Consider the following 72,089-nt stretch of genomic DNA (forward strand, 5'->3'; position numbering starts at 1 on the left):
AGAGGTTATTTATAAGATTGCCTTGTTCAATGATTCTATTCAATGATTTAATAGAAGGATTAGAGGTTTCTTGAAGCTACCCATAGAGTAAGTGAAGATTTCAGTAATATGAGCTTTATTGGAGTCTACATTCTCAAAGAAACTATCAAGAAGACATGTGTGCCTTAAGAAAGGGTTGTTTTGTGTTTTTAACCTCATGGAGAGTTGGTTTGAGCATAGATAATGCTCAATGTGAATAAGGGATAATATTTGTGATGGGATGCGTGATTCTCATGGTTCTTTACATTTGGCAAAATTTTCAAGTGAAACATCTATCCACTGATACCATGCCCAGGGGACCTGTTTCAACTCATACAATGCCTTTCGGAGTTTGCACACTTTGTTTTCTAAACCAGGTATCTCAAACCCAGTGTGGAGATGGCAAATTGTACCTATGGGCTAGATACCCTCTTTGAGGGCAACATGCATGATGATTCTATGGAGAAGATCAATAACATTTGGATGATTATGAAACTTCTCTAGCTTGCATGCATGATGGAGAGTACCGATATGGTTCACCGTTTGGAGGGAGACTCGTATGGTGCATATGTACATAAATGTTCCCGACCATGAATGCATGATTGAGTATCAATATCATTCACCATTGGAGGGAGACTGATATGATGCATATGGACAGCAATGTTCCTGAGCTTGCATACATGATGGTACCGATATGTTTCACCCCATTGGAGGGAGACTCATAGGTTGCATATTGACATCAATGTTTCCGAGCTTACACACATGATGGAGAGTACCAAGATGGTTCATCATGGGAGGGAGACTTATATGGTCCATATGGACATGAATGTTCCCAAGGTTGCACGCATGATGGAGAGTACCGATTTGCTTCATCATTGGAGGGAGAATCATATGGTACATATGGACATCAATATTTTTTAAGACACAAAATATGGTGGTTGTTGCCATATATATACAGGCAGTGATGTGTGTGAACACACTTAGGACCGCCGGGGCACTTTTTCCCTCTTTAGGAGGTTTTTTCCCCCAGCTTGTATATATGCCCATCATTCTAGGGCTAACTTATCTTTTGTACATGGACACAATCTAATACACTTTGTGTTGTGTGCATTCTTGCTTCTTCTTCTCCAAGCTTTGTGTGCTTTCCTGCAACCCTAATTGCAACAATTGGTATCAGAGCAGGCATCGGCTCCCAGGGCTACACCACTAGCACCCTCCGACTCACGTTCTCCGATTGAGGTGAGCTTTCACGAGTGCTTGCAGGTCCCTATACTCTGCAAATTTACATCTGAGGTCGTTTCAGGCTCCGTTTTTGCATTTCAAGTTCTGCACAGGTGTTTTCGTCATTTTCTGGAGAAATTTCGACAATGCAGTTTTCTGCGAAACAGGCATACGTATTCTATTGTGGACCGTGCTACATAGCACGAGTTGTTTTCTGTTCAATCTTTGCTTCATTACAGGTATCTTTTGCATCAGTTTCAGTCAGTGTGGCCATGGCTAATAACAGCAATGATGTATTTCGCATGTTGTCTACTGATGCAAATTAGATGGAGACAGCAACTATCCACTTTGGGCATACATGATGCAGCATGTTTTGGTTGCAAAAGGAGTGTGGAACATTGTGCAGGGTATGGATGTACGTCCAGGTTCTGTGGATGTAGGATCTGTAGAGGATGTTACAGGTTCTAGCAGCTCTACTGTTGCTGCTGTTTTACCCACTGCTGAACAAGCTCGTTGATGGTAAAGATGCGCAGGCTCATGCCTTGATTGCACTTTCTGTCAAACGTAACATCACCCCATATATTCGTTCAGCTAAAACAGCAAAACGGGCTTGGGATATTCTAGCTGGTTTGTATACAGGTTTGTATGCAGGTCGTAACGAGGCAAAAATCTCTTACCTGGGTAAAGAGCTAGAATCGAAGATTATGCAAGAAGATGATGACATGAATGTTTTTCTTGCTGAGATTAAAGATTTTAAGGAACAGTTGATTTCTGCAGGTAAGATTATTCCTGATCATTCTTTTGTGTTGTAGACTATTCTTGATGCTTTACCTGAGTCATATCAGACTTTTGCTTCCACGTGGAGACTTGTTACTAAGGACAGACCTGATGTTGTCAAGTATGATACTTTAGTCCAACAAGCTCTTGCAAGAAGTGCAATCCAGGTAAAACAGGGCTAGGCAGCGTGCAGTTGATCAGGCATTTATTGCTACCCAGCAGAGAAGAAGTGGTAAGGCAGTCCCTTCCACTGTTTCTTCTCCTATTAATAGGTCTGCAACTTCTTCTCCTTCCACAGGTAGCAACAATAAGTCTGAGAAGGCTCTTGATAAAGGTAAGAAAAAGATTAGGTGCAACTATTATAAGGCAACTGATCATGTCATTAAGAACTGCCCTAAGCTAAAGGCTAAAGAGGCAAAGAAGAAAGAGTCAAATGCAGCCACAATAGCAGATGCTTCTACAAATGCAGATTCTGTAAATGTTGTGCAGGATACAGAATGGGCGTTTAGCGTGTATTGCCAGTATGATCCATCTGTACACATGATCCATCTGTACACACGATGCATGTTTGGCAGTTTCTGTTGACTCTCACGTATGGTATTTTGACAGTGGTGCTACAAAGCACATTACCTCGCATCGTGATATGTTCACTTGTCTTGAGGCTGTCCCTAATGGGAATACTGTCACATATGCCAATAATGCTTCTTACCCAGTGAAGGGCATTTGTAAAATTATGCTTACTGCTGCTGCAAATGGCAGCGCTTTCACACTTTCAGATGCTTTGTATGTGCCAGGGATAAAGAAGAATCTATTGTCTGTCTCTGCGCTTGCTAGACTTGGACTTGTAGTCAAATTTGTGGATGACAAATGTACTGTTCATGATTTGACTTCTGGTGATACGATTATTGTATCTGGCACCTTGTTTTGTGGGCTGTATAGGCTCAATTCTTATGACAAGTGTGTGGAAGATTCAGCAAATGCAGTTTCTGATGAAAAGGCAGCTTCAGATGCAAAACTATGGCATGCTCGTTTTGGTCATCTGAACTTTGCTAGTTTGCTACGTTTGCAGAAATTTAATATGGTTGCTTCATTTCCCCCTCTTGAGGCACCATTGAAACATGTTTGTGAAGGCTGTATTTTGGGCAAAATGCAGCGTTGTACATTTCCAAAGGATGGTTCTGTGCGGGCCAATCGCAAATTGCAACTTGTACTTAGTGATGTATATGGGTCTATGCAAACTCCGTCATTTGGTAAACACTTGTACTTCGTGACTTTCATTGATGATTACTCAAGGCATGCATGGGTATATCCACTGAAGGCAAAGTCCGAAGTGTTTTTGTGCTTCAAACAGTTTTTGCTTATGGTTGAAAATGTATCCAATTGTAATGTGGGCACCCTCCGTTCTGATTGAGGGGGGGGAGTACATGTCTAAAGAGTTTGGTGCATTTCTGGCTAGTCGTGGGATAAAACACCAATGTATAGTGCCGTATACCCCTCAGCAAAATGGTATTGCTGAGAGGAAAAACAGGTCACTAATGGAGACGGCACGATGTATGGTCAAGAGACAAGCTTTGCCACATGCGTTTTGGCTTGAGGCTGTCATGTGTGCTGCATATGTACTCAACAGGTGTCCCACTAAGGCCTTACAGTAGTCTGTTACTCCATACAAAGCTTGGCATGGTAGGAAGCCTTCTATTGGTCACTTGCGTGTCTTTGGTTGCTTGGCCTATGCTTTAGTGCCAGTGCAACAATGTAGAAAATTGGATGATAAGGCTGTCAAATGCATTTTTGTTGGTTACAGTGCTGAGAGCAAGGTTACATGTTGTATCATCCGCAGTCAAAGCGTATCTTGATTAGTCAAGATGTTGTTTTTGTGGAAGATGCTATGTAGCCTTTGTTATCATGTACCAAAGAGACAGGTGTGAGCTCACGGGATGTATTTGATACGTTGTTGCCTCTGTTTACAGGTGGGAATTCAAATGTAAGTCCTAATGAGGCAAATATTCAGCCTATGCTGATTTCAAACGACATCATAGATCAGCCTATTTCTGATGCAGATTTACAAGATGTAATTTATGAGGATAGGGCTGAAAATGAGCAGTATGCCTAAATGGCTGGTGCAAACCTTGCGTGATAGTAAAATTGATGCACCTATTTCTAGTCGTACTCGTTCAGGTTTTCAGCATGCCTCTTATGCTTCATATTGTTTTGCTTTGGTTGTGTCTAGTATGTGTGAAGAGGAAGAACCTCTTTCATTTGATGAGGTACAAAAATCAAAAAATTGGTTGGCTGCAATGCAAAGTGAACATGATGCTATAATGAAGAATGGTACATGGTCTTTGTGTGATTTGCCTATTGGTAAAAAGGCCATTGGATGTAAGTGGGTTTTTAAGTTGAAACGAAAGCCAGATGGCAGTGTTGATCCCTATAAGGCTAGACTTGTTGTTGCAAAGGGTTATGCTCAAGAAAAGGGCATTGATTTTGATGAGACCTTTGCTCCTACTTGTCGTATGACTACCATTCGTAGCATTTGTGCATTGGCAACTCATAATGGTTGGAATGTACATCAGTTGGACATAAAGACTGCGTTCTTGAATGGAGATTTGCATGAGGAGGTGTATGTAATGCAGCCTCATGGTTTTGTTCAAAGAGGGCAGGAAAACAAAGTGTGCAGGTTGAAAAAGGCTTTATATGGTTTAAAGCAAGCTCCACGAGCTTGGTATGAAAAGATACATGTATATTTGACTGCACATGGTTTTCAGAATAGTCCAAGAGAAAGCACTTTGTATGTTAAACGTCTGGATAATGTACATCTAACCATTGCTCTCTATGTCGATGACATGCTGCTCACAGGACCAAATGAGAGTCATATTGCTGATTTTAAGGCTGATTTGAATGCCTCTTTTGAGATGTCAGATTTGGAAAATTTGCATCATTATTTGGGGATACAATTTAAGCAATGTGATGGAGGTATTGCTTTGTGTCAGACAAAGTATATTGAGACATTGTTGCGGAGATTTGGGCTTGAAGACTGCAAACCTATTGCTACTCCAATGGAGACAGGTTTGAAGTTGAGTCTCCGTGATGCTGGAGATCACTTTGATGTCACACTCTATCAGACAGCTGTTGGTTGCCTCATTTATGTATGCATTACGAGGCCGGACATTCAGTTTTGCAGTCTCACAGGTGAGCGGGTTTATGCATAGCCCAGGGTCTCAGCATTGGAAGGCAGTTAAATGCATCTTTCGCTACTTGAGTGGCACCATACATCTTGGGTTGTTTTATCCCAAGGGGGGATCGTTGCCGCCAGATTTACATGCTTTTTCGGACTCAAATTGGGCTGGTTGCTATGACACAAGAGTGTCCACAAGTGGTTTTTGTTTCATTGTCGTCGGTAGCTCATGCATATTTTGGTTGAGCAAGAAGCAACCTACAATGGCCACTTCTAGTTGTGAAGCTGAGTACAGGGCAGCTTTCACAGCTACGGTTGAGTGTGTGTGGCTCAGACGGCTTATGGTGGCTGACTTGGGTGTTGAACAAGAGTCTGCCACCTCTATCTACACTGACAGTCAGAGCGCATTGGCAGTTGCGAGAGAAACCCAGTTTTTCATGCTCGCACAACGCACATTGAGGTGCATTATCACTATGTCAGGGAGAGACTCTCAGCAGGAGAGATCAGCTTGGCCTATGTGCCAACACAGGACAACCTCGTCGATCTTTTCATAAAGGCGCTTCCTCATTGAGAAGTTCAAAGCTTTCCGCAAAGCTTTGGGCTTGCTCCCCTTTGTGGACTGATCTACTTCGGGCATGGCACTTCCCTATACATAAGTGCCAGCTCTCGTTCACACCATCACTCCTAGGGGAGATTTGTTGCCATATATATAGGCAGTGATGTGTGTGAACACACTTAGGACCGCCGGGGTACTTTTTTCCTCTTTAGGAGGTTTTTTCCCCGGCTTATATATACACCCATCATTCTAGGGCTAACTTATCTTTTGTACATTGACATAATCTAATACACTTTGTGTTGTGTGCATTCTTGCTTCTTCTTCTCCAAGCTTTGTGTGCTTTCCTGCAACCCTAATTCCAACAGTGGTCATTATGCTCGTTGATATGAGACGCATATGTTGATACAAAAGTAGGCATGAATCTTCCCCTAGTTCCCCGCCAATGGTATCGGTGAGCAATGCTCGAAAAAAACATTTTTCTAAACCAATTAAAAAACCTTTTACTCTGCATCATCTCAACCAAGATTTTCAAGACAAATGGTTTATAAAAAATTTCATTTGGTTTTATAAATCCAAGATAAGATTTCATTCATTTTTTCAAGGATGGATTCAATTTTGAAAAAATAGCAAAAAGCATCAATAATGTGGTGATAGTAATACTTCTTAGTTGTATATCTACAAGGAACTCAGCCTTCAGTAGTAAGGTCCATGGCAAGCTCATGCTAGCAAAGCATTGCTACCATCCTCAAGTTCCAAGTACTCATAAAACTTGTAACACATACACTCTTCAAAATATGTATGTTGTATAATCACTCTTTAAAATATGTATGTTGTATATTCACTCTCTCTACAGCAATCCAATATGTAATCAAACATATACTAAATGTTTGCAAGTCGATGTTAAAATTACTTGAACAATGAATATCTATACTCTTCAAGAATGACACTATGCATAGCTCATGAGCCTTAACTAAGCATGTGAAAATAATATTACACATAGATCATCAACAATGATAAAATACTGACACTAACTCTCAAGAAAAACAATATTTATTAACAATGCACTCTCAACATAGATCATCAACAACGATACAAAAGTAAAAATAACTCTCAAGAAAAACAATATGCATTAATAGTGTTCTCTCAACAACAACAATGTACATAATAGGTGTCCTCTTTGTTGGCAATCCAAAATCAAATAAAAAGTTAACCATCTTTTGTCTTCCACTAAAGAGAATTCACCATATTTTAACCCACTTTTTGCAGAATTCAAATGTGCAGCACTCCATCCACTCTACAATGAGTAAAAGGGAGGAGCCACATCAAATACAACGTAAATGTGCATTTGAATTGAAAACTTGTATGTATAAGATATAAGGAAAATACCTTTTACTTTCTCCATAGATGAGGGCGGCTTGTTTTAGCAGTATTCTTCCACAACTAAATAGCATCATCAAAGCCATACTTAAGATTACTAGTCTTTAAGCAAGTACACACAAGAAGTCCTTAGATTTTTGCTGTGTGGCATTCAATTCATGAAGTGCCCATCCCAGAGCAAGTAAGATGGCAAAGCGCATTATAGTATGTTAGGCAAGTGAAACCATGTTAGCCTACAAAGTGGCTAACAGACCTTGATCGAGGTGTATTTATGCTTCATAGACATATACCGATGTTTGATCCAGGTATATGTATGCTTCATAGACATATGGCTTCTTCAACATGAACACTCACCTCGATCAAGATTTCTATCTATTCACCAATGGCATGATGTCACTTGATTTGGTATAATCCACATCATCAACATACTCCTCTTCCACTTGGGAACAATTATATGGTTTGATGTGTGCGTGTTTGAGGTCCATGGACTCGGACACATTGCATCCTAGGTGAGCTACATTTGTCCACTTGGTAGATCTCTACATACCTTGATTGAGGTCTCAATGTGTACCCCAAACCAACTCAAGATGCCACATGACTAACCGTGATTTCTCCATAAACCTCACTCGATGCATTCCTTTATATTTGTAGTGTCACATTCTTTTCTCCATCAAGGTCATGCTAACCACTTTGACGCATTCCACACGATGCATTCTTTTATGTTTGTAGCTACACACATGCACATCATTTCCATACTCTGCACCTCCATTATCTCTAACAATAAAAGCTCCATACTCCATACATTGTAGGCTCCATTGTCTCTAACAATAAAAGCTCCATACTCCATACATTGTAGGCTGCATTAGCCCCAATGTTAATAGCTTAACACTCTATGCATTAGCTTCAAAATTGTACATTAGTAGCCTCCAACTTCCCTCCATGTAGACCACCCATATCCTAAGGAGGTGATTAATGTGGGTGAGTTAGACTCTATGTTTGTTAATGGTGACATGGATAAGGCACCTTTACACATCAGTGAGCGTCCACATGAGATGCATATGGCTCAAGCATTGGATAGAGATATCTCACACAAGGAGGAGGATCTACCTACACTTTCTACGTCCAAGGAATATGGAGATGACAAATTGTACCTATGGGCTTGATACCCTCGTTGAGGAGAACAACATGCCTGATGATGCTATGGAGAAGGCACATAACGTTTGGATGATTATGAGAGTTCCCGAGCTTGCGTGCATGATGGAGGGTCTCGATATGGTTCACCATTGGAAAGAGACTCATATGGTGCATATGTAGGCATGGAGTCAACGCCAACCTACAATTGCCTCTACCAAAACTTTGCAAGGATGCACACTTGGTTGGTGTGTGAACCCTTGTACCACACCATTATAGGGGAGTACATGCTATGCCATGGTGCAAGCCGAAAAGACTCCTACCTATGTTAATCGAGTATACCTTTAGAGCCAAGAGAATATACAAGGACACTGCCATATGTACTATCTTTATAATTATTGTACTATCATTATAATGAGTCGTCCAATTGGTGGTGGTTGGACTTTACAAAAAAAACTTGGACATAAGTTAGAGGCATAAGAACTAGGTCAGATGGAGTCTTCCTTATATTAGCCTAGACTTCATCCTCCCTGCCCTTCCTTCCCCTCTCCTCTCCAAAACACTCACATCTACATCCACACATTCAGACATACTCCTCCTCGAACACTCATTCCCACCTCCACTAATCTTGCATATAGTAGCAAATTCTACGCGAGAAGCAACGGATTATGGAGGTATACCTTCTTGAGGAGGCGATGGATGTGAATGAGAGTATATGTTTGATGACTTGGATGAGGGACCTTTGGAGCTCCCACATGAGATTCATATGGCTCATTCATGGGATAATGATGATAGAGACATCTTACGCAAGGAGGAGGATCTACCTTTCATTTTCCCCCTCCAAGGAATGTGAAGATGATGAAGATACCCTCGTTGAAGAGGACGACATGCATGATCATGCTAGAAAGAAGGCACATAATGTTTGGATAATCGTACCCCTACATGTGATGAAACACACAACACTCATGATGAAACTTATTTTTAAGAAGCATACACATTTCCTCTTCATTTTTCATGAAGCTTGAAAATCGATGAAAATGGCGGTCCTTTTTGAAAAATTTACACTATTATTGCATTTTTGTCAATGGACTCCATTACTTTTAGTCCATCAATCATTTTGAATTCTCAACCAACTGAAGGAGGATAAGTTGACGCTACCCTTTTTCAAACACTGGATGAAACTTCCCTACCTTGCACACATGATGCAGAGCACGGACATGATTTACCATTGGAGGAAGACTCATATGGTGCATATGGACATCAACGTTCTTTAAGACACATAATCACTATGTTCCTTGATTGGCTTAAAATCATACTTCCCCATAGGTGGTATCAACGAATGGTTATGCATAGAGAGTCACACGGCCACTAACAGCAGAATAGCTAAAAATGTAGTAGCAGGCGCTCTTTAATCCATCACTGGAACGGCACCACCAGCAGCTAAAATTTGTTGCTCCAACTGCAGAAAACAAGACAAATGCCATGTTGTGCTAGTGATTTGCAAAGCATCTTGAAAAGAGAAAATAAATCAGAGTATCCACAACCTTGTAAAGTATGAGGAAGTAACCCAACCTGCAATAAAGCCTCAAGCTTGCTTTTCACAAGGTAGAACTCTTGCTTGATCTGCTGTAAGGCTTGCAGGCATCTGTTATCAGTTACACGCAAACATGTTATATCCCTCAAGCATAACACTATGCCACGAACTCAAACGAGCCAAACCTTGAGGATCAATAGCCAGTTTTTCCGAATTTCAGCCGGTAAAAGTAAACTTCCAAACCCTTGAACATGAAGTTCAATAGAAAAGACCTTAAAAAAGCCACTGCATGAGCTTCTCTCCTAGGCTAATGCACAAATAAGAATAACTAAATTGGATTTAGGACAGATAATCACACCCTTCACTATTTCTTGCCTCTGCATAAGCCCGAAAATCCATGCACACTGCTTTGACTCGCTGGGCTCCAACACTGCATAAATCAACAAATCGTTAAGACAGTTTGTCAGCTTTATTTATAACCCTTGAACAGACAAATCATGTTTACTCATCCACATCTGTCCTCGTACCCAAACTGGGTGACCCTGAAAAAAGCATCCCGCATACCGGCCACAAACAAGTAAAGGAATAGTAGATTCAGTACACATCCCAAACCCCCCTTTAAGATTGACTTTCTACAGAGAGGTGCCGCACATAACATCCTGTTGTATACACAGCAAGGTATGCAAACAAAAAATGTTGTGTATTAAAATGGGCAACACACCAGAATGAATCGCGGGTGTGGTCAGGCAGGGGCTGCATACCCAGAAATCCTTAAGTGGCATGGACTTTCACTCAAGAGCCAAAAAGGGCCCCAATGTCTCTTCAACTTAGATATTTAATCTTGCAAATAACAAATTTACAATCTCTCCCCTAATTTTCTTGGAGAAGGAAAAAATTCTGCCAATGGTTCTAGGATTTTGAAAATCACATGGAAACCAAGCAGTAGATTTATGGGAAAAGTACTGAAACCGGCCTTCAGAAATTTGACGGGCGGTGAACACACTTAATCACACTTAAAACCCTTTACGCACTTGAATAATGAACTTGGAAGAAGAAGAAAAAGAATAAGTGGAGCTAGAGTGCTCCTGCACAAAAGACCAATTGGCCCCAAAGCGTGGCGCCCCCGCAGGTATTTATTTATCACTTGATGTCAGCGTAGCCCTTGTACAATTCCCTAGAAGATGCCTCCTTGATTCACGTGGAGGAGATCTCCTAAAGTCTTTCACCCAGTTTGTGTTGTGTGGAAACAAGAGCCTTGGCCCCTTTTTATACAAGTTTAGGGGTGAAAAGCTATGCTTTTCCCCCTTAGAGAAAAATCTATTACAAGTGCTTTTCCCAAAAAGAAAGAACTCTTCGAATAGGTTTTTCCCTTCTTTTATATATATATATATATATATATATTAATAATAAAAAAATAACATATGCCGCTTAGCGTTTTCAAAAAAATCCACGCTGCGTTTTTGGGCTGCCTGGTGTTTCCTTGCGCATTTTGTTGCTGCCTGGTGCTTTCGCCTCTCTTCCTTGCGCCAGCTCGCCTTCGCTCTGCTGCCCATCGCTTCGCCTCTCTCTCTCTCTTGCTTGTGTGCGCCCGCCTGCCTATGGGGGTGCCCGTGCCTTTGCAGCCAGCCGCCTATGTGGCAGCACTTGCAGCCATGACAGCCCAGCAGCCACGTCAGCTCTAGTCAGCCTTTGCAGCCAGCCGCCACGTGTCAGCTGCAGTCAGCCACGTCACCTGCCTGTACATGTGCCATGTGTCAACTGCTGACTGGGCTGACCCACAAGCAGTCTTGAGAGAGAAACTGCTACACCTGCAGCAAAGGAAGAGAAAAACACATATATATGCCCATGAACATGCACACATGTACACAAACACACACCAAACATGTATCTGCATCCACACACGTGTACAAACTCTCACATGCATATATAGGATTAACATGATCAGTGAATGCTAATCAGGATTAAACATAATCACAATGCTTAAGAAAAAGAGGTAAAATACTCAGTCTTGTAACATATCCCCCTCTTAAAACAAAACAATCGTCCTCGATTGTTCATTCAAAGGATCTGCCAACTGAAACAAAACCTAAAAGAGCAACGAGAAAGCTATGTCCTGCCAACTGAAACAGAACATCTGAATACATAAATCAAAAGCATCCACCTCGTGAATAGTCATGTCTCCCTGGATGCTTTACCTGCTCCACTCATGGCCATCCCAGAGGACCCACGATCAGCAGTACATCATGAACATGAGTAAACATTGATGCATATCAAATGAAAATCTAGAATAGGCGTCCCCATTCTTTCAAAAGATTCGTATATCCATGAATCAAGCCATGTAACTAGTACACATATATCATAGAAATCCCATAGGTAGATATACTGTCAGTTCAGTATCTCGGGTGTGCTGATAAGAACACCAAGCGACTTCCAGATCTCATCCAAGTGAACTCTGTGTGACAAGGGAGCAGAGTCACCCCCCTCTTGAGTAACAGGTAGTACTCCAGAATCCACAGCTGAACCTACTGAAGCACTTTCCAAGGTAGGCTCCAAACCAAAAGCCTCGAGGTAAAGTTGTAGTATCCTCAGTGAATCTGCCAAGTCACCCTCCTCCTTCCACTTCGAATCCATAGGTGAATAGTTCACAAATTTCACCAGATATCAACGTGAAACTTTTCCTCTGACTTTTCTTTCTTGATGTGCCAAAATCTGTTCCGGTTGAAGAATCTCATCTAGTTCTTCGACTTCTGGTTGTTGTTCATCAACCTAATCTATAGGCACCTCACCTGTGAAAGGTTTAAGAAGACTCGCATGGAATGCATTATGAATCCTCCAATGATCCGGTAACTGAAGACGATAAGAAACATCACTCATCTTCTCAATCACTTGGAAAAGGTCCATAGTACCTCATACTCAGTTTAGGATATAAGCTCTATTTACCCTTCATTTTCTTGAGTCTAGCCTTCTCAAATCTCAAAAGCACCTAATCACCTAAATCAAAAACCAATGATCGACAATGAAGGTTTGCTGCTTTCCTCTATTTCTCTCGAGTCCGTTGAAGAGCCAACTTGACCTTCTTGTAAGCCTCATCCATATTCTCCACAAAACGATCTGCCTCGAAGATCTTATCTTTTGTATGTAGGATTGGAGGTACTTTCTTCCCGTCTTCCACAATCTCGAAAGGTGCCTTACCTGTCGAAGTGTGAATGGCATTGTTGTAAGCAAACTCCACCAAAGGGAGATAATTTTCCCGCTGCTCCTTATGATCCGAAACATAACACTTTAAAAATCCAATACCACTGAGTTGGCAATTTTCGATTGCCCATCTATTTGTGGATGAAAAGACGAAGGGAGATACTTTTCCCACTGCTCCTTATGATTCGAAACATAACACTTTAGAAGATCCAATACCACTGAGTTGGCAATTTCCGATTGCCCATCTGTTTGTGGATGAAAAGACAATGAGAACTTCAACGAAGTCTTCATGTTCTCAAACAATGCTCTCCAAAATAAACTCGTCATTCGAGGATCTCGGTCACTAACAATAGATGTGGGCATCCCATGGTACTTGAAGATATTTGTCAAAAAGATATTTACTCACATAGAAAACATCAAAACTCATTGTTTTCCAAACCTTGCCCCCCTAACACATGCTTCTCTCCCCATGCTCTTCATTTTGGGAGTACTAGAAAGATCTAGGTCCTAAAATGCAACTCCTCCATTCCTTGAGAGTGTAAACTCTAAAAATTATATATTAGAATCCACAAAGCCACCTCCTCCACCATGCTCCTCCCCTCTTGTCCTCCATTTTGGGGAGGTAGATAGCTATTCGGATTCCACAATTAAAATTTCATTGAAGTCCAATAAAAATTTTGGTTTTGGAATCCAAAAAGGCACTTTTCTCCCATCTCCTCCCTTACATCCTCCCATTTATGGGAGGCTTTCTCCTAGTTATGGGAGGAGATGGGAGGAGACTAGCTTTTGGGAAACTGGAATCCAACTTTCAAAAAAATTGGATTCTAGAATCTCATTTTGAAAAAGTTTTGATTTTGGAATCCAACTTGCTTGCACTCTCCAAAAGTGGAGGAGGTGTTGGAGGTGCCTCGGGAGGGGGAGGGGGGGTAGGTGTCACCATTTGGCCACCCAAATGGTTCACTCTTGCTTTCACACTATGTACACATTGGATTGGTGTCCATGGCTTATGGAATATGCCTATGCAGGTGATTGACACGTGTCATGCTGTATAGTTGGATATGATATTCCGCTGGGACTTGATGTTATCATGCCCGGGATATCTGGAGGACTTGGCTTTCCGCTGGGACTTGTGCCTTTGTGTACATGCCCAGAAACGCCTGGAGGACTTGGCTTTCCGCTGGGACTTGTGCCTTTGTGTACATGCCCGGAAACGCCTGGAGGATTGGCTTTCCACTGGGTCTGGTATCGCATATACTTGCCTGGAAACGCCTGGTCTTATATGGTTTCATGAACGGAAATTGCTCATGCCAATGCTGCATTGCATAGCATCTTTATGTGCTTGCCTGCAAATGAAATTGCATGCTGTTTTCATGCCTGCATGACTTATGTGTAGTTCCGGGTAAGGGGACGCCCGCCCGTGAACCGTGCGTGTGAAACTGTCTGCTGACATGGTTGTGTGGCATGTGAACAGGTGGTAAGTATTACCCAATCTAGGCTCAAATAGCCCTTAGGACTTAGCCAATATTTATAAGTGAGTGCGTTCCCATTTCATTAAAGTTTGGGCGCCCAAAAGTCACTTATAAATTATGACCGCTTCCAAGTTCACACTCACTGAAGTCCCGAGGCGGACAAGACTCAATGTCCAGGACCTGATCCTCCCCTTTTACTCATAAATGGGCATCTCCCCATGTCCCTTCACCTGATTGGACCCCAATTCACTTACTTATTAAGAGAAATTCGTGTTTTCTCTTCATGAGGATTTTTGGAGGCTGAAAACTCTGTTTTTCCACCATTTCTCTCCATTTCCAAGCTCTCCATAGCCATACCCAACTTGCTAGGGTGTTTTCCAAGCTTCCAAGAGTGTTTCCAAGTGCTAATCACTCTCCTACTCACTCCTAATGACTGAAATTCAGCAAAACAGCTCTCATTTTTGCTGTAATTTCTGGTCTTTTTGCTGAAAACCCTAATTTCAGCCTTCCTATCTCAAGTTGAACCATAGGGGAAGCTTTCCCAAGGTTCCCTTCATCCTCTTGAAGACTTTTGTCGCGAAGGATTGCGGCAAATCGAAGATATCAACACTTCTAAAGCTTCCAACGCGAAGGCTTCTGCTTACAACAACTTCTATGAAGACTCGTAAGCTAATTGGACAATGTGTTGTCATTACTTACTCAGTAGAAGGGCAGGACTCCTTGTTTAGCCGCCCTGTGTAGTATTTCTCTTGTCCTATGTGCTCTTGAAGATATTGCTACCTTGCTTGGTAGAACATAGAGCCAATGGTAGAGAATATGGGCACTGAAGTCGGGCCGGGCATCAAGGCAGCTCCTTGGTGATCTACATCGACATACCATTGTTCTCTAAATGCTGAATTTCATATGCATTGGCATGGAGGATTTGGCAATGGATGCCCGTGAAGCTATGTATTGAATTTCTCCAATAGTAATACAATTTACTCAAGGGAGGGGTCGGCCGTTCCGGCTCATTGCGTGTCTCTTGTCAATTCAGCAATTTACTTCTTGTATATGAGCAAGTGTCCTTCAAATCTTAGTGTATTTAAGTGTATTGATTAGCATTGTGTTCAACCACGTTACATTGGTATCAGAGCATACGGTTCTCTTTCACTTCTATCGTGAGAGACGATCACCGTGAACACTAGCTATCTCTACACTTAGAACATTATGGACAGCCATACAATGAATGTTGGAGATGCTAATACAAGAGGCAGGGACAATGAAATGCATGCCTCCAATGCTTTACAGGATGAGCAAACTCATGTGGTGCACAATAGGGAACATGAATATGTGGGACAGCCGTCCCGTGGCAAAGAGAAGATGCCAGAAGAAGAGTCCATAGTCTTGAGAGCTGAACTTACTCGTATGCAGGCTCTTCTCCAAGCACAACAAGAAGAATTGAATCTCTATCGCCGTGAGGATCCATTGGTACATGACCGTTTGAAGACCAAGAAAGCTGAATCTTATATGGATCATGCAATGGCAATGATTGCTCAAGAGTTGCACATGCAACCGAGGGATGCAGCACGTGCATACTTGGCTCGTACCGAGGATGCCTATGCAGAAAAGGCAACCATCCCACATGTCTTGGAATCCCCACAAGTGCCCGAACAAGAAGTTATGTCTAAGAGGATGAACCTCCATGCGATGGGAGAGGAACAATCGGTGACTTCACGCCATGCAGGAATACCTCATGTAGCCCGTGAAGGATACAATGTTTATGGCAGTGGTCAAAATGTATGTCAAATGCCATTGCCTGCTGAAAATGTACATGCACAACACATGCAACATGGGCTGCAATTTTCTGTTGGTGCAGGTATTCCGCGTATCTCTCATGCCACTCATGCCTTCGAGTGTGCTCGTGAGAGAGAAGCTATGGCTGAAAATGTATCAATGCATGCCAGCCATGCCTCATGCTTACAGGGCACATGTATCTATGCCTTATGCATCACCTTTTGGTCCAAAAATGATGCCAGTCACAGGAGTTGTCCCAATGGACAAACATGGGGGAAAACATGTTGAGATGCACACACATGCATCAAAGTCTCGTGACTTCAAAGCCAGAGACAAATCTGTGAAGTTTGACACATATCATGGAGAGTATGATGCATCAAAGGCACTTGCTTTTATTGCCCAGTTTGATATTGCTTTCAGTGATGAGGATTTCACTCAGAAATCCATGATCCGGCATGTAAGCATGTTCATGAAAGGCACTGCTGCCCATTGGTGGCTCACGGAGAAGCTCTCACCGAATCCCGTTAGATCATGGGAAGAGTTCAAGGAGAGGTTTTATGCTCAATTCTTGCCTCCCAATGCATTGAATGAGATAACAATGAAGTGGGATTGGGTAAAGCAAAATGAGGGAGAATCGGTAAATGCATATGTACAAAAGTTTTGGAAAGTGCTTTTGGAGGTGTCTCCATTTATGCATGTCACCGAGGCGGAAAGGAAGAGAAGGTTTCAATCGGGATTGCAACCCGTGTACAAAGTGGGATTACAAATGTATCCTGGTCATACCTTACACCAATTAATCGCAGCCGCCACCGCCACCGAGCAATTGGAACTCAAATTGAGTCGATCCAATAAGGCTAAACCCTCATTTCAAGGCAAAGAGAGGGCTGTCCAAAACCTGCAAAATGATGGACAGCCACCTAAAAGGGAATAAAAACAAGCCAAATCAGGTCCAAAAGCTAAAAATAAGTTTGCTAACAAGCGTCCTTATAAGCCGGCAAACTTTGGTCTTAGTGCTGAGAAGAAGGAGCAATATATGCGTGAAGGCAAATGCTTTACTTGTGGCAGCACTGAGCACATGGCAAAAGCATGCCCAAATAAGAAGAACAAAGCTGAAAATGCTAATGTACCGAAGCCTAATGTGCATATGGTTCCAGATGTGCAGGGCAACACTTCACATGATAGCAAAGATAGGGTTGTATGTAAAGCTTGGGGACAGCTCAACGATCAGCCCGCTTTGTTCATGTTTGATGATTGTGCATCTGAAAATTTCATATCCACTCAGATGGCAGCTGCTTTGGGTATTGAAGTGGAGGACATGGGTCCTCAAATTGAAGCAGGGGCTGCCTTTGTTGGCCAGAGTTTGAGATATTTTCTTACTCAAGCTAAATTGTCAGAGAAGCATATGAGGATGGCCAATTTCCTCTCTATGTTTCATTTTCAGATCTTGCACACCCCGGGAAAGAAGAATGTAATGGCCGATGCATTGTCACGAAAGCCGTATGTAGCAGCTATCTCGGTTGCCTCTCATGGGAACTTGTCTACCATGCGTGATTTGTATCATACGGATGCTGATTTTGCCACTATTTGGGCTGATTTGATGGCTGGTCATGCACATGCCTCATATGTGATCAAAGAGGGTTATCTCATGAAAGATAATTGTCTATGTGTGGTGTCTGACATGAGGCAAAAGGTTTTGGATGAGTGCCATGCTCCTCCATATGCTGGTCATAGAGGCATAATGCCTACTACGCACATGATTGAGCGGTATTTCTTTTGGCCAGGTATGCGGAAGGACATAGAGGCACATGTACGTGCATGTATCACCTGTCAAAAGGTCAAATTTGATAGGCAAAAGGCACCAGGTTTGCTTCAGCCATTGCCTATTCCCACGCAGCCATGGAAAAGTATTACAATGGATTTCATTATGGACTTGCCACGTACCCAACAGGGTAATGATGCAATTTGGACAATTGTGGACAGGTTTAGCAAGCAAGCTCATTTCTTGCCGGTCAAAAAGACCATCAAAGCTGAGCATATGGTTAAAATATATCTTGCACAAGTGTTCAAACATCATGGAATGCCGAAGTCCATTGTGGGGGATAGAGATCCCAGGACTACAAGTCTCTTTTGGCGGGCCTTATTTGATAATATGGGCACCAAATTGGACTTCTCATCAGCTTATCACCCTCAAACGGATGGGCAAAGTGAGGCTGTAAATTCAGCCGTGCTGGATCTCTTGAAATGTTATGTGGCGGATCAGAAGTCTTCTTGGGAGAAGTACTTACCGCTTGTGGAATTTGCATACAACAACACAGTGTATGCATCTACGGGAAAGGCCCCGTTTGAGATTGTTTATGGTAAGGTGGTTTTGCCACCCATCCTTCGCACAAAGGATGAGATATTTGCAGCTGATGAGTATGTAAGAGACTTGGATATTGCTTTTGCTCAGGTGCAGACAGCCATTACAAGGTCACAAGACAAGCATAAAAAGGCTGCCGACAAGCATAGAAGGCAATTGGATGTTAAAGAGAATGATTGGGTATTGCTGAAATTTGAGAAAGCAAGACTTGCAAAGAGGCCTGGCAAAGAGGGTGCATATCCTAAGCTTGCAACCAGGTACTATGGACCTTTTCGAGTGATCGAGAAGATCAATGAAGTGGCTTTCAGATTGGCATTACCTAGTCATTGGCACATACACTGCTTTTCATGTGAGTCTCCTTCGCAAGTATGTAGGGCCGGAGCCCAGTGAAATGGTCATTGAGGATCCACCAGAAGTGGATGAGCTTGAGGAGATCTTGCAGCCAGAGCAAATTGTGTATCACAAGGAACGCAAGCTTGCTGCAGGCAAAGTTGTGAGGCGTTACCTTGTGAAGTTTAAGAACTATCTTTCCATTGATGCTAAATGGATAGATGAAGAGTTCTTCAAAGATTGCCCGCATGTGCTTCAGACATATTTGGATGCATTTCAGTTGCGGACAACTGTTTAGAAGCCGGGGGAATGTCACCATTTGGCCACCCAAATGGTTCACTCTTGCTTTCACACTATGTACATATTGGATTGGTGTCCATGGCTTATGGAATATGCCTATGCAGGTGATTGACACGTGTCATGCTGTATAGTTGGATATGATATTCCGCTGGGACTTGATGTTATCATGCCCGGGATATCTGGAGGACTTGGCTTTCCGCTGGGACTTGTGCCTTTGTGTACATGCCCAGAAACGCCTGGAGGACTTGGCTTTCCGCTGGGACTTGTGCCTTTGTGTACATGCCCGGAAACGCCTGGAGGATTGGCTTTCCACTGGGTCTGGTATCGCATATACTTGCCTGGAAACGCCTGGTCTTATATGGTTTCATGAACGGAAATTGCTCATGCCAATGCTGCATTACATAGCATCTTTATGTGCTTGCCTGCAAATGAAATTGCATGCTGTTTTCATGCCTGCATGACCTATGTGTAGTTCCGGGTAAGGGAACGCCCGCCCGTGAACCGTGCGTGTGAAACTGTCTGCTGACATGGTTGTGTGGCATGTGAACAGGTGGTAAGTATTACCCAATCTAGGCTCAAATAGCCCTTAGGACTTAGCCAATATTTATAAGTGAGTGCGTTCCCATTTCATTAAAGTTTGGGCGCCCAAAAGTCACTTATAAATTATGACCGCTTCCAAGTTCACACTCACTGAAGTCCCGAGGCGGACAAGACTCAATGTCCAGGACCTGATCCTCCCCTTTTACTCATAAATGGGCATCTCCCCATGTCCCTTCACCTGATTGGACCCCAATTCACTTACTTATTAAGAGAAATTCGTGTTTTCTCTTCATGAGGATTTTTGGAGGCTGAAAACTCTGTTTTTCCACCATTTCTCTCCATTTCCAAGCTCTCCATAGCCATACCCAACTTGCTAGGGTGTTTTCCAAGCTTCCAAGAGTGTTTCCAAGTGCTAATCACTCTCCTACTCACTCCTAATGACTGAAATTCAGCAAAACAGCTCTCATTTTTGCTGTAATTTCTGGTCTTTTTGCTGAAAACCCTAATTTCAGCCTTCCTTTCTCAAGTTGAACCATAGGGGAAGCTTTCCCAAGGTTCCCTTCATCCTCTTGAAGACTTTTGTCGCGAAGGATTGCGGCAAATCGAAGATATCAACACTTCTAAAGCTTCCAACGCGAAGGCTTCCGCTTACAACAACTTCTATGAAGACTCGTAAGCTAATTGGACAATGTGTTGTCATTACTTACTCAGTAGAAGGGCAGGACTCCTTGTTTAGCCGCCCTGTGTAGTATTTCTCTTGTCCTATGTGCTCTTGAAGATATTGCTACCTTGCTTGGTAGAACATAGAGCCAATGGTAGAGAATATGGGCACTGAAGTCGGGCCGGGCATCAAGGCAGCTCCTTGGTGATCTACATCGACATACCATTGTTCTCTAAATGCTGAATTTCATATGCATTGGCATGGAGGATTTGGCAATGGATGCCCGTGAAGCTATGTATTGAATTTCTCCAATAGTAATACAATTTACTCAAGGGAGGGGTCGGCCGTTCCGGCTCATTGCGTGTCTCTTATCAATTCAGCAATTTACTTCTTGTATATGAGCAAGTGTCCTTCAAATCTTAGTGTATTTAAGTGTATTGATTAGCATTGTGTTCAACCAAGTTACAGTAGGAGGGGGCACCCATGAGAAGCTAGTGGGGGGTTGTCCATGGACCGTGCGGGGAACACCTATGGGAGGTGATCGAGCGAGCGCCCATGGGGAGTGAGCGGCCGAGAGCTTCTGGTCGAGGGGACAGGTGGGCAAGTGCCCGTGGGGAAGATCGGGCGTACACCCGTGGTCGCGGTTGGGTGAGCGAGTGAGCACTAGTGGGGACGATCGGGTGGGCCATCATTGTGGATGGGCAGGTTGGCGGGCGCCCTTGGGAACGATAGGGCGGTCACCCATGGTAGCGGTGCCCATGCTGAACGAGCAGGCTATGGCGGGTGCCCATGGTGGGGACAATCGGACGGGCGTCCATGGTGGTGGTGGAGCGACTGCTCGTGGTGGGTGAATGGGCTAATGGGCGCCCGTGGGGACATCTGGGCAAGCACCCGTGGTGGCGATCAAGCGACTGCCCATGGTGGGTGGGTGGGCGGGTAGTCGGGCGCCCGTGGAGATGGTCTAGCAAGCGCTGTGGTGGCGGTCAAGCGGGCGCTTGCAGTGGGTAGGTACGTGGACGGTGGGGGCACCTATGGGAGAAAACAAGTGAGCGCCCATAATGGATGACCAGGCGGGTGAGCGCATGCACGGGGGAGGTGATAGGTGCCCATGGGAGGTTTCTAGATAAGCGCGGCACTTGTGAGGGCGAGCAGCCAAGCCATGGGCACGGGAATGTCGTCATTCATGGGTGGTAGGTGGCTGGGCATGCAAGCGAGCGCCTACGGGAGTCCAGTGGTGGATGAACGTTTGTAGGAGGGACGAGATCCCTCCAAATGGGCGGGTGTCCATGGAAGGACTGTCGGGAAATCATGGATTTTTTCCTTTAGAAAGGGGGGATAGGAGAGCGCCTATAGAAGGGATTGGTGACGATCACATATTTTTTTTGTTTTGACAAGAGGACACATAGGCAGATAGATGAGGACTCAATGCACGAGTACTCGTGTATGAAGGGGCTTGGGTGTGCAGGAGAGTTTTGGGTGAGGGGAAAGGGGCTAAAAATGAAAAAGAATTAAGAATTATTCTAAAATGCAGTGTTGTGGCATTTTATTTTTTATCAAAAGCATCAAATTTGGTTACAATTTTTTGATTTAGTTTTTATGTCTTAATTTACCCAAAATTTAACAACATTTGAATGCATGGAATTTTACATGTTACTAAATCATTCAAAACATTGCAAAAAGAAAGTGTTTTAAAAAATAATTTTTTATTGTTTGCATATCTTTCTATATATATTGGTTTTTTGTAATATTTTCACAATAAAAATATAATTTTACTAATAATATTCAAAAAACTAGAAATGATGCAAATTATGGTATTTTTTACAATTGTTTTTTCTTGGGTGTTGAGCCATTCACAAAGAATAGTGCTTTTAAAAAAAGTTTAATACCAAATCAGTCAAAAAGTTTTTTCCAAAAAGTCCTAAAAGTGGAATTTTTTCACTTTTTTGCAAAACGGAATTGTGTTGTCATCATTTACACGATTTAGTTGACATTTTTATGACTCGCTATTCCATTTTGAAGGTACTTACGTACCTTAGGTACCTTAAGTCGCAGCGAGACGGCCGTTGCATGCCAGGCCGTCACATGGAACGGCCGTTCAAGAACAGGAACACCATTCCCGAAACAGCATGAACCATTCCCTAGGCCATGCCACATCAGCACCCGTTCCAAGCCGTTCCGCAGTTTCATATGAAAGGGAAATGACGTTCCACCATTCCAGACCATAGGGAATGGCGTTTCCCGTGACTATGATTTAGGGTCCACTGCATGGCAGAGGGACAAAAGGATGTACATGTTGCACTTTATTCTGATCCCACGACTGTGAGACATACTATGTACAACTTTTGAGGGTGGACCATGTTCAGCAGCTAGAGGCAGACCGCAACACAGGATCTAGAACCATATGCCCCATTTTGCAACAACAAATATGCAGGCAGACCTCACTGGAGTCTTTTTCACACCTTGCTGATGGGCAAGAGTCTAAGGGAGAACTGTCTTACCCCTCTCCTATTTTTGACCCTTGGTTGACTCTTGACTTTTGCAAGTTAAGTTATATGGAATAGGGAGTTTGTAAATATGAAGAGAGGGTCACATAGCAACAGTGAAGGATATCTTTAGTTCATGGAGATATGAGTAGACTCATTTATTCAAAGTAATGGGACATAGGACCGCAAAATAATTACCATATCTGATATAAAGGGCACAAACCAGCATAACAACATGAAATACACTCAGGAAAAATCCAAGAAATACAAACCTAGAACTGCTTCCTTTGAACTGATGCACATATGCATCAACCTTCTTGTAATCAACTGGGTCTTGCTCACTGCAGTTAAGACCAAGAAGGCCACCATTTAAAAACACAGGCATGGCCACAAAAAGCTGCTTATTCGCACAACTCATAGACAAGCCCTGCACACACTAGTGACAGTGTACAACTTAACTAAACATGAAAACACCCAAAGAGAAGCTTACAGTGCTTTTGTAAGTTCTGTTAAGATCCCTTCTGAGTCTTCTGAAAATAGAGAGATGACTTCAGCAACAAAGTCGGGATTGCTGGCATCTTGAAGCATTTGAAGCTGAGTGAACTGATCATCCAAAAACCCCTGCAGCCACAAGGCCAGGTCAATAAGGCTGGATACAACGGCCTTGCACAAACCTCCCTCCCTCCCTCTTGACAAGCTTAGCTTTTATTAAATGAAAACCCCAAACAGGAACCTCCCTCTCTCTCTCTCTCTTGACAAGCTTAGCTTTTATTAAAAGAAAACCCCAAACATCAAGGGCAGACTCACACATCTGTTTTGTAAGCCCAACAGGGCGTGCAGTGACAGACTCAACCACGTGTCCGAGAGATAAAAATATAAAGAGAGAGAGAGAGGGGAGAGAGAAAAAGGAATGGGGATCTTGCACAGTACACCACATTGAGCGGGGAACAGGCCCCACCCCCTTTCAGGAATTTATTCAGGAACAATCCACGGGCACGCTGGCCAAGATAAATACAATCAATGAATACAAAACAAACAAATATGCCGATGTAGGATATCCAAGTCGATGTTGATGTCGACGCACAAGATCATGTCAAGCACACCACGGGGATGACCCACAAATATCTCTCACCGGGCTAGTACCAGATCCAATATCCAAATCCAATTGATCCCAAGTCCAATGAACCCAAATCCAAGTCCAAGTCCCAAGTCCAAATCCCAGTCCAAAATCCAAGCTTCATGTCTAAGCTTTGTGTTCCATGTTCATGTCCAAGCTTCATACCCAAGCTCTATGTCCAAGTTCTTCATGTCTATGCTCAAGTTCAAGCTTCCATGTCCAAGCTCTATGCCCAAGTTCCATGTCCAAGCTCTAAATCCACTCGCTCATCCCATGAATAATCTCCACAATTCCTATAGCCTTGTCGATGATGAAAACCCTAGAAGCTCTTTTTGGCAAGAAAATTGATATAAAATCTGTTTTAATGGTTTTTGGGCAATAAAAACCTCCAAAAAGTAAATTTTTTGGTGTTTTTAAAGCAGTTTTACGGTTTCTGGAATTTATGCAAGGCAGGAGCTCCTTCAATCAATTTCCCAGTCACCTGTAGATGTTTTTTTTTTCGAAAAACGTGCTCTCTGGATAGAAAACATTGAAAAACGTAGGTTTTCACAGGCAGCATGAAAGAAACGCGTTTCATTCCAATGAAACGTTTATGAAACACTTTGTTTCATTTAGATGGAAAAAACACCATCAACAATTGTGAAAGTATCCTGCCTCTAGAGTCCAATCAGGATGAATGCTTACTCTCCTAAACCACTGAATGTCGAGAAATATATCACGCCCCAAAAGAGGTGAGACAATGAATTCCCATTGAAATGTGGCCTTTTGAACCTTGAATTCAAACTATCGAGCCTTATGGGAAATGTGAATGCGAAGCCGGATGTGAACCCATCTACGTCCAAATGATGGGGTACAACTGTACAACTCGTCTTTTTAGCCAACTCACAAGAAATGGCATCCTCAAAGCCGCCCATATCGCAGAGGATAATGAATTGTTGTCCCTTCGTTGTGCCATAAGCACAAATGAGGCCCTTCTTTTGCTCCTCAACCTCACCCTCCTGCGGATGGTAAAATACCATAGTTGTCCCTTCGTTGTGCCATAAGCACAAATGAGAGCTTTCTTTTGCCCCTCAATCTCACCCTCCTGCTTATCGTCAAATACCACTGTTGATAATGCGGGTAAGAATTGGATGGCATTAGAGGCCAATGTGGGAGGTGTGGATAAAGTTGTAGCGATAGCTACTCTAGAGGCAGAGGTCTTGGAGGCTTGTGCAACCTACCACTTGGTACAATCTTTCTTACCATGCCCCACGGTGTAGCAGAAGAAATATCAATTCTCCCTCTTGTATCGTGTTTGCTCGTCTAGTTGGAGATATCCACTAGTATGCCCTCCTTGGCCTTTTCCTCAGGTGTCTTCTTAAGCTTGAATTCCCTATCTTTCTTGCCTCCTAAGGTGCTCTCGGAACCTTTCTTTGTATCCTTGATATTCTAAGCTCCCTTCCTCAATTGGGATGATGACTACTAGGTGGTGAATGACTAATGTTGGGGTTTGAAGCTAGCCTAGATCTGCTTGGACTTACCTCCGTTCAGCATCATTTCCTGACTCTGAGCAAGGGTAAGGACCTTGTCATCATAGTCCATATCATTCATGAATGGTTGGTGAGGCAAACATTTGAAAATGTGTGAAAAAAATGCGAATGAAATTGGGGTTTCATACATGAAGGGTTTTTTTTTAAATGGATTCGACGGACGTACTTTCTTGCGCCCAGTTCGAAGTTGCGCCGACTTCGAAGCCTTTGCTTCTGCACTTATGCACCCGTCACTGCCGTTAGCCAGGACCCGTCACCCGTTCAAACTTCAGCCAGGTATGCCCGTCAATGGTCACAACCTACCAACCTGTACGGCCTCTACAGCAGGTGCGCCCTGTGCAGCTGGTCTATATGGCTACCATAGGCTAGGCCATGGCCCATGGCAGGCTGTAGTAGGGCGCATTGGCCCAATGGCAGGCTGTAGTAGGGCGCATTGGCCCAATGCCTAGGCCCCAACCTACACAGTGCACTATGCAGGGGCCAGCCTGTAGCCTGCAAGAAATTTGCAAAAATTGGGACTCTTGAATTTTTCCAAAAATTAATGCTTTACAAGCTTGCAAAATTGAGGCTTTTACAAATTTTAAAAAAATGGGACTCTAAGTGGACATTGGACATTGAAAATTGGGGGTTTTTTATTTTCTGAAAAATAGGAACTTTTAGTGTGGTTTTTCCATTGATTTTGGTGAAAATTGAGGCTTTGCAGGACTCCTAAATTCAAATTCAAGATGGGGAGCCCCAAAGGCCTAGAATGGGAGCAGCGAGACCCGTATAGGCAAGGGTATGACTGGTGGCCCTTAGCGCATATATATAATGGTGAATGAACATATGTACAACAGCCCTCTGATGTGAGGTAACTCTGAGTAGAAAGACCAATGCAGAAGCAGAGATGATGTAGGAGCTGAAGTATGGTCGATGAAGAAGGCTCGCGTCAATGTGAGGCAAAGCACTCTGAGAGGTGGTCAGTGTCGAAGACTAGCGTTGGTGGATGCAAAGGCACTCCGAGGTGGTAGTGGCAGCGGAAGATGAGGTGATGCATGCTCTGGTGACAAGGGTCCCGCGGTACCTGAGGTGGTCGATGAAGAGCAGAGGGGGCTGCCGTCCCGAGTGGTGTAGTGGTGCAGGCTCTGGTGAGACAATGGTGCTGCAAGACCTAAAGGGTGCAGGCTCTGGTGACAAGGGTGTTGCGTACCTAAAGGGTGGTGAAGAGCAAAGAGGGTTGCCATCCCGAGTGTTGCCGATGATGAAGATAAGCAGAGAATGGGCTGTCGTGCCGATGGTGTGATGTAGCAGAGAGTGGGCTGCTATCCCAGAGAGTACTGATGATAAGACGATGATGTCCTGTACTGTAGCAGAGAGTGAGCTGCTGTGTAAGCCCAGCGGGACGTGCAGAACAGACTCAACCACGTGTCCAAGAGATAAAAATATAAAGGGAGAGCAGGGAGAGAAAATGGAATGGGGATCTTGCACAGTACACCACATTGAGCGGGGAACAGGCCCCGCCCCCTTTCACGAATTTATTCAGGAACAATCCACGGGCACACTGGCCACGATCAATACAATCAATGAATACCAAACAAACAAATATGCCAATGTAGGATATCCAAATTGATGTCGATGTCGACATACAGGATCTCTGATGTCCAGCACACCACGGGGATGACCCACAAGTATCTCTCACCGAGCTAGTACCAAATCCAAATATCCAAATCCAATGAATCCAAATCCAAATGCAATGAATCCAAATCCAAATCCAAGTCCAATGAATCCAAATCCAAATCCAAGTCCAAGTCCAAGTCCAAGTCCAAGATCCATGTTCATGTCCAAGCTATATGTCCAAGTTCCCTGTCTATGTCCAAGCTTCATGTTCCATGTCCAAGCTCTATGCCCAAGTTCTCCATGTCCAAGCTATATGTCCAAGTCCAAGAAACACTCGCTCGTCCCATGGGTAATCTCCACAACTCCTATAGTCTTGTCCATGAAGAAAACCATGGAAAAGCTCTTTCTCGCAAGAAAACTGATATAAAACCTGTTTTAATGGTTTTTGGGCAATAAAAAAATCCAAAAAGCGGTTTTTAGGGTTTTTGGAGCAGTTTTAGGGTTTCTGAAATTTCTGACCATACATGTACGTACAACTCTTACATGCGTCCGTATCGCCCATGCATATGCCCATACAAGTCTAGGGCTAATCGTACATCTGAAAAGCAAGTTGGAGAAGGTGTTGATGGCAAAGAAGAAGCTCTCCATGATCATAATGATGCCCACACACACTCCACAATCTCCTTCAATCTTCAATGATCTTGTTCATGGTACTACAAGAGAAGTCCAATCCTTTTTATACTTGTAAGAGACCCTGCTTTTTGCCAAAAAGCCTTCACGTACGTACGGATCGATCCGTACGGGGTTTTTTTTTTTGGCCTGCGATAAACGTTTTTTTTTTTTTGCCTGCGATAAACGTTTCGCCTTCGATAAACGTTTTTTTTGGGAGGTTTCGCCTGTGATAACGTTTTTTTTTTTGGGTTTCGCCTGCGATAGCGTCTGGACTTTGGAGGCCGTACGGCGTACACCTTCCGGTAAGGGCTCCTTCCCCTGTTCGCCATCTTCTCTGTTCGCCGCTCTCCGCACACGTTTCCCCACCCACCCTTGCTCAGGCCTCCAAGGCAGCAACATAACTCTCTCTCTCTCTCTCTCTCTCTCTCTGAGCCTTAGCCCACCATCTGTGGACCGTGCACTGAGCTCTCAGCCTCTCTCTCCTTCAAGTCTCTCCCTCTCCCTCTCCCTCTCCCTCTCAGCTGAGCTGCCCACTAAATATTATGCATTGCATGATTGCTGAATCCTGATTGAAATTGTATGGCATTGTGCATTGAATTTGTCAGAGCAATCATGCCGAAGCAAGAGAACCCATATTGGAAGGAGCACACAAACGTCATTCGCATTGTGACTACTCCAGGACAGGCAGGTAGTGGCACTCGACAATGGCAGTGCAAGTACTGCAATTTCACCTTCACGAGTACAATTACTCGTGTCATCAAGCACCTCACAGGCATTGGCACCACCAACAATTGTGCAGGGTGCAAGAGAGTGCCACAAGCATTGAGAAATCAGTTGATTGCTGAAAATTTCCCTGCAATGGGGGCAGCTGGCAGAGGAAGTGGCACGCAAGAGACACAGGATGCGCTTCATGATGCTCTTCTTGGGGACTTGGCCGGTCCATCCACGCAGGTTGATGAGGATTCACAATCTCAACCTGCCTCTTCTGAGCAGGCATCGTCTGCCAGAAAGAGGCCTTCTGTCATGCAAGATGAGGATGAGGGTGATACATATACGCAAAGGCAAACCACCTTGCCTTCTCGTGTGCATGCCCAGTCTTGGGTCAAAGAAAGGCAAAAGGTGGTTGAGATGGAGATTGCTCGCACTCTCATAGAGTGCGAGTGCAATATCTCCTTCAATGTTTTGAGGACTGACCAATGGAAAAGGATGATCAGAGCTATAGCCCAGGTTGGACACATGGATCTTGTTGTGTCTCTATTTCCAAAGTTTTATATGTCAATGTGGACATGGACTGAAATTTTATGTAGGTGGCTGAAATTTCTGAGATTTTATGTATTTTTATGTATTTTTACCAATGGTACGTATTTTTACGTACCTTAAAATTTTTTCCCGTACCAAACAACGTACAGTACGTACGGATCCGTACAGTACATAACGTTTGGTACCACCTTGCTTTGCTTTTCTCTTTTTGCCTTTGCTTTTGCTCTTTTTACTTTTATTAATAAAATATTACTCAACTTTTGGTGCTTTGCTTTTCTAGCTTTAAGGCCTTGCTTTTTGGCTTTAGAGCTGCTTTTTGAGAAAGCACCATTTAGCTTTTTGGTCCGGCTCAGTCTCCTCTTTCCAATGGGGCCCTTGGCTCGCGGTCAACCCTATTTGACTTTTTGCTTTTTCTTGCTTTTTGACCAAGAATGGTGCTTTTTCTTAATCAAACCTTATGGACCTTGTCCCTATGTCTTCTTCCACCTATCTGGTGTCCGGGCATGGATTTCATTATGTGAAATAGAGCTAGGAGGGCCAAATAGTTACATGCTGTCTCGATGGTGTGAGTTGAGGAAAAACGCTAAAGTGCTCTATATAGCAGAGAGGGCTGTTGTCCCATGAGCTGAAGATAAAACACTGATATGCTCTACTATAGCAGAGAAGGCATGAAAAGCATGGTACTGGTACGGTACGTATTGAAAGTACCGAAGGATGAGTACAAGTACGGAATGCAACCATGGAGAGAGAGAGAGAGAGAGAGAGAGAGAGAGAGAGAGAGAGAAAACGCTAATGAATAACTTCAGAAGCTAAATACAATTGCCTGAGGCAGGGAGTGGGCTCGTTGTGCAGAAGGCAGGGGTGGAAAACACTAAAAACTAATCAAATAGAATGATGAGGGGCAGTGCCTATAAATAGGCTAGGTGAAAGCTCAAGGGTCGGAAGCTCAAGAGACGGAAACCAAAGAGTTGGCCATCTTCCTACTCTCACAACACAGGAGATGAAAATGATGAAAGTCAAGCTAACAGCTCCATGCTAAGGAACAATCTTTCAAGGTCTGAAAGTTCTTTTGACTTTCCATCTTTTTTGATTGCTTCCTTGGCTTTTCCAGCCTCCTCTTTTGCTTTTTTTTCTTTTTCTTTTTCTGCTGCTGCTTCTTTAGCCTCAATTTGTCGCCTGATCAATCTATTTTGTTCCAAAGTTTCTTTGACGAAGTCTTCACTGAATTGCCAAATGTTTTTGTTGTGGCATCTTCTTTGTTGATCTCTGCTTCCATGTCCTCAAAGATCTCAAGCACATGTTCTCTTTATCTGCTTGTTGAATACTTGTGAATGAATGTGATTTATGCAAGGGACTATGCGCTACTTATATTTGCTGTTGGTCAGTGCATACATGATGCTGTTGGCCTGTTTTCTCGCCCATGACTGAGTAAAATTCAGCATTGAATGGCAAGTCTTTCACACATGTGAGATCCGGGCTGCTACCCGACTACTGATAGGCTGGTCGACTAATGCTATATGCTGTTAACCCTATAAATAGCCTCTAAGTGCTGGCATCGTTAAGGGGTGTATGGTATGTGTATACACCATACACAAGGCATTCCTATGTAGGATTGCCTTATGGGCTGGCCCATATGCACATGCTAAGAATAATGTTTTCTACATGCACTATATGATGAATTCTCCAAGTGGGTAAGAGGACTGACACATGCACTCTCTAAGAATTGGGAGACTAACCTACATAACAGCTCGAACTGGGGCTCACAATGGAGCCACAGCATATGACATATAATCCTAAAAAGGGTATTTAATGCTGTATAATGTAGCATGAAATGATGAGTCAATTGTGTCACATAGCACCACAGTGCAGGGTGCGTGTGACATTTTCATTCTTCAAAAACACCAAAATGTCGTTGAAAAAAACACCTATAAAAGCCTTATGATTTCTAAAAATTCGGTCCATTTGGTTAAAAGTTGCCGAAGCATCTGTGAGAACCGAATGGCATGACCAAATCCTGAGAGACCAAAAGTTGTTCTATGTACATCTTCAAGCATCACTCACTTGATGGTGAGATTGAGATTGTGATTGCGAGTGAGTGAGATTGCGAGTGAGATTGCGAGTGAGATTGAGAGTGAGATTGCGAGTGAGACTGAGAGTGAGATTGAGAAAACTCAACGATTGTCAAGAGGTTTGAGCTCCACCTTGGGATGCATTAAATAAGGCATATAAAAGCATTTAGACATACATGTGCATGGGCCAGCCATTAGAGCAGCCCATGGGAGCAGCCAAGGCATGTTTTATGCCTAGCATTTGATGCTAAGCATCAATGCAAGCCTCACACACATGTCGTCCAGCATTAGATGCTGATCACAAGGCAGTTCACAGCATTATATGCTGTCAACCAGCATTAAATGCTACATGAGCAAATGCACAAGCATTAAATGCTATATTTTCAGGTCGTGGACAGCGAAATACCAGGCCAACTGCTGCATAAGCAAACCGACCAGCACATTTTGACCTTATATAAGAAAACGTCCATTCTCTTGCATAAATCATCTCATTCACCAAGAGTCATCAAGCATCAAGCATTCAGCCTTTGCTACAGCCATAGGGCATAGAAGTTCATCCTCATTCTCAGCCAGCATATGTGCTTCTCCTCAGCAGATTCAGAGTTGTATACATGGCTTCATTGGGTGCTCTTTGGTGTTCTCAGGACAGCATATGGTTCAGCTTGTGGTAGGTCTACTTTGTCCTTGCATACGGCTGTCCAAAGTCATCATTCATTATCATTGTACGAAGTTCTCCAAACAAATACTCTTGCTTGCAAGGGAGAGGGGGGGAGGGGAGGGGGATTCGGTTGGTAATTGGGACCCAATCTGGTGCCAACTATCTATGTCCTCTCTCTCTACTCCTCTCTCAAGTAGGGGATAGGATTCCCTAGGAGAAGAAAAGAAGTCCAAAGAAGTTAGAATATTGACCTCCTGAAGCCATATCCTCCAAATGCAGAATCCTCCTCTTCAAATAGGGCTAGAAGCAGCTAGACCTCCTCTAAAACTGAGCACAATTAGTATGAGGAGGAAGTAGAAGGAATGCAGGGTGCGAGGGTGGGAAAAAACCAGAAGGGGAGAAAAGAAATGGTTCTCCAAGGTTTTATGGCACCACAGATGCTGAAAACACAGCTCTGTGAAGAAAAACACAGCTTGATTGAAGAAAAAGTGGCACCACTGAGAAAACGCAGCTCTCTAATGAAAGTGCAGTTCTAGGCTCTGCTAACATGAGAGAAATATATGCTACTGCTGTAAATCTGAAAACAAAGAATATAACAGCATATATGTGTAGACAATAGACTGCAGATGATCAAGAACTTGAATATGAATGAAGGTACAGCACAAGGGAGGCTCGTGAGTGCTGGTATGTACAACTCAGGGCTGAAATCAGAGATAGAAATGATGTGGGCTGAGGCACCTATTATATAGGTCCTCATGAGCTGGTCGGCCAGGTCGTAGAGACCCACCCGGACAAAAAATCCATAAAATGCTGAAAAATGCTAAAAAGGCTCCCAAAAATGGTGCAAAAATGGCAGAGAAAATATGTGATGCAGGGGCTACTAAATGGACCAGATACAAACATGCGGGGAGTCCATCTGGGGATGAACAATATTTCCAACATTATCCACATCTAGCTGCGCCTTCTCTTGGGTGCCATTGCCATCTACCTGCACATAGGCCAACCTGGCTACCTCCATGCGCTTGCAACAACCATGAAGCCGAAGGCTTCCCACCTCAGAAGAAAAAACTCTTTCACTTCACAGAGATTCACAGCAGCCTGCGCATGCAAAAATGCATATGAACTGTGGTTCACATGGCAAAAATGGATCAAGCCAAAAACTTAGAGCAGAATTTGAAGAATAAACATATCTTGCAACAATTGTTGTTTCTTTCATTGGAAAAAGCACAAACGCATGATTTGTGACATCCAAACAGCATAGGCAACCGTATTCAAAAGCATGTGGTGCTTTGGATCGAACTTAGTAAGTGCCACAATGCAGCTATGACCCCAGCAATAGCTTGCCACCAAACTCACAAACTCCAAGCATCACAAACACACCTTACAGACCACTTGAAATTCCATAATGGAAATAAAAGACTTTGCAACACACAAAAATCAGGAAGATCCCACCTGGCTAAACAAACAACCGACTGTTAGCAATGTCAATCTCACATGCTACAAAATATTTGCCTCCTCGGCGTCAGATTGGGTTTAATACCAAATGAAAAGTCCCTTGCTACTCTATTGTTGCAAGATCCCTCTCACCGAAGAATCTCGAACGGACGACACCAAGGCTCACCACCCAACTGTAGAGCTGAACGAGCTCACCCCCGTACGTTTCACTTGAGGATCCACACAATCGGCTTACTAGAACCAAGAAACTACCAACATCCCATATTGCCCACCAGGCATCTGATACCGATATGCCATTGAGCTCAGTAAAAGCGGTCATGTGCTATTCTTAGCTTCCTAACTATTTTAGAGCCTTTCCTCTTACCTTAGTGTATTAATATACACAATTAGGTGCAAGATAATGGAAACCATACCCTACAAGACATGTCATTTCCCACGATGTTATTCTAGTTGAAAACAAGATACATTGTGTAACCTTGCCTCTTTATGTTTCCTTTCAACCTTGTTAACCATTATATCAAGAATTAACAAATGTGAAGGAACATGAAGTGAAGGGATCCAATGATTGTTTTGTATTTTGAAACAATGCATTCAAAGAGTATTTACAAAACCTGAAACTTTTGCTTCAGTGCTCTAACCTTCAGTCACCCCAACGTCCAGTCCCCATGAAGAGGCAGATTATGAACTGGGGGGCCAAGCCAGATTTCAAAACACAACCTAGGTTGTGGCAAGGGCACGTTCTGTTCTACATGCAGACATGACAAGAAGCAGGCACAAGCAAAAGCAACAACAACAAAAAGGGCGGGTTGCAAAGAGCCAAAAACCCACCTCTTGGAACAGAGAGTTTGTGAGGTCGACGAACTTCTGCTGTAGTCGAGCCACTTCCATCTTCACCCAAAATTGCAACGTCCGGCCACAACTAAGCCCGCCAACTCCTGAATTGCAATTTCCTGCCAGAATTGAAACCACCCAAATGCCTGATGCGAAATGCAACGTCAAAAGGGCGACGCCATTTTAAACCAGGAAGAGGTTTGGAGATCGCCCTCTTAGGTCTGGCCTCATGATCTCTTGTCGCTCTGAGACAGGGACAGCATACAGGAGGCTTCTGTGTGTGTGTGTGTCAGTGTGTGTGCGTGAGCGCGCGTGCTATGTAGGAGCCTCGAACCGTGAGCAAAATGGATGTGTAAGTACCTAGCAAAAAGACGGTGTGTACAGTGTAGGCAAAGCAAGCAGCACCCAGGGTAATTATCAGAAGTGGGCTCCTGATGGCTATGGCACTAATTGGCTAACGGTTAGTGGCACGCAGAGAGTTATTTGGGGGATAGGGCCCTCCCTCATTACTCTAATAGTTTCTGGCCCTTTTGCACAAGATCTTCTACCCAACCCGCATGTGTTTTCATTTTGCAATGACCACAACCAGTCCTTAGGTCATGTATGTTTTACATGTGACATGAGCCCTTGCCATGCCTTCAGTGACTTGAGCAAGTGGTCTAACAAATCAAAAAACTTGGATCCTTAAATTTTTGAAAGTTTTTTGTTCCCTTGAGAGAGAGAACATAAGATGGGGTAATGGTCCGAGAGAGCAATGTTGCGCTAGACTTTGACCTTAGTATTTAGAAAAAGATTGTTGATTCTAGAGGATGAATAGCACCTGTCTAGCCGTGCTTTTCTTAACTAGTTGCCCAGTCTACCATTGCCCCATGTCAATTCATTATCACATGGCATATCTTGCAGAGCATGGATGCCTTTTAGGTCCATCCATCTCTATGTAAGAGAGTGATGGGCTGGGAAGATTGATAGACCCTCTAAAGAGATGTTCCCCCTGCTTAAAAAGAAGGCTATCACAGACCACGTCCCCGTGTTAAAAGATAGAAGTGGCAATCTTGCAGAATCTTGGGTTGAAAACATGGACATTGTCAAGGAGCATTTTTCCTTCATCTTCTTCAGTGCACAAAACGACTATACAGAGGAAAGGAAATCCGCCATCCATGCCATATCAAAATGCAGAAGGAAGTCAATATCTACAAGTCTTTTAACCATCTTAGAAGAGGATATTTCTCTTGAAGAATTGGGGGATGTGTGACGGTCCCGAATCTAGCCATATCTTAACCATATAACTTAATCTAAGAAAATATTAAACTCACTTAATCCTATTATTTCTACATAACAATACAATCAAATCAACCTTCTCAAATACCAAACAAGCATGCATGCCATATCCAAGATTCTGATCACATAAGCAAAGAATTATGTAATCTCAAACAAACATTTACATGATATAAATCTCTATCAGTTATAGCATAACATCTCAAACAATCGCAATGTATGTGTCTATCTCAAGATTCTATCATCATCACCATGCTCGACAACATGGTTAGTCATAATGACCAAAATCTAGCCAATCTTGGGCTTTCTCCGATGCCTGTCCACCCAACCTCCATACTGGACATCGCGGCTATCCCGGGTATGCCTCTTTATGAATCTCGTCCTCTTTGGGTTCTACCACATGGCTCCCAGAGGGCATAAATCTCGTTCTCTGTTCGACATTCCCTATCTAAGGACGGCCGGCCCAAATCTCAAAATCTCATATCAAGTCTCATAATATACATGCATATCAATCATTCATACACATGCATATCAATCATTCATTTCAAAACAAAGCAATCACAAGTCATTCTTATTATCGTACACTGATCTCTAATCCACAGTCTTTCAAGACAAGCATATTCAAATTAATCAAAATCAACCTCAAGTATAGAAACAAACTTTTAATTCAAATAGTCCTTAACTTCTCTTAGTCTTTGAATTATCACGTTCTAACTAGTAAGCTTATCTCTAGTTGTTGCTATAGCTTAATCATAACTATGCTTACGTATTAGTCCATCTAGTCTATATAGACAAGGTAGCCACTCTTGATAGCAATTTCTAAGGCAAAGCCTAACAACTGGTCTCTTTGGGAGATCTTTCAATCTATTTAGAATTAGAGAAAAGTCAAAACTATAAAGTTTTAGCACTTCTAATGCTCTATAAAGCATATCTCAGTGATGGCTCTCCAAAAATGAGTTGTAAGGTCTCTTTGAGGGAGCATTCAAAATGGTCAAAGTTGTGTTTTCAACATAAACCTGTCAAAAACAGCCAAGTGCCCCACTTTGCACTCGAATAACTCAAAAACGAAAGAGATTTGCCTTTCGAGCGTCTTATACACTCTTGTAGAGTGTATAAGACTCTTGTAGAGTTTTCTGTCATCTAAAACTTTTGTCTTTATCTAAAAATCTGATTCTAAATACATGGAAAGATAAATGCTTTGCAAAACAGCCCCTAATGAAGGTTATACCTAAAATCTAGTCACAAACTAGTCAAATATTCTATCTTCTAATTCTTTAACTCCTCCAAAAGTGTTTATTCTATGAGTCGGACTAAGGCAATTAACAATAGCTCTTGGTGGGAAACCCCCCTCTCCTCTTCTCGCCGTGTTTTTCCATCGTTGCCATGGTTAAGCCTCGGTTAAGCATGCCGTACATCAACTCAGATTCTCCCATATACACCCTTATCGATTTATTTATTTAATCACAAAAGAGTTTAAAGCAAAATAATAGAAGGAGTGTTTGTGTACTTCCCCGATATATTTTCTGATGTCTTGATTGATTGGGAATCCATGTCTACTCTCCAGAAGTTGTGGAAGAGCTGTTTGTAGATTTGGCAAGCCTCTCACATCCACTTTCAAGGCTGCAACCTACAATAGGTATAACTTCATGCACATTTATCAGAAACTAGTCATGTGGGTACTTAAAATTACTAGTATATGTGTGGTCTACAACCTTACGTGGGAGGAATTGCCAAAATCAGTTGTATGTGAAAATCAACTCCAAAAATAGGTCACGTTTTACTTTTTTATCAAATTTCGATTTGCATGTCTATCTATACACTTAAAGGCTTCTTTTAAGCATACTAGCTAATTGAAAACTCAATCTTGAATTTTCACTTAATTTTAACACTTAAAATCTTTACTGCTGAGAAAACATGCTGGATTCATTACTGAAATCTATAGCATCAAAACTTAAGATTATCTTTAATCATAACTTGGTTAATCTTAGAGGTATGTTATATTCTCTCCCCGTTAAGAAATCGTTGTCCCTCGACAATAAAAACATCTTATCCTTAATCATTAGACCTTGAGAAATAGTTTTGCTCACTCAATTATTATACTTGGTATAGTACTTGAGAAGTTGTATGCTTTTGACTTTCAAGAAAACTATAAATATCCATAGGTCTTCGTCTTGAGATTTCTTCAAGTAGCCTTGGAACAAATGACTTGATGACTTACTTGTCTAAGATCTTAACTTGATATAATAAGCTCTTAACTTGATTCTTCATTTCTTACCTATCTCTTGGTCGATAAAATCAACATACTCGGTAATCACTGCATCTATTAGACTCTCAATATTATAGCATTCTTTTCTCTCAGTATTGTGCTCTCTTTCATTCAATAGATCTTATCTTGGATAAATGATTTTATGTTAAGCTAGTCATGTATACTAAACTCTAGCGTAAGAGCTTACTAGTCTTAATTCTGTAAAATTCAACTCCAAATAAGAAACTAATAGATCTTGAAGCATTACACAAAGTAACTTGATCTTGTAAATACTACAGTCACTATCCATGTCATAGATAAGTCTTCTTAGAATCACAACTTAATAAACAATAATAAATCTGATGAAAAACATTATCATCGCATTGTCTTAAACTTCAAGGTAGTCAATCAACTTGCAAACTCTTATTTTCACTTTGCTTGCAGCTTTAGACTTAGTCAAATTTCTTCCTCAATTGAGAAATCTCAAGGAGCTTACAAAGCGAAACACTTTCAAACTTTACGACAAATGTGACTACATAATCTTTTTATTGATAGACTTGTAATCTCCACAATAGATATAGATTTTCTAATCTACACTTATTTACTTCACGATGATAATTTACTATTTAACAAAAAAATAGTATACTACATGAAATACTTTTCTTGCTCTATTGCAAAGCAGACATCATTCTAAATTCTACATCACATCTTTGACCCTATAAGCAATAATCTTTACCATCATCTCCAATCATGCAAACCAGCTTCTCATGACACAATATCTTGGCATTTCTAAGTACTAACCAATCTATCCCTAATATGGCATCATATCTTCCAAAAGTCAACACATGGAAATCAGCTTTTGACTTGAGGTTGCCTATAAACAAAAGACATATTCTTGACATACTCATTACATGTCTATTGCTTTCTCAAAGCAAGCTCTACCATAATATTCTTTTGGTAAATTTCAATTATTCCTAACTTTTTTACCACGTGGGTGATTGAAAACTATAAGTGCTTTCCGAGTCAATCAGCACTTGAAATACATTATTCGTAATCTTGATAGGAATTTTAATAATTGAAGCTTGGTTTTTCGCCTTACCTACTTGAACAATGGCATTGACATGTGCATATTCTTCAATCTCCTCAACCACAATTTATAGTAACTTTTTCTCTTTCTCTACCAGGAGCGTTGTGTTGAATGGGTGTCATCTCTAGATGGTGTCACGCTAGTGGCACACTCTTTAGCCTCTAGGCATTTTTGGGATTTATAGCATTCATTTTTATTTTTTCCTATTTACACATTTTTGGGTGGTGGAAAGGGTAGAGGAACTTTTCTAGAGATCCGTTCATCTTGTGCATATATATATGAGGCATTGTAGTTCATTTCTAATCAAGTTGGCTAGTGGTTCATTGATGAGTTCTTGAGTACATTGTCTCTTCTCTCATTTCTTCTTTCTCACATGGTATCAGAGCAAGGTGGTGGCGCACATAGATCCTCCTTATCCTTCTTCCTCTCTACCTCTAGTCCTCTTTAACAACCCTGCTTTTAATGGCGTTTTTTTCATTTTTTGATTTTCTGCCAAACGAATTTGTTTTTGAGGATTGTACTCGCGAGACCTACTGAAATCATTGTGGTCTAAAACTTAGCAGAAGAAAGTTTTCGCAAATTTCTCACCATTTTTGAGTTATTCTTGGCAGACTACGTGCATGCAGAATTTCTGCTTGCGTTTTTTGCAAAAGCCCTTACTCATCATCCTTGCACTCATTTAATGATGCAAAAGGCTTCAAACCAGCCCCTTACCATCCTCTACAAGTGTGTTTTTTAAAGCACTTCAATCCGAGTCCTACAACTCTACTTGCGGTGAAAACATTGCCAACTAGTTTTCCGTACATGCGGTAGCGTTTTTTTGGAGGCTTCTTGTGGAGAGATTTGTAGCCATTTCTTGGCTGCGTTTTCATCATCAACTTCAGCCCTCTTCATGGTGTTTTGAGGTACATATTCATCCTCTTTTCTACACCTTTCTACCGGCTGAAAATTCCACTTTGCTACACACTTTGTGTTTGTGTTTTTGTGGACAATCAACTCCTCCATACTCCTTCTACCTAAGGCTACATTCTCAGCCCTCTTTTGGTGGTTTCTACGGAGTCTATTGGTTCGTATATCGGCTGCGTTTTTGCACTATCTTTGTGCATATTTTGGAGATACTTCCTTGGTGGACAGCCCATCTATTGGCTGCATTTTTGGAGGTACGACACTTCTTCCCTTGTGTTTTCCCGCCCTCCTCTCTCTATGGGATCTCGGAAGTTGTCTACTCCAAAAGACAAAGGCAAACTTGAAGATACTATGGATCCTACATCTCTTACCACGGTTGGACCGGCAACTACTACAACGGAAGTTGGTGCAATTCCTTCTTCGGTAGGTGCTTCTACTTTCTCTTTTGCGTCATATCCATTACCTTCTACGGATCCTTTCTCTCTTTCTTCTTTGTCCTTTATGCCTTCCTATCCACATACTTCTATGCCCTCTATGGTATATCCCCCTACATCATCTATGCCTTTTATGGCAACTTCATCTACGATGATTCCTCCTACTACTTCCAGTACTACTCCTCTCCCCACTCAATCATATCAGCCCTTTAACCCATTAACTCAATCTTTGAGCCTTCCAAGTCTTTTCGATTCACAAAAGCTTATCCCAAACAACTACCACACTTGGTTCTTGTTTATGCAACTTCTTTTGGAAAGCGCCGAGGTGTGGTCTATAATCACTTCTCCTCATATGGTGCCTTCTCAATATCAAACCTATATGGATGCACGGGCCAAAGCTTTACTTGTGCATGGCATGTCTACATCGGTTGTGTCTCAATTTCTTTCTACAAGGAGTACGGCTCAATAATTATAGCACGCTATACAAATGCAATATGGAAGACTTTCAACGGTTAAGATGGCTAAGTTGGAAGAAGATTTGGATAAGCTTTCTATCTCCGAATCCGACAACATAGTGGAGAAGCTTGGAGAATTCAATCGAATCAAGCGGCAACTTGAAGAGTTTGGTACATTGGTAAGCAATCCGGTCCACAAGCTACTTGGTAAATTGCCTTCTTCTTTTGAATCGTTCAAAGATAACATCTTTCTTCGAGTTCCTTTCCCTTCCTTTGAAGAGACTATGGGTCTTCTTCATGATAAGTGCCTTACCTCGCAAGCAAAACAAAAAAGACTCAGCTTTTGTAAGCCAAGGCAAGGGCAAAGGCAAAGGCAAGGGGAATGATCAACGCAAAGGCTCTAATTCCAATGCTAAAGATTCTTCAACCAAAGGCGACAACGACAAATCAAAGGATTCTTTCAAGGAGTGCACTTTCTGTGGTCCTAGTGGCCATACGGAGGATCATAGCCTCTCTCATTCCCTACAGTCTCATCCTCATCTACACCATCAGTTCCTACTTCATCCCCTCCATCCATTTCGATTGTGACACCTACTACTTCATTGGATTCTACACGATCATTCTGGTCCTCCAAAATGGGTTCGCTCTCTACTTTAGGATTCAGGTATATCACTTTCAGATGCTCAACAATCTACTACACGTGTCTTACGTACACGCCCTTCAGTAAATATTGCCTTGATGTCTCATATAGGTGATGTGTTTGAGCTTGAAACGGTTAAGGAAGCTCTTTCCTTACCACATTGGTGTGAAGCAATGTAAGCAGAGATTTCTTCTATTGAATCTAATAACACATGGCAGTTAGTTCCATGACCTTCACATAAAAAGGTCATTGGTGTTAAGTGGATTTTCAAAGTCAAGTTTCATTATGATGGTACTCTTGATAAGTATAAGGCACGACTTGTTGCTAAAGGTTATGCTTAAAAAGAAGGTGAAGACTTTGATGAAACTTTTGCTAGGACTACTGTCAGATATTCTACTATTCGTGTTGTTTTTGCTCTTGCTTCTCACTATGCTTGGCCTTTAAATCAAATGGATGTTAAATCTGCCTTCTTGAATGGAGATTTAGAGGAGGAAGTTTATGTGGCACAACCTGAAGGTTTTATTGCACAGGGTCATGAACATGATGTGTATTTATTACAGAAAGCTCTTTATGGTCTTAAGCAAGCTCCTCGAGCTTGGTATTAGATGATTGACAGTTTTCTCCTTTCTCTACATTTTGAGAGGACTCATGCAGATCCTAATCTTTATGTGCTTATTGTGGATGATGATATATGCATTCTTGTGCTTTATGTGGATGATTTGACACTCACTGGCTCTAATTTGGACCTACTCAAATGGGTTCAAACTCAACTCACAACATCATTTGCCATGATTGATCTTGGACTACTCCACTATTTTCTTGGTTTAGAAGTGTGGCAATTTGCTTCTAGCATCTTTCTTTGTCAAAAGAAGTATACTTTAAGGTTGCTTGAGAAATATGGCATGCATGATTGTGCATCACTCACTTGTCCCATGGATCCTAATTCAAAATTATCCAAAGATGATGATTCCCCTGAGGTTGATTCTACAGAGTATCGCCAACTTATTGGTTCTCTACTTTATCTGGTTAACACTTAGCTAGATCTTTCCTATGCTATGAGTATTCTCAGCCAATTCTCTTCACAGTCTCGTCGATCTCATTGTGGCAGGTAGCTTTGAGGGCTCTTTGATATCTTCATGGAACTCTTGAGTATGGCATTTCTTATGCAGGTGGAGATACACTTATTGGTTACTCAGATTCTGATTGGGCAGGGTGTATTGATACTAGGCGTTCCATGTCAGGCTATTGTTTTATGCTTCGTAAAGGACTTGTTTCTTGGAAATGTCAAAAGCAGCGAATTACTTCTTCTTCATCGACAGAAGCAGAGTACAAGTCATATCTTGATGCCACTTCTAAAGCACTTTGGCTTCAACAAATTCTAAATCACCTTGGATGTTCATCTACTCCGACACTCATCTACTCAGATTCACAGGGTGCTCTTGCTTTAGCCAAAAATCCAGTTATTCGAGGACGATCCAAACACATTGATGTTCATTTTCATTTTGTTTGTGATTGGATTTTTGAAGGTCGCATTCAGCTTGAGTATTGTCCTACCAAAGATAATGTTGTTGATTTGTTTACTAAGCCTCTTCCTCGACCTACCTCGGATTATCTTCTTTAGCGCGTTGGCGTTGGTCCTCCCATCTGGACCTGAAGAGGAGGTGTTGGATAGGTGTCATCTCCAGATGGTGTCACGCTAGTGGCACACTCTTTAGCCTCTAGGCATTTTTGGGATTTATAGCATTCATTTTCATTTTTTCTTATTTACACATTTTTGGGTGGAGGAACGTTTCTAGAGATCCGTTCATCTTGTGCCTATATATATGAGGCATTGTAGTTCATTTCTAATCAAGTTGGCTAGTGGTTCATTGATGAGTTCTTGAGTACATTGTCTCTTCTCTCATCTCTTATTTCTCACACGTCATTACTTGAAAATCCACATACAGTCTCTTGCGTACTCTACCTTGGTTTCTAATTTCCTGTGTTAATTGCTCACGCACCCCACGTGATGCTGGCTTGTTTTTACACTCATTAGTTTTATGACCCTTTTCTAAACAACGGAACATACGTCTTTATGCCATGCCTTTTCTACCATCTCTGGGGAGAAATATGTGAAAGACTAGCTACCACTCTTCTTCTCACCCATCTGTATTCTCATATTCTATACAAAAGTTTTCCTTCTTGTTGACCCTGTTTATCATCAAAATTTAAACGATCTTACATCTCTTCATCTTCTTGGACACCCCCTTCTTCATTCAAATCCATAGAAGCTCGAGTACGCATGGCTCCTCCAATTCTTGATTCCTGTCAAAAAGTCTAATAACTTTCTTTAGAGTTACACCCACACGCAATAATCCCTGTAAGAGCTCCTCTTCTTAGCCTGGGCTGACTATTGAATTTATTTGATGTGTAGCTATCTTGTGACTGTACAAAAAATTTACAAAATATTTTAAAAAGAAAAAATCCTCCTTGATGTATCACAAAAATAAAAAATAATATGAGTCACCCAAGACCTACAACATCCATATTTAAGTGTGGATTGCCCAACCTAGGCTTTGATACCAACTATGACGGTCTCGAATCTAGCCATATCTTAATCATATAACTTAATCTAAGAAAATATTAAACTCACTTAATCATGTTATTTCTACATAGCAATACAATCAAATCAACCTTCTCAAATAGCAAACAAGCATGCATGCCATATCCAAGATTCTTATCACAGAAGCAAAGAATCATATAATCTCAAACAAACATTTACATGATATAAATCTCTATCAGTTTTATGCCATAGCATCTCAATCAATCACAATATACGTGTCTATCTCAAGATTGTATCATCATCACCATGCTCGACAACATGGTTAGTCATAATGACTAAAATCTAGCCAATCTAGGGCTTTCTTCGATGCTCGTGCACCCAACCTCCAACTGGACATCGCAGCTATCCCGGGTATGCCTCTTTATGAATCTTGTCCTCTCTGGGTTCTACCACATGGCTCCCAGAGGGTATAAATCTCATTCTTTGTCTAGCGTTCCCTGTCTAAGAATGGTCGGCCCGAATCTCAAAATCTCATATATCTAGTCTTATTATACACATGCATATCAATCATTCATTTCAAAACAAAGAAATCACAAGTCATTCTTATCATCTTACACTGATCTCTAATCCACAGTCTTTCAAGACATATTCAAATCAATCAAAATCAACCTCAAGTATAGAAACAAACTTTTAATTCAAATAGTCCTTAACTTCTCTTAGTCTTTGAATTATCACGTTCTAACTAGTAAGCTTATCTCTAGTTGCTATAGCTGAATCATAACTATGCTTACATATTAGTCTATCCGGTCTATATAGACAAGGTAGCCAATCTTGATAGCAATTTCTAAGGCAAAGCCTAACAACTGGTCTCTTTGGGACAGTAATATCTTTTGATCTATTTAGAATTAGAGAAAAGTCAAAACTACAAAGTTTTAGCACTTCTAATGCTCTATAAAGCATGTCTCAGTGATGGTTCTCTAAAAATGAGTTCTAAGGTCTCTTTGAGAGCATTCAAAATGGTCAAAGTTGTGTTTTCAGCATAAAACTATCAAAAATAGCCAAGTGCCCCACTTTGCACTTGAATAACTCAAAAACGAAAGGGATTTGCCTTTCTAGCGTCTCATACACTCTTGTAGAGTTTTTTGTCATATTAAACTTTTGTCTTTATGTAAAAATATGATTCTAAACACATGGAAAGATAAACGAAAGGGATTTACCTTTCTAGCGTCTCATACACTCTTGTAGAGTTTTTTGTCATATTAAACTTTTGTCTTTATATAAAAATATGATTCTAACCACATGGAAAGATAAATGCTTCGCAAAACAGCCCCTAATGAAGGCTATACGTAAAATCTAGTCAAATATTCTATCTTCTAATTCTTTAACTCCAAAAGTATTAATTCTATGAGTCAGACTAAGGCAATCAACAATAGCTCTTGGTTGGAAACCCCCCTCTCCTATTCTATGAGTCGGACTAAGGCAATCAACAATAGCTCTTGGTGGCAAACACTTAGAATCTGTACTACTGAAAAACCACTGAAAACCTCCTGGAATTCATTACTGAAATATGTAGCATCTAAAACTTAAGATTATCTTTAATCATAACTTGGTTAATCTCAGAGGTATGTTACATTATCTTGAGTTTTCACTTAACTTTAACACTTAGAATCTTTATTGCTGAAAAACCACTAAAAACCTGCTGGAATTCATTACTGAAATTTGTAGCATCCAAAACTTAATATTATCTTTAATCATAACTTGGTCAATCTCGGAGGTATGTTCGGAGGTATGTTATAGGATGCAATTAATGCTATGTAGAATGGAAAGAGCCTTGGGCTCGATGGACTCCAAGCAGAGTTCTTTAAAACCTATAAATATTTCCTCCTAACTCGCTTTCTTAAGGTCTGGAATGAATTAGTCAAATATGGTGCCCTCCCTTTCTCACTAAATAAAGGGGTCATCAAATTGATTCATAAGAGAGGGCTAGAGATGAGATTTCTAATTGGAGACCTATAACTATGCTGACCATGGCATATAAAATCTATGCAAAGGCCCTAGCAAGAAGACTCTCACGTCATCTAAAGGACTGGATGCCTTTATAGCTCTTTGGGAAGGAGTGGAGCATGCTCAACAAACCCAACAAGCTTTTATGTTCTTCAAGATAGATTTTGACAAAGCTTATGGATGGATTGGAGTGGGACTTTGTTTTACAGTCCCTAAGTGATATGTGAATGGTCACCTCACATGATTGGAGTGGGACTTTGTTTTACAGTCCCAAAGTGATAGTGAATGGTCACCTCACATGATTTTTTGTTTTAAAAGGATCTATTAGACAAGGTTGTCCCTTGGCCCCCTTACTATTTGCTATTGCTCTACAGATGCCCTAGGTTTGGTTGGTCTAGAAGGCTATGGACAAAGGACAATTAAAGGGCGTCTCCCTACCAGTAGACAACAAAGGGTAAACTTGTCTCCAAAAATTTGTAAACAAATACCAATGGGCTGATTCATAATGACCAGTCATCTATACAAGCTTTTTAGGAGTGTCTCAAATTTTTTGCCTAGCTTCGGGATCAGTTTATCAATCGGTCTAAAACATGGATTAAAACAATGCTTAAAGAGCCATCGCAGTGGCTCTTAGAACAAGGATGCAAGGTCATTAAGGAACGTCAGATCTTCAGACTTCTTGCTATTTCGATGGGTTTCGGTGTAACCATGCATTAAAGGTGGATGTGGGTAATGGATAGAGTGCAGGACAAGTTTAAACAATGGAGTGGGCTCTAGCATGGTTTTGCAGGAAGAACTATTGTTCTCAAACACATCCTCTTCCCTGCTATCTACCTTCCTTTCATGTTGGCGCCCCCCAAACAAAGATCTCAAGCACTTAAATACCAAACGTCATTGATGTAGCATATCGTATGGCTGCTAAATGGATAATAAGAAGCCTTCTATGTCCCCAGGAAGATTAGGCAATACTTCTTATTAGGAATGTGGATAACTTCAGACTGGCTTGCCTTCACCAATGGAAGAAGATTCCTAAAATGATGCTCTTCTTCAGTCAAGTGAAAATAAAAGCAAAAGGAAGCATCTAGTCAGATCCATATGGTAGGCTTGGAATAGATGTAAGTTAGAAATCAGCTACATAGCAAGATTAGGAAACATGCTGGTATTCTACACTTGGGCTCCATCTAGTGTTCCATGGCAGTGGGAAACTATATATAAAAGGAAGGCTCTAGTTAGATCCATATGGTAGGCTTGGAATAGATGTAAGTCAGAAATCAGCTACATAGCAAGATTAGGAAACATGCTGGTATTCTACACTTGGACTCCATCCAGTGTTCCATGGCAGTGGGAAACTATATATAAAAGAACTTATACAAACATGCCCACAAACTTCATAAAAAGAGCATTAGTACATGGGGTGCAGGAATAACCATAGGTGGTTGACTAATCAAGAGCTCAAAGATTGCTACTATAGGCTATCTGAATCAAATTCTCAACTAATCGCGTAAAGAGGAAAAATCTATGGCCTGAGGAGAAAGCGCAAAATGAAAGCACATGCAAGAGTTGCAGAAGATGATAGGGACGAAACCTAGAGGTTGGATAGAAGGTCTTGTGCAAAGTGTGATGTATTACTTGGCAAGCCTTGGCATCGTAGGCCTGAGCCCCGCAAAGAATATAAAACCAATAGGATCACCTTTATGCATAAAGGTGATCCTATTGGCAAGCCTTGGCATCATAGGCCTGAGCCCTGCAAAGAATATAAAACCAATAGGATCACCTTTATGCATAAAGGCTGCATGCATGTCATTGATGCTGGTGGGCAAGGAAGGGGATTCTATCCGAGTTGTTTCTCACATCCAAATTAATAAGGCAATGAAAAAGAGTCTTTCCACGTACTTGGTTTTTGTTCGTGAGACAAAATTGAACAAAGTAATGTGAATGTGGATGTATTGACTCAAGATCGGCTGAATTTTCTTAATGCACATAAAGATTGTTTTGCCGATGCATTGCCAGGAGAACTACCACATGAGAGGCCCGAGGATCATCGTATAAATCTTGTGCCAGGTAGTTCCCCACCTAACAAACCCGCATATCGTGTGAGTGCCACACAACAAGAGGAGATTATGAAGCAGGTTAATGAGCTCTTAGAAAAGGGTTTGGTTCAGCCAAGCTCCTCACCCTTTTGTTCTCCCATACTTCTTGTGTAAAAGAAGGATGGATCTTTCCACCTGGCATCGCCCTTTTGACGTTGCACCTCGCATTAGGTATTTGGGTGGTTTCAATTCTAGCTAAGCCACTTCTACAATACTCTCCCACACCTTCACTCTTTCTTCCATTCTTCACGGTGCTAGTTCACCCACAAACACACTCTTTCAAGGCTGATGAAGCATGAGAACTAATGGACATAAAAAAATTTCTCTCCACACGAATTTTCTCTTTTAAAAAAATTCGATCACAAAAGCACTCAAATCACTAAATTCCTAGGATTTTAGGATAGAAAAGAAGCCATTACATGCATACTCAATACACATACTCAAGAAACGAGGAGCCATCTAGGTGGGAGGTGAAATATGTATACTAAAGATAAGGAAACACACAAGTGAGGGGGGAAATAAGGGCCATTGATTTCTATAATTATGCATCATTTTAGCATCCCACAATGCATTCACATATGAATGAAGGGGGTAACTAAGGACAATGCATGCACATACGAATGAAGGGGGTAACTAAGAACAATGCACATACGAATGAAGGGGGTAAATTAAGGACAATTAATTCTAAAAATATGGCATCATTCAAGCAAATCTCATACTATCGTCTTACAAATTTGAGCCATTATTAGCTTTAGAATGAAAGAAAATTGGTGAGGGCTTTTGAATCTGATGTTCAATAGAAAGAGAATGCGAGGCATATGACATGTCAAATGCTAATTATATAGCCTCATTAATATAAACATTATTTTGTTTTTACATAATGGGGTTGAATTTTTTGTAGGAAGACCTATTAGAAAACCAAACTTCTTGAGAAGGGTGGATGTTTTATTTTGCCTTTCCTTAGATGGGGTTAATGCAAAAGTTGCCTTCTCAAAGATATATATATTTGTAAAAAAATAAATATTTTATAGTTTTTGAAACATTTAAATAAGAACCATATAAATTTTAAACCCGAACCAATACATGGCGTATTCATGCATGCGATTAAAATCAGTTTTTGAAGTGTTTGAAAAATGAGTGCATCAATTTACCATTGGGACTACTCACATAAACAATCTAAAAGAATTTATCATTATTTTAATAGCACAAAATCATGAAAATATCATTTTCTTAATCTCTAGCTCATCAAGCCAAGAGTTTAGCTTTGAATTAAGAGACTATCATTGAGAAGCATCCTTTTCCAAGGGATTTAGCCATAAAGATGACTATTCTTTTAGAGAGAGATTTACTTAAAGAAAGCATTACAAATAAGCAAAAAGATTAACTTTCACTTAATTAAACATTAAGACATTTAGGGAAGCTTGATTTGAATTAAAGCAATCATTTAGAAAGCTTCTCAAGCTTGAGAGGGGTTGAGAAGAAGAAAGTTATTGAGAAAATTAGAAAAAATCATAAAAAATCGATTTTACCTCCAAGTTTGGCTTGATTCTCTAGTTGCAGTGAAGCCCCCGACCAATCAATTTGTCCACCAAGAGGATCTCATTAAAAAACCTAAAATTTTTAAATAATACAAGTGCCCTTCATATGAAGTTAGGCTTTTTTTCCCTTGGGGTAAAATTTTTTACATGCCCTTCTTAAGAAAGGTTCCATTTTTCTCACATTTCTCTAGCATTGCTTCAGCTTTAACTTATGTTTTTACCTTTACATTTTTTTCTCTTGATTTTGAAAAATATACAAGATTTAAGACATTTAAGTAACACTTTAGCTCAAAATTTCAACAAAAACCTTTTTTTTAAAGCACGGAATTATATATTAGAATATAAAGAGGAGCATTTACAAAATAACTTGCTTTTTAATCAAGAAGCATAACTTCAATATCTAAGCTACTAAGCCAATTCATTTTTTAAAGAGGTTAGATTCTGAATATACTCAGTTAACTTAGAATCCTACAAATCCTTTTCCAGCCTTTCTTTTTGAATTCGACCAATCTTCTCCTAGAACTCATCCTTGGCCTTCCCCATTTGCAGCATTTCTTGTAGATCAATTTTCATGTACTGTGCTTCACATGCCTTGTAGAGCTGACTTTATATGTAAGAGTTTTATCTACACATTTAGATACATCTGAGACCAGGGAACATGTTGGTATTTGCATGATTAAACAAGCAGTTATTTAGATTAATCCAAACCGCCCATAAGTATTCAGCATGTATAACATTCCAGACTTCTATAGAGCACTTTACTTGTTGCCCTAATAATAAAATTTCCTGCCATTTAAGCTCCCAATTCTAAAGAGGGGAGACACATAGATTCAAGAACTGAAGTACTTCCCTGTTGTGGTGGGGACATCCAATGAATAAGATAATGGTGGTCGCTCTTGTTAACCATAGGAACGGGGGTTAACATTAAAAAATGTTATGGCTCACCCTAACCCACCTTGAAACACATCCAACAAGAGATTACCTGGTGAACCGCAACTGTCGTGAATGGTTGAGCTCATAACACTTGAGGTCTCCAAGCTCTACAAATCCTTGAGAAGCAATTCCACCGCACCTCTCTCCAGCGTTGTCACACCATTGCATTGCACCACACAGGTACTCGTCCCTCCTCTCACCTCACATCACTCACACACACTCACTAGCATGCATTAGGGAGAGAGATTAGCAAGAGCAAGACTCTATTGCACAATGGGAGAGTATATCATATTATGAGAGAAATTCACTTTTATACATGGCCATAAGTGTTCACAGTCACTTATACTGGCCGGTCGGGTACTTTAGCCTCATAAGAGGCCTAATGCTATTACAATGACTACTCTCATGATGTATCCATGAAGTACATCACTTGGGACTTCATCCTACATGCTATCACGTGCTCTTGAAGGCAGGAATTACCATAAAAACTCCATTACACCATTACGAGCACTCGTCTAAATTGTAGATTTGGACAAAATTGCTTCATATCTTGAATGTATGACCCTTTGGGTGTATCTACCTTCACTCCTTGATGTAAGATAATGGTGGTAGTTCTTGTTAACCCTAGGAATGGGTTAACATTCCCCCATTGCATTGTGCAAATTCTACACAATGGGGTCTGATACATTATGGCCTTTTACTTTTGTCTCTCATCTTTGTTCTTGATGGACGCAGATGTCTATAGTCTCGTCATTCACAGACACATCCACTGGCCAATCAACAATCTTTTTTAGTCCTAATACTAGAGTAGACAAGGGAAAACAAAATGATGAACCTTTATTTCCTGCATCCTAGAAGATTTAGATTCTAAAAGCTGTTCAAAAGATGGCCTACCCCTTTAAAAAAGGAGTCTTTGACAAAGCCTCTAGTTCCCTTGATGCCTCTACAAGTTCTTCAACGCTCGACCTCCATTTTCAAAAGTACTTTAAGAGAGCCCAATATTATCTAAGGAAAGTCCTTCTACTCAAGAAGTTCTCTCATCAATATCAATAGCTCTCCAAGAACTTGCAAGTCTTATCCATGCTTATGAAAGCCTCTTACAACCTTTAATCCTTGATTACTCAATAGAATCAACAACTAGGTGCACCCTAAAGTAAGAATCCCAAGTGGATAAAAGTTGGAGATGATAGCTACAGAAAGTTTACATAACCCTCTGTGAAGTCCAAGGATGATCTGGAAGGGAGGCGTTTCCATAAAGCCTAAATCTTTACCCCCCAAAACATCTCCACTCCTCGGCAATTCTTCATGTCCATATGTGAAGGGAATTGTACATCTGTACATAGAAAATACACACACACTGAACTAACCCCCATAGCCAAAAAAGAAAGAAGAGAGAGATAAGAGAGGAGCATAATAACAATAGAACAAGAGAATGAAAAAGCTCAATGTATTGACTTTTTCTCTAAGATTGTAAGAGTGAGTGCTGATGTTTCAGGTATCAGGCAATGGATTTCACTTGGCATGACACAAAAGCACCTATCTTGGACCCGGACTGTCATCATGAATGGTATTATCAAGGAGTGACTAGCATTCCATCTTTCCAAACTCACTCTTGTTACTTTTATGCATCTTTTGGGGAGACTTGTTGTTGTGAACATGCATTTTATTGTAATTTTATTCCATCGCTCCATGCCATGCATGTGAGCAATCTACGCTATTTACATCGTCCCATCTTTGTCTCGACAGTGTAGAATCTTTTTTTGACACTATGGAATAACATTACTCCAATCCATGGTAGGAGTAACACTGTAAAGGCATGATGACTTGAGTGTTCTTTATACCATCAATGGATACATGATCAAGTAAGAACACCCCTTGAGGAAGCAGACAAGCGATGGACGTAATTGTGTTATCGTGCACTCACCCCATCACTTCATGACCACACCATGTCCATTATGACTTGAGTGTTCTTTATACCATCAATGGATACATGATCAAGTAAGAACACCCCTTGAGGAAGCAGACAAGCGATGGACGTAATTGTGTTATCGTGCACTCACCCCATCACTTCATGAGATACTTTTACCCACACCATGTCCATTATGGGTAGTAGTAAGGGAGTTTATTGTGGCTTTTTAGGGTGTGAGATACTTGACCACCTTACATGTGGTGTCTGCCATTTTATAGACAGAATGCATTGAGACCATTACCTACTCATCCAACATCAGGTTATATCTTAGAAGGCGCAAGTGAGAAGGAAGATCCACCTAGTGATGTCGAATCAGAGCTTGCTTATGAACTATGGTTATTTGATGATGAGCTTGCTAGATAAAGCTATTTTACAGGTTATTGAGTTGCGGTCTAAATAGTTCCATCATGGTGCACCAAATCCATTTTTATAACACACATAACCTTGATATGGATTGGACTTTTAACTTGCTCAGATGTATCCTAAACTGACTTAATCTTTTAAATTGTTCTTCACTTCACCTATGTGCATTTCTTTGAAACCCAATATTCCTGTATATGCAGTGTGACTTCATTGACAGCAAATATGAATTGCATTAACCTGCACATCCACATTCTTGTTGATGTAACCTGAAATGTTCATTCAAAAAATGAAGAACTTAGAATCTATCCACAGAGAGAGAGAGAGAGAGAGAGAGAGAGAGAGAGAGAGAGAGAGAGAGAGAGAGAGAGAGAGAGAGAGAGAGTTTTGGAGGGAGAGAGCGAGAGAGACAGAGTTCTAGAGATGAACAAATAGCTCCATAGTGTAAACCGTAAAGAGAATAACACATGAAGTAAAAGGGAGGAAAGAGAAAAGATAGACTCACATGAGAGAGAAATGAAATGATATATTAACATCTTCAGAAGGCCAAAATGACCTATGAGACCAAAAAGGTTACAACAATTGGTGGATCTGATACGTCTGTGTAAGAAAAGCTAAAAACAATTAAACAACTAACTAAAACTGAAACAACTATGAGGAAAAGTAAGGTACTAGGAGCTCCTAATGGATAACATCTGGGAGGAAAACTCCAGCAACAAAAGTAAGCATCATATACATCACTATCCAAAGATGTCTCTCATTGGTCGATGGCGGATATCCTCAATGTCCTCCATGGTGAGTACTCTGACTGGATGTCTCCCATGCCGTGCTAGTATGGTCCTGATCCTTTGTTGTAGGCTCCGCCGATGTCGAGATGGGACTCTCATCTTGGGGCGCCTGGACCGGCCCAGCTCTATAGCCTGATCAATCATTGTACCTTTGGTGCGGCTATACTCTGGGGCTAGCTACAATGCCTGTTGGCTTGACTGCTCAATCTCTGGTCGAAAGAAGTTTGTAATCTACCTCTGTAGGTGTCTCTCGTTCTCTGATCCCCTCCCTCTCAAGAGACCCTCTCTATGTCTACGCAGCTCCAGCAAGTATAATCTGAGACATCTCTGATCCTGGTGTCTCATGGCTCTAGAAAGTGGTCCGAAACCCTCTCTGAACAAGCACTCTCTGAACAGGCAGTGAAAACGGCCTCGTATCTCATAATATACTGGACAGTGACATATGTAATGTAACTCTGTCTGTGGCTCCATCTGGCACAGTTGACAAATCCTGGCCTCAGTTGGTACTCCTCTGAATCTGCCAGTCTCAATCTCTAGCTGGTGTGAGGATGTGCGCATCTGACCAATAGCACACCGTACCCCATGAGAAAGATGAGTATCCATGTAGCTGGGTCTAATCGCAAACCCATCCTCCATGAGGGAGCTGGAGAAGATGATCTCTATAGAAAGCCATCTTCGTACTACCAAGCTCGTGTGTTGGCTGTATCCATGTCCTCCTAGTGTCCAGCTGAGCCAAGTCTCGCTTGATAAGTTTGGTAATCTCTGCCCATGTGAGAGAGAGGGAGGGTGCATCTAGGGAGGAGTACTGAAATGGAGGTAGCCTGTCCATACTAAAGCCATGCAGTTGGAACCACAAGCTGTCATCTATGCATACCAACATGATCCGTCTCCCTATGATGCCAACTATCGTGAAGACTCCAGGGCTAAGCGAGCATATCTGTCTCTAGGGAGAGCCCAAGTGCTATGTATAAAGGAGACTAATCGAGTGAGTGCCTCTACTACCAATGGGGGATAGCCATCTCTGAATAGATAACATCATGTGGTATGGAGGCCTTGGCCCTAATCATCTGGGAAATCATAGAAACCAAGGGCCTCTCCCTACATCTCCATCCATAGTGCTACCAGCTCGGCTGTGGTGATCCACTGAGGGTCCCCATATCTCCACTCCATACAGCATGGCTGAAGTGACCAAAGTGTCAAAGAGCTAGAGCTTTGTTCGAGGTTCTTGAAACTGAACCTGCGAACACATCCTCTCTAGTCTCCCCAATGTTGCATAAGCTCTGGTCAATCTGGTCTCCACTACTCTCCTCAAGGAAAATAGTGGGCCACTAAAAACCACACCAAGGTAAGTATATGCTCCACTGGTCAATCTGGTCTCCACTGCTCTCCCCAATGCTGCATAAGCTCTGGTCAATCTGGTCAATCTGCTCTCCTCAAGGAAAATAGTGGGCCACTAAAAACCACACCAAGGTAAGTATATGCATCTGTATACTCCACTGTCTCTTGACCATATGTAAAGGTGGGTACTGACCTCCTAACCCAGTGTGCTGTGGTGTTAAACACCATCACCTTGGTTTTACCAAGGTTAACAGACAATCCACTGTCCTGTGCAAACGTGTGCAATGCATCCAAATGACGCTGCATCCCCTCTGGAGAATCTGAGATCAGCACAATATCATTAGCATACAATAATAGCGGAATCCATGTCCCTGCTAGCTGTGCTCCTCTATCACCCTCCTGCTCTACATAGTCCGAAACCTCATCCACATACATCCCAAATAAGGTGGGAGAAAGGGGGCAGCCCTGTTTCACCCCAATAGAGGAGTGAACCATCTCAGATATACCCTGAGTAGTACGTACCTGCCCCTTGTATAAAGCCATGATTCCCCAACAAATCAGCTCTGTGGGCACTCCCATCTCCTGTAGTCTGTGCATCAGTCTGGCTCTCAGTACTGTGTCAAAAGCTTTGCGGAAATCCACCACAAAGCAACAATAAATCCTCCTGCCATATACTCTGCCCTCCTCAATAATAGCTATGAGTGTCAAGATATGGCCAAGAGTGGAGAAACCTCTCCTGAACCCTGCCTGCCCTGATGCACGTATGCCCTCTCTCTCTGCCCATCTACTCAACTCCTGCTCAAGAATAGATGCATATAATCTAGCCAATGTGTGACCAATCATGATGGTACGATAATTCCCAGGAAGCATGGGATCCCCTGACTTGAAGATAGGCATAATCGTGGACATATTCCAAGTCTCAGGAAAACCCTCACACATGGCTCGGTTAAACATCATAGCAATAAGCTCTGCAAGCATATCTCTGGCATGAATAAAGTGTTCTGCTACCAAACCATCATGATCATATGCTCTCCCAGTCCTCATCCTGTCAATGGCTTTCATTACCATCTCAGCAGTAAAGAAAGCACATGTCTTTGGGCATGGCTCGATGGGTCTGGCAAGGGTGGTTGTCCTGGTGCTGTGTACAAGGATGCTGCATACTCACCCCAACTCTTTGTGGAGGTAATGGTTGGTGATGGTGAATGCTCATGGAATAGTCTCCATGCCTCGCCTGAGTCCCGACTCATAAATAACTGATACAAATCCCTCTCTAACTGAGCAAGTTAAGCCCTCTTCTTCCGTCGCACTAGGTGTCGGAAGGTAATCCATGACTGTCTGTGAAGAGTGGTAACACCCATGAGCACCTCTCTATGTAATCTGATCCTCATCTCTCTGCACTCCCATCATACCAACTGTTCTGGGGCGGCATGTTCCCAGATCGTCTCCATGTAGGTTGACTATGGGGATATGCCTCTGATGTTGCAGCAGCATGAAGCGTCTCTATCAATATTTGAGTGAGCTCATCTAATGGCCCCGACTCCTCGGCACATAAGCCTCTGTATATCTCATCCGTGTACACGGTGTCAGTCTCCCTCGTAAAGGTATAACGAGTGTGTGTGGAGACCTGTCCCAATGGAGCGGTGCTGAACTGAAATGTGAGAGTGAAGGACAAGATAGCATGATCCACTGCTATTCCAACTAGCCTAGTGCCTACCATAAAATCCTGAAAAGAGGGAATGAGACTGGGCTGAGCCATAACATAGTCCACTGTACTAGCACCATGCCGATGTGGAAAGCTAGTGAAACTGCCCGATGTCCGAAATCTCTGTAGGCCATTCAAGATGTGCAGTCCCCATGTCTATCAAATACCACTCATACATTGTATGTTCCTCATCCTGTGAGAGTCTAGATAGGCCCATATCCCTAACATCAAGCTCCCTCAACATCTCCTCTGAGGTATCATAAAATACTGTCTGGTTATGGGCGGTCCTGGCATTGAAGTCCCCAAGGAGAATGATGTCACCATCCCTAGAGAACTCCCAAATGTCGTCATCCAAAATAGAAAAGGGAGACTGCCTGTGCTAGGTGATGCATACACTGATGTACTAGGAGCAAAATAGCATATAGCAATGTAGAGATATCTAACCCACATGTACCTAGCCTGCTCATCTCTGCGGACTATATGTATTAGTGGCTGTAGCTCCTCTCTAAACAATACTGCCACTCCTCCTGAGCCCCATCCTCTATGCTCTGAACGAGTCTCCTGTCTACAAGCTATCTCTCATCGGTATCCACTAACATGTGGCATGGACTGTCCAGGAGCCTGATGCATCTCACAATAGAAGATGATGTCCCTCCTAGTGAAACTATCCTCAAAAGCCCCTACTTCAAGGCGTAGAGATCCATTACAATTCCAAGTAGCAACTTTGAGTGTAGTCCCATAGGTCTCACACCGTCATGAAGAGCGCCTCTCCATAATCACCACTCTACCATCTCTATAGAAGGCCACTTTCCCTTTCTCTCGGGCTGCCCTTTTCTCGGGCATAACTTCTTTCATGTGGGCAAGTTGCGAGAGTCACTTTCCCTTTCTCTCGGGCTGCCCTTATCTCGGGCATCACTTCTTTCATGTGGGCAAGTTGTGAGAGTGTGAGGTCATCTCCAAGAAATATTCCCGTCTTCTTGAGTGTAGGACGTCTCTTCAAGAAGTCCTTCTTCGCTTCCATGGAGAGAGAGAGAGAGAGAGAGAGAGAGAGAGAGAGAGAGAGAGAGAGAGAGAGAGAGAGAGGGAGGGAGAGAGGGAGAGAGAGTGTAATGTCATGATTCTAGAGAGAAGGGATCACACATGATGTCATCTCCAAGATTCAGTTACAAAAAGGTTATTTTGGTAAACAAAATTAAAAAGGGATCCAATTCTTTTCCCACTCTTTTTGAAATACTTGGAAAGGAATGTCAAAGACAATCCTTCTTGTACCACCAATCCATGCTTACATCCATAAATAAATTAGAAAAAGTTCTTAAAAAACAATGAGAGAAGCCCTTGTGTATACATGTGCACATGTGCGTGCACACCTGCATTAAATTTAGGTCAAAGGAAAATATGGCAAATTTAATTAAGAAAGAAAATAAAAAAGTAATTGGGTTAGTGCCAATATTCAATTAAAATATTGAGGCCAAAAATTGTCAGGGCTCCCATCAAAAAATTAATTAATAAGATTTATTGTGTGTGGGTGCACATTAATTTAATTCAAAGAGTAAATGGTTAAATTTCCTAAGGTTTGAAAAGCCATGGTATAACTAAAACTAGGTGGATTTTGGTTGGTGGGTCTAAGTAATTTACCCATGCTTTAAAAAAAAAAAGGTGGTTATGGCTCATACAAAACAAGAGTGATTGAGTCGCCCCATTAGTTCAAAAAGGATAAATCTTATGCATGAAATTGAATTGTGGACTTTAGCCCTCAAATTCTATGGTTTGCATGAAATGCATGGTACTTATAGCTTCATATCCACTGAAGTAGTCCATGCACATGTAGAGGCCCTCATTCACTCTATTCAGGTATAAATATGCCCTCTCATGGATAAATCCAAGAATTTGTTTCTTGGAGAAAGAGAGGTTCATTTTATTGCTTTCAATACCTGGTACTTGTCATAATCATAAGCAACTACGATCAATTTCTATCACATTTAGCACTTGTCATAAGCAACTACGATCAATTTCTTGGAGAAAGAGAGGTTCATTTTATTGCTTTCAATACCTGGTACTTGTCATAAGCAATTACGATCAATTTCTATCACATTTAGCACTTGTCATAAGCAACTACGATCAATTTCTATCACATTTAATTAGCACTTCCAAAGTACATAGTCTATGCTACAACCACCTACTAGGAAAGAGCTAGAAAAAACTGCGAGTTTCTAGAAAGTTACACAGATCTTCATCACACCTAAAAGAATATACTCCAAGTATGAGAGCTAGGCCTAGATGCACTTTCAGTATTTACATCTCAATTTCGGTCAATTTTTATGCATTTTCCTTGTTTTTGATTTATAACTAGCTATTTTTAACTTTCTACTCTCTATGAAAAAATTATAGAATAACCTTAGGAATGTGAATTTAAACCTTAGGCTATGAATTAGCATAAACTGTGTGCACAAAAGTAATAGTTAGCTCAGATTGACCCCTCTATTTTTATTAGAGCTTGGAAATAATCTAGGCTTAGGAATAAGATTAATTTTTTGCACGTGTTTCAAACCATAGAATTAATTAGCCTTGCTTATGATAAACAAATAGGAACATGTGTAAATTATTTGTGCATAATTGGTATAATCAATTGACTACTACATTTTGTGTTCTATCATGTACCTTGTAGCAAGGTCAAGTCTTTTTCAATAGTGGCAAATACCTTATAGTAAGGTGAAGTCTTTTTCAGTAGTGGCAAATACCTTATAGTAAGGTGAAGTCCTTTTTAGTACTGTCAAGAATTTATAAAGAGTAGAAAAACTTGACAGTACTGAAAAGATACTTAACTATACCTTCAGTGTACTATCAAGTACTCCAAAAAGATAATTACACCTTAAGTGTTGTTAAGTACTCTAAAAGATCTTAATTATACCTTCAACACTGCTAAGTACTGAAAGATACTTAACTGTGTCTTCAATGATGTTACGTACTTCAAAAGATACTTAATTGTACCTTTAGTACTATTAAGTTCTCTTAAAAATACTTAATTATACCTTCAACACTACTAAGTAATCTAAAAGATGCTTAATAGTACCTTCAAAATTGTTAAGCACTGCAAAAGACTATACTAAAGAACTCCAAAGTACTCAACAACACCTTTGAGTATTGTTAGGTACTTTATTTAAAAGAGTACTACCAAATCATTTTTTCTACTATCAAGTACATTTGTAAGGTCAAGTACATTTTTTCTACCTTTGAGTACTATTAGGTACATTTTTTCTACCTTTGAGTACTATTAGGTACTTTAAAAGAGTACTACCAAATCATTTTTTCTACTATCAAGTACATTTGCGAGGTCAAGTACATTTTTTCTACCTTTGAGAAATGTTACGTACTTTAAAAGAGTACTATGAAATCAGTTGTGATGTCAAGTGCTTTTCAGTGCCTTGCAGTAAGGTGAATACCTTTTTAGTACTGCTTTAAGGTGAATACCTTTTTAGTACTACCAAGAACTAAAAAAAAGTACTGAAAGGTAGTCCAAATTACTTCAAATTACTCTATAGCTTTCAAAAGTACTCAAAAGTGCCTTTCAGTACTTTATGCAACCCAAAAGTAATTTTGAGTAGTGTTATGTAATCTTAAGTGGCCCAAAATAGCACTCTAAACCCTAATGTGTCTAATAATATATTTTGTGTTGTGGTAGGTGTTCTATGAAAGATTTCAAGATAGCCATGCACAGGTGTAGATCTCTCTAAGATGCTTTGAGGGACCGAAGCCTTACTTTGTGCGCAAATTAAAGGATCAAATTACTTGTTATTGTATATATCATGTACAAATGATGTATTTTAAAGATGCCTTCAATCAAATGCTACATAACCAGTTTGGACACCATGGGAAATCATGTGCATGCACTTGTGGAGTTTGTTTTCTAGAAAACTGGTAAGTGTCCGATGCAGCTCTTCAATCTGTATATATAAGAATGTCATAGCTCTTTGGAAATCTCTACTATGTCCAAAGCCTACAGATTCACAGTTCCATGGACAGAAATGCTTTGATGGAATGTGTGCTCAATGTGGCATAAAGGGATGATGCTACGTCCTAATGAGATTTATGAGAGTAGAGCTTGTTGGTCTCGGTCAAAGTCTTTGCGGACATAGAGGCAAGCCATGTTGATGAGCATGCATTCTTCTTTGTTGCGAGGTGCTTTGAACTCACTGGTCTTGAGATGATGCATAACTTCTTTGCTTTAGGCCATGGAAAAGGTGAGCATGATGGAGTAGGAGTAGTCATCAAGAGGGCACTTACACAAGAGCAATTGAAGCCACATGGTTGGCATATGAAGTGCACAATTGACGTGGTGGGTATTTTGGATGCCACATTTAATAGTACAGACCACACGAGTTGCTCATCTACTAAAAGGGAGGTGAACAGGGTCTTTTGGGAAATAAAGGAGGGTGAGGTACAGAGAGCTACTAAGTGGGATTGCAAGTGTTTGAAGGGTTCACGCTCAATGCATTATGTAAATGGATATTCTGGGATAGACAAGTGTGCTTTAAGATGTAGAATGCTCTCTTTCTTTTGTGATTCATATGTATGCAAGGAAAGTGGAGAAGGTGTAAGAACCGAGTGCATGTAGATGGGTGGGAATACTGTACCATTGTTCCATTGGCTGAGGATGAAGATTCAGATGATGACTCCAGTGATTATGAGGGTGTTGATTTGGCCATGTATGCTGGTCACCATGATGCTTTGAGTGATGCATTGTGTGTAGGAGGTAACTTTGTAGTTAATGCTAAGGAAAAGAATGAGGATTTTTACATTATGAAATGTAGTAAGCCAAAGTGCCAAAGTGGTTGACAACTAACGCACAAAAGGATGCATGGCATAATCATATTCTCAGAGGATCTTATGTGGTTGAAGGACACTTCTATGGTAAAGTCGAGGATCACAAAATGATCTATACACTCTCCTTTAACTTCTTCCTCTCATATACTTAGACCTAGTTAGAGCCCTTAAGTTTCCCATGGAACTAGTACCAGGAAAGAGAAATCTATTGAGGTTATCTAATGAGGTTCATGAGAATATCTAGTGCACTTCGGTGTTGGTGTCTTCATCCTACCCACTAAAAAAGAGGGAAAGGGAAAGGGAAGATGAGTGTTTGGTAGACCTTCACTGCTGTTGTTGACTTGCCCACATAAATGAGGGAAGGGGGGGAGGGGAAGAGAGGGGTGTTAGAATCAAAAGAGAGAGAGGAGCTAGCTGTGTGCGGTAGGGAGGGGAAACTAGCTATGTCATAGGCTGCATACTCGAACAACGACATGGTTGGGTCTGTGTAGCTATAATGATATCAATAACGTGTGAGAGATAATGATAATGTTTACATGTAGATAATGATGACAATGATGCGTGTGAAAAGAAAATATTTACAAGAGAAACTGTCCCCTTACAAAAACTTCTCAATTAAACCCACAAGTACCTCCAAGGAGAACTTTAAATAGGTAGAAAAGTTATACCACCAATCCATGCGTTCACTCTTATTAGATTTTACACATTTTAATATATTTCTCGTAAGTGGTATCTTACGAAACAAATGTTAAAAAATCAAGATTCAAGGTCTTAAAACCCACAAATTTTTTCAAGTTATAGAAGAAAAATCTGAGTTTTTTTCTTTCTTTCGTTTGAAATAGGGTCCTCAGTCTATCCTATGGATGCAAGGAATTTCCTCCTCCTACTACACACAGGCACATAGTTGAGTATCAGAAGGGGATACCACCTTTCCAAATATTGGCCACTTTTGAAGGCACTTGAAGGTACTGGTGGGCAAGCCGTGGGACAAGCTCCACAAGTGAGTCGCTTAGCCCATTGGAGTGAACACCTTGCAGAGTTGTTAATTACTCGGCCTCACAATCGAGTCATGATCTTTGTGTCCATGAAAGTCATCGTCCCTCATCCAAGGCTAGGCAAGCAAGAGATAACGATGAAAGGATTAGTGAGCAAGAGAACACTCTTAGGCAAGCAATGGATAATGGTGTGAATAAGCTTCAGCGACAAGCATAGCACATTGTTGTCACCGCGGGATCATCCATGACGAGGTGGAAATGCCTAGACAATGTAGCGAAGACAGGATTTGAACTTAGAACCTCTTGGATGAGAGATCCAAGTTCTATCCACTACTAGGCTACCGTCTTGGGGACAATTTTGGATTTTTTAATAAATAAGACTTTTTTTAATAAATTTGAGAAGAAAGTTTCGCAGCTTTTTCGTATAATACCTTTTTTTCTGGTACAATTAAATTACAAGTGGGCATTGAGAAGTGGAAAAGGTCAGATGTGGAAGGTGCGTGTTTGACTTCGTGGCTTTAAAGAATCGTTGTGTGGTTGCTGGTCGCGAGCTGGCGTGCATGCTTGGCGGGGCGTGGCTATTCAGAAAGCGCGGCGAGCTTTGTGACGTCCTATCGTTGACTGTGGAAGATCTTGGCCTTCTTCTTCTCCTAAAAGCTATCAGATCTGATCAAATCTGCGTAGACTAAGGAAAGCTGTTTCGCAAGGTGGAGGTGGCACTAGTTTCATCACTTATATGCCTGATCAAAAGTCCGTAGAGCCTTGTCAGATCAGCTTCTAGGTTTCTTGAGAATGGCGATCACTTTCAAGGAGCTGAGCGAGGTCGCGCAGATTCACTACCAGAAGCTCCCGGCTCCTTTCAAGGAGAAAGCGTCGGAGTTCTTCGACGCCTTGGATGCTGACGGAGACGGCTTGCTCAGGCTGCCGGAGCTCCTGGAGTCAGGCCTCGTGACGAAGTTCGGCAAGGAGTTCGTCCGTCATGTCTTCTTCAGCCTCGACGAGGAGGGCAAGGGCCACCTGGGGTTCCCCGAGTGCATGACGCTCTACTACCTCTGCATGTACAGCAACCGCACGTGCAGCACGTGCTCCCGAGCCATTCTCCAGGGCCTCGGCTACACCTGCTTCAAGTGCCATAAAGACGGATCCCCGGAATTCACCCTCTGCTTGGATTGCTTCGCTTCCCGTAGCTTTGAGCATGAGCACAGTCACCTGCACCTCCTCCACGATTATGTCCTGTTCGACAACCTGCTTCACAGCAAGGCTTCCTCACCACCACCTGTCAAGCCCATCGAGCAGGTACATATACTCTTGTTGCTGTTCTCTCATTTGTTTGTTACGGCCGTTCACAGCTGGTCAGTTAAGTTTCTCTCATTTGTTTGTTATGGCGGTTCACAGTTGGTCAGTTAAGTTTTTCTCAAAAAGTGTCAATGGAGACAAAGCCTAGCTGTAAGGTGTTGAAGTTTCACTGAGGAGGTGTTGGGTTCAAAATCTGCTGGCTCTTGATAGTGACAAGAAAGCACACACGCACACAAGTACAAAAAATCTCAAAAAAAAAGTGCACAAGGAATGGTGCAAAAGGAGCATGTTAGTGGTCGGTAAACCTATGGCATCCTTGGCTAGCCCATGCAACTCCTCGCGGTGCGCTAGGCTATAGCATTACTATATGCTTTCCCACTAGTTGGACTAATAAAAATCTAAATTCTTATAACATCATCTCTATATCTTTATAGACTCTATATCTCTATATCTCTATATCTATTACATATTAACCATGGACAACTAACAAAAAAAGAAATCTTGGATTTCTAAAAAATATGAGGAAAAAATCTCTTCGATTGACCCTTTGTATTCCGATTGACCTTTTGTATTCCGATTGACCCTTTGTATTCTGACTTCCATTCTTCTGTTTCGCTTCTTAATGTCTTTTACATACTGCAACAATGCGCGAGTTGAGTACTAGTATTATAGAAAAAAGATGCCATGCACACACGGTAGCCAAGAAGATAGAGAAGGAGAAAGTATGCTATGTGGCAACCAAGGAAAGATGGAGTAGGTATGCCACCCCATGCCTTAAGGTCAACATTTTTTTATTAAGCATCAGAAGCTGGCTACCCGCGATAGGTTGGCTAAATAGACTCATGTTTCATACTTATACCTGTTCTGTAAGACATAAAGAATTTGCTTTCCATCTTTTGAGCTTGCTCTATGCTCAAACTCTATGGAACGGAATTAAATAGCGGTTTAAGAATGTGGGCACTCAAAACCAATTTACATGGAAACAAGCTCTCTTAAAGCACACAGCCTCCGTTTTCTTGGATGGGGGGAGACTCCCATCTATAGAATGGGCTGGCCGATCTCACCCCTTTTTCTAGGCTTTTTACAGATCTCACTCCTTTTTCTAGCCTTTTTGTTTTCTCTTGTGCATGTGCAGGAGGAGAATAATATATGTTTTCAATTAATTCGACGAATTGCTCCCATTTGCAGACGGTTAAACAATGCGTTGTGTGCGGGGACTACCACGAATCAAGCACGCGGGGGTTCATGTGCGACGTGCACATGACCAAGATGCGGGCCTCCAACGAGTTTGTGTGCGAGTGGTGCTTTTCCTACTTCTGCTCCAAATGTGGCAACCTCTTCAGAGACAGCACCACACGTGCGGAGCCAGGGAAATGGCTGCAGAGATTTGTGTGCCCCTCGTGTTACCAGATGCAAGTCTCATCCGATTGTTACGAGGCCAGCTTAAAGGTACTCGTTTAGGCTTTTCATTGGCTAATTTGCAATGCTCGTTATCGATTTTTTTCCCCTTTTTCGTTATTTTCTGCAGCGACTACAGAGCCTTCTTCGTAACGCTGAGCTGCTCCAGCGCTGCAAGACTTGCGAGATCAAGCAGAGGAACGGTACCTTGTTCTGGATCGTCAATGGGAGCAACACGGCCGCTATGAGTACCGCGGGAAGTAATATCAGCCTCAGTAGAAGCTCATCCGTCGAGCCTCCGGCGTCTGCAGGCCAAGCCGCAGGTGCCGTCGCCAGGGCTCCTTCTGCAAACTCGTATTTCCCCAGCAATCGGCAGCAAATGCAGGGCCGGAGAAACTCGAACATTATTCAGGATGTTGCATCTACCTTACGCGCATTTAACAAGGCGGTGGGCTTGGTGGACCGGGCTGCCAATGCCTTTGGAGGATCTGCAGGGGGAGTTGACGGCGGAGGAGGAGGAGACGATGTCTCCGCCGGAGGAGGCGCCGAAGGCGATCCATCCACCATGTAAACTCACGTTATTACCCTACCTATAAAAATTTGAGTTTAATCAAAAGTTGTCTTCAAGCCCCTTTAAAAGGCATGTGACAAAACCATCATCACATGCCTTAGGAAACTAAGAGGCTTTAGTACAAAATACCATCGATCACCTAGGACATTGAGACAGCAAGCCATTGCGTACATTATGGTCTAAAGGATGTTTGGAATTTGGGCCTCCTACTTGCGGCAAAATATCATGTTGTTTTATTGACACACAAGTGATGACAAGTGACTATAGTTTTTAAAATTTTGGCAAGAAACATCAGTTTATATACACTACTCACACACCCAACTCTGGTTACAAGAGCACGGATCGAACCTGCACGACCGGTTGGGACTTCGTCTGCTTCAACCACTCCACTACAGTCGTATTCACACAAGTGACTATAGTTAAAAAATGGTGCAATTTTTGACTACGAATAGTTCATTAAATAAGAACTAGTTGGTGATTCGCGTGTTGCTACTCCCTCTCACAAGCGAGGGAGCTCAAGGAGTTACCATGTGATAGTTCCCAAAATAGTGTGCATAATAAAACTAAACTTTTTGGTGAAGTATTATGGTCTAGCACACAAGCCCTTTTGCCACACCGAGAGGTTCTTTTGTTACATTGTGAGAGGAAATTCAAAATTGATGTCCCTCCAATGAGGGAAGTTTGAGGGACATTCGCTAGCTCATGGAGGGAAGCTCAATGCTGCGAACTTGAATTTTCTTCTATGTGGAAGGTGTGTATTTTTTCAACTTGTTGTGCTTTGTTTATGGGACCGTAACAACTTGAGATATGCCTCGACCAGCACTTGTTTCCCAATCGGCTCCATGGGGCTACTTTATTTGACTCCAAACCAACCTGGTATTCGAGTGATATGTGGTTCCATGAAAGATAACTGCACCCCATCACATGTAACACAAATGTAGTCACACCATGGGGGTGCCTATTTCTACTCCACACTTGAGAGCTAGCCGTCGTCAGCTCATCCAATGGCCCACTAGGAAAAACAAGTGAAAGAATGCACATAAACATGCCGCTGATTTTGTTTTATGTTACATTTCAAGTAAGGTATGAATATTATGATGCTAAAATGAGTGGCTTGGTCTTAAAAAGACAAATCTTTTAAAAAATAAAGGTACTGCATCATCTAGCTTTTCACAACATGTTATCTTATGATGCTAGAAAAAAACACGTTCAATGTATCTCCAACTTAAAAAAAAGACATTCACAAGGCTTGAAATTTTAAATATTACCTTCAATCTTAAAATTTTTGAATATTACCTTCTATCTTGAAATTTAAAAGTTATTACCATAGTGTAACTTTTTCGAACATTGTTTTCATATGGTGAAATGTGCTCTATCATCTACCTAGTTGATTATCTAAAATATGACATTATGTGTTGATAAAGATCAAAGAATCCAGGCTTAGATTTATATTAAGTGCTTGGGGACAAGGCATTCAAAGGAAGGGAATCTAATGGAGCACAAGATGTACAAATAAGAGTTTCAACTCACCCCTCGCTCTTACTCTATAAAGGTGTAGGAAAAGATCCAAAAGGGTGTGTAAGTAACAAATTTCTTAGAAAAAACAAAGATGTCATTCACATAATTGCGAGTGTGATCGATCGCTAGAGATAAAAAGGTTAAATGAGAGTAAGGGTCTTGAGTTATGGCTATGGGTTAGGGGCTTAGTGGTGGAGGATCAAACATTATGTGTGAGGACATGTTATATACAAGGGCACATTGCCTTTGATCTTGGGGCTGTCACCCTTAAAAAACCCCTGTATCACTTGTGCGTGGACTTTATGTATGTATACATTCTTTCATGTATGCATGGTGGATCAAACATTATTTGTGAGGATGTGTTGTCGATACACATATAAGGGCACATTGCCTTTGATCTCGGGGCCCTCATTCTTAAGAAAACCCCATATCACTTACACATGTCCTCTCATGTATGTATGCATTTTTTCAAATATAGTTATGATACTGTGCCTATGTGCTGCGAGCTAGAGAAACACGGTGATCTTTTGAGGCTTAAAAATATCTCAGAGCCTCTCCTAAAAATCTAAGAGGAAACACAAAGAGAGGCACTCCGACTACCAATGTATTGCTACTGTCGGGGTGCCATCAATCTCTAGCAACTGAATTGTGCGGCCTATCTAACATCACCATGCATACATGGCAAAAGTTGTGCAGGGAGCCCACATGCATTGATGAGACTGTTGGAAATGTGTCTTGGGAGATGTTATAATATTCTTTTTCATGTTAACCCCTCATGCTTTGGTATATATAGGAGGGTTGGAGCTAAGCTAACTTACCAAGTCAACTTGGCTTAATGCCTTTTTCTCTCTTTATGATAGTTGAAATCTCTCATTTTTATCGATACTATGGCCGCGTTCTAGGAAAAACCTAATTATGCCACTTGTGGTGCTCTTAAGCTAAGTGGCACTGGATGGATTTGGCCAAGTTAATTTGGATAGTGGAGAAAGGCTAATAATCACATTGGTAACCAATATTTGTGGAAATTTGAGAGGAGGGGGCACTATATAAAAATGCATATTTCAAGCATGTATTTAAAACACACCCAACTTTGATTTTTTGCATTTTTAACACATTTGTTAAGCCTCTTTTTTTATTTGTACATGTTTTGATTTTGAATTAAAACCCCCCTTTAAAATTCTACATAAGTAAACTACATTAAATAACTATTTGTTTAATCCTCATCTAAGTGTTCAATAAAAAAAAACCCTTCGTGCACTATGGTGCTATGTTACGTAAAGTGCCCCCTCCCCCGATCCAAGCCACCCCCACCCCCCCATGCCTCCTCCCGGCTGGATAACTAGAGTTAAAGGTGTTATGAGCCACTGAACCAACTTTCCACTCATGAATTAAGTGTGTCCAAGGACGACGCCGATTTATAGCTCACAAACTAGTTTTATGCTTCCTTACACTTTTTATGCTTCCTTACACTTTTTATGTGGACATGTCAGAATTAACTATGTCAACACTGGCTATGCAAATGTTGTTGACTATGACTATGACTATGACTATGACTATGACTATCACCAAGTGAAGTCCAAATCAATCTAGCTCATCCACCTTTCTATCCTCTAATCATAGCTAGAAAGATAGAGTGGTTAGGTATGGATTCCCAAACAACTTGCAATTGTCGTAAGGCTCACTTTATCACTTGTTATAGTAGGGTAACTAGTTAGTTAGTAGCCTAACTCCTCATTTATTACTCTCGCTCTTATATTATTCTGCACAGTAATGTATGGATGAAATATAGATAAACCAAACTCATAGAATGTTTCATTATAATAAAAAGATCAAAAAGTACAAAGATAGCCTAACTCCTCTCGTTATTGTTCTTGCTCTTATATTTTTCTACACAATAATGTATGGATGAAATATAGATGAACCTAACTCATAGATTGGAGATAAACTGTTTCATTGTGTTAACAATATCAAAAGTACAAAGATATATTTGAGATTTATGCATGCATTCCAATAGATTTTTAATATAAGAATGTACCACTAAAAATAACTCTCTTTATGACATTAGGCCATGCCTTTATAGTTTTATACAATAATAGGTGGCATTGGGTCCATACCACCTGCTATTATAGCTCATTGGGTCTAGCTCATTGTTTATAGTTGTATACAATAATAGGTGGCATGGACCCATTGGGTCTAGTGAGTGATTCTTAAATTAAGATCCCTTTGGCTAGTTCTTCTAGTGGTCGGAGGTCTCCAATAGCTCATTTGCTGATTAGTCCTTGTATTCCATATAACTTAGAGGCTTCAAAAATCCATGCCATTCATCCTAGTTTGAGATTGACACTTCTTATGCCACTTCAGCCATTTACAACATCCAATAGTGGTAATTTTTATCAAGATTTGGCCATCTAGATTTACTTTTGTTAGAGTGGAGATGAATTTTAATAAACAAGCTCAAAAACGTAGGAACTTGCTCTTGTATTTTGGTTGAAAAAGCATGCTTTAGTTTTTTAAGAGAATTTGTGAGGTTTCTTTTTGGAGAAAAGCAAATTATGCTTTTTTGTGTCTTGTGTATAGAGATGCATTAGCGAAAGCTTCATATAAGAAACCGTGTGAAATTTTGATAAGCTCTCCCTGTTCACTTAATCTACAGTGGTATCAGAGCCAAATGGGCATCGTTAGAGTTGGCAATGCAACAAGCGTCTAAAGCAATGCTGATAGCAAAGTGTGGCAAGAAAGACTGTAAGCATGGTGTGGAATTTCGTGCATAAGCCCCTTCAACACGTGAAAGCGGTCATGTTGCCGTGGGTGATTGTGCTGCTCACCCAGGTCGAGTCTCCCACCACGCTTGTTGTTTTTGGTTGTAAAGGTGTGTGGTTACACACCTTGGTTTCCTTGAATGGTGGCCTTTGTGGTGTGGATGCCCACTATGATGGCAGTTCCAGGCAGTAATGTAGTAGTTTCCACGTGATATGTGTTTTACAGTGATTCTTGTGCATATAGGCTAGGCCCAAGCTGTGAGCAGTATTATGCAGTCGTTTTATTTTTTGTAATATTTTTTGAAATACAAGATTTCTAATTAGGAAAAAAACTAAAAGTAGGTAATATACTTCAAAAAGTGAAGAAAACTTAAAGTAGGGGAGCAAAAAAATTTTGACAACTTTTTGAGCCTTTAATCCTTGTTAAATTTCTCTCATCCACCTATAAGCTTCTTCTTTAATATTTCAATTCTAAAATCCTCTAAATTGACACTCTATCCTAGTCATCATGGTGAAAAGATTTAGGGGAGAAGAGAGCTTGAGCTCTTGTAAGAGCACACACACACACAAACCCTAGAAGAGAACACACAAGGTGAGAGGCTGAAAGTTCTTCTTCTTCTTCACACAACAAAAGAGGTCTACAAAGAAGATAAAGTGACTAACACATATAATAGAGTATATATAAGTGATCCATAATGTGAACATGCTAAGAGGAGTGGGTAAATGTGGAGTAGTCAGTGTAGTCTAGTTGTAGAATCTCTGGCGAAGATATGTCAGTGTGCCAGCTACCAAACCCGCCAGTGATATAAATGTCGAACGGTTATGCAAGCACCTCGTGAGTGTCAACTCATGTTGAGCTTGATATCTCAACACTGCCTCTCAAGCTCAACTCTAGCTCATGAACTACAACCATATCTAAAAATCTGTGGAGCTTCTCAGCTCCCAAGGTCTTCGTGAAGATGTCACTGACCTGATCCTATGTGCTGACGTAGGCCAAGTTGATGTCGCATGCCAAGACTCTCTCTATGATGATGAAGTGGTAATGCACGTCAATGTGTTTTGTCTGCGCATGAAAAACTGGGTTCCTGGCCAACTATACACTGCTAAGATTGTCACAATATATGACAATCTTTCTCTCCACATGCAACCCCAAATCACCAAGTAGCTTGCGTAACCAAGCTACCTCACACGCTGCCACTGCAGCTCCTCTGTACTCTGCCTCTGTGCTCGACAAGGCAACTGTGGGTTGCTTCTTGCTGCTCCATGTCACAACAGCACTCCCCAATGCAAACATAAATCCACTGGTAGATCTATTGTCTAAGATGCTACTTGCCCAATCTACATCCGTGTACCTATATAACTCCAATGGTATACCTGCTGCATAAAACAATGCATAATCAACAGTGGTCCTCAAATACCAAAGTGTACGTTGCACACTATCAAGATGTGGTTTATGTGGAACCTGCATAAACTGGCTCTCTAAGCCAACAGTGTAGCTCAAATCTGGCCTGCTCTAATCGTGACATAGATAAATCTTCCCACAATCTTCCTGTACATAGTGGGATCCTCCAACACATAACCTGCATCCGCACACTAAGCTTGCCATTTTGATCTAATGGCATCGATATTGGCTTATAATCAATCATCCCATACTTGGACAACATGTCCAATGCATACTATCTCTGTGACAGCCAAATACCCTCAAGTGTGCGAATGATCTCAATTTCCAAAATCTAGCGGGGGGATCTCCCAATTCCTTCATTTCAAACTTCCTTTTGAGAAGACTTTTCACATGCTTAATCTCTTCCAAGGTATCACCCCTAACAATACAAACATCTACATAAATGGTGATGATCACAATACCCTTACAACTCTAACAATACCCTTACAACTCTAACACACATATCAAGAGTGATTTGCATCAACCATATGAAATCCAATAGTGACAAGATACTTAGCAATCTTGTCATGCCATGCTCGTGGAGCTTGCTTTAGCCCATACAAGGCCTTACGAAGCTTACACACATACTTTGGGTGACCTCTATCCTCAAAACTTGGTGGCTGATCCATATACACCTCTTCTTGCAAGTCACCATGCAAGAATGCATTTTTGACATCCATCAGATGTAAAAACTAGCCTTTAGCTATAGCCACTGCAAATCACAACTCTCACAATTGCCATCTTTTCAACTAGAGGAGGTCGTGGACGCGGTCAAGGAGGTGGCCGAACAGGTAATCAGAATTATGGCCAACAGCAGTAGCCAGCAGCAGCAGCAACAGTCCCAGAATACACAACAACAACATCAACAACACACAAGTGGTGGAAGAGGCAAATTCAGAGG

The 72,089-nt window shown here is 41.5% G+C and overlaps 2 protein-coding genes across 3 annotated transcripts; one reads left to right on the forward strand and one right to left on the reverse strand.

Moving 5' to 3' along the window:
- Nucleotides 1-9,299: 9,299 nt before the first annotated feature.
- LOC147604851 (histidine-containing phosphotransfer protein 1-like) lies at nt 9,300-34,495 on the reverse strand. 2 transcript variants are annotated; one of them, XM_086794922.1, is made up of 7 exons: nt 34,081-34,411; nt 32,786-32,895; nt 23,387-23,517; nt 23,169-23,237; nt 10,145-10,216; nt 9,825-9,897; nt 9,300-9,711 (listed from the first exon to the last, which is right to left on the reverse strand). In XM_086794922.1, exons 2-7 carry the CDS (start codon nt 32,813-32,815, stop codon nt 9,661-9,663), a joined length of 426 nt encoding a protein of 141 aa, XP_086651048.1. In that variant the 5' UTR covers nt 32,816-32,895; nt 34,081-34,411; the 3' UTR covers nt 9,300-9,660. The 2 variants fall into 2 exon arrangements, with proteins under 2 accessions (XP_086651048.1, XP_086651047.1); XM_086794921.1 differs by lacking the exon at nt 32,786-32,895 and having other exon boundaries at nt 34,081-34,495.
- Nucleotides 34,496-62,786: 28,291 nt separating this feature from the next.
- Nucleotides 62,787-66,286, forward strand: LOC147604852 (uncharacterized). The gene is made up of 3 exons (XM_086794699.1): nt 62,787-63,501; nt 64,690-64,950; nt 65,030-66,286. Exons 1-3 carry the CDS (start codon nt 62,998-63,000, stop codon nt 65,468-65,470), a joined length of 1,206 nt encoding a protein of 401 aa, XP_086650825.1. The 5' UTR covers nt 62,787-62,997; the 3' UTR covers nt 65,471-66,286.
- The last annotated feature ends 5,803 nt before the right edge of the window (nt 66,287-72,089 follow it).

Source organism: Cibotium barometz, chromosome 61 (assembly GCF_041138505.1).
Source record: "Cibotium barometz isolate CiBa-2024 chromosome 61, ASM4113850v1, whole genome shotgun sequence".
NCBI classification, from domain to species: Eukaryota; Viridiplantae; Streptophyta; class Polypodiopsida; order Cyatheales; family Cibotiaceae; genus Cibotium; species Cibotium barometz.

What these genes read in the sequence shown, in the direction of transcription:
- LOC147604851 (XM_086794921.1), bottom strand. Translation starts at nt 34,140, where the DNA reads ATGGAAGTGGCTCGACTACAGCAGAAGTTCGTCGACCTCACAAACTCT. An exon ending in CAAACTCTCTGTTCCAAGAG is followed by an intron (nt 23,518 to 34,080) that starts GTGGGTTTTTGG and finishes TTGTGGCTGCAG; the next exon opens with GGGTTTTTGGATGATCAGTT. An exon ending in TTCAAAGGAAGCAGTTCTAG is followed by an intron (nt 10,217 to 23,168) that starts GTTTGTATTTCT and finishes TGATTTATGCAG; the next exon opens with TGTTGGAGCCCAGCGAGTCA.
- LOC147604852 (XM_086794699.1), top strand. Translation starts at nt 62,998, where the DNA reads ATGGCGATCACTTTCAAGGAGCTGAGCGAGGTCGCGCAGATTCACTAC. An exon ending in CTGTCAAGCCCATCGAGCAG is followed by an intron (nt 63,502 to 64,689) that starts GTACATATACTC and finishes TCCCATTTGCAG; the next exon opens with ACGGTTAAACAATGCGTTGT. An exon ending in GTTACGAGGCCAGCTTAAAG is followed by an intron (nt 64,951 to 65,029) that starts GTACTCGTTTAG and finishes TATTTTCTGCAG; the next exon opens with CGACTACAGAGCCTTCTTCG.